At 45.0% G+C, this 72,089-nt stretch overlaps 3 protein-coding genes across 3 annotated transcripts; 1 reads left to right on the forward strand and 2 right to left on the reverse strand.

Moving 5' to 3' along the window:
* The first annotated feature begins 6,919 nt into the window (after positions 1 to 6,919).
* LOC123419369 (CLAVATA3/ESR (CLE)-related protein 2) lies at positions 6,920 to 7,391 on the forward strand. Its single transcript, XM_045107155.1, has one exon. It carries the CDS (start codon positions 7,006 to 7,008, stop codon positions 7,264 to 7,266), a length of 261 nt encoding a protein of 86 aa, XP_044963090.1. The 5' UTR covers positions 6,920 to 7,005; the 3' UTR covers positions 7,267 to 7,391.
* A 13,430-nt stretch (positions 7,392 to 20,821) lies between these two features.
* On the reverse strand, positions 20,822 to 23,870 carry LOC123419385 (nucleotide pyrophosphatase/phosphodiesterase-like). The gene is made up of 10 exons (XM_045107156.1): positions 23,632 to 23,870; positions 23,386 to 23,477; positions 23,235 to 23,301; positions 22,959 to 23,078; positions 22,601 to 22,838; positions 22,429 to 22,510; positions 22,200 to 22,332; positions 21,845 to 22,050; positions 21,626 to 21,751; positions 20,822 to 21,527 (listed from the first exon to the last, which is right to left on the reverse strand). The coding sequence occupies exons 1-10, from the start codon at positions 23,821 to 23,823 to the stop codon at positions 20,912 to 20,914; spliced, it is 1,872 nt and encodes a 623-aa protein (XP_044963091.1). The 5' UTR covers positions 23,824 to 23,870; the 3' UTR covers positions 20,822 to 20,911.
* An 11,949-nt stretch (positions 23,871 to 35,819) lies between these two features.
* On the reverse strand, positions 35,820 to 43,529 carry LOC123450117 (3-deoxy-manno-octulosonate cytidylyltransferase). The gene is made up of 8 exons (XM_045127524.1): positions 43,121 to 43,529; positions 42,413 to 42,458; positions 42,101 to 42,187; positions 41,885 to 42,009; positions 41,498 to 41,637; positions 41,369 to 41,420; positions 41,142 to 41,252; positions 35,820 to 36,198 (listed from the first exon to the last, which is right to left on the reverse strand). Exons 1-8 carry the CDS (start codon positions 43,346 to 43,348, stop codon positions 36,106 to 36,108), a joined length of 882 nt encoding a protein of 293 aa, XP_044983459.1. The 5' UTR covers positions 43,349 to 43,529; the 3' UTR covers positions 35,820 to 36,105.
* Between the last annotated feature and the right edge of the window lie 28,560 nt (positions 43,530 to 72,089).

A 72,089-nucleotide genomic window follows, 5' to 3' on the forward strand; every position in this document is an offset into this window, starting at 1 on the left:
ATTCTATCAGTGATAGCCTCTTGCGGGAGTTCAATCCCCAGCTCAGCTACACGGTTTGAGTACCCAGACATTTTGAGCACATGTTCACTGACAGACGAGTTCTCCTCCATCTTGCAAGCATAGAATTTATCGGAGGTCTCATACCTCTCGATCCGGACGTTCTTCTGAAAGATAAACTTGAACTCCTAGAACATCTCAAATGCTCCATGACGCTCAAAGCGACGTTGAGGTCCCGGTTCTAAGCCATACAAGACTGCACATTGAACTACTGAGTAGTCCTCCTTATGTGCTAACCAAGCGTTCTTAACATCCTGATCAGCCGTAGCGGGTGGTTCATCTCCTAGCGCAGCATTAAGGACATAATCCTTCTTCCCAGCTTGTAAGATTAGCTTAAGATTACAAGCCCAGTCTACAAAGTTGCTTCCATCATCTTTCAACTTAGCTTTCTCTAGGAACGTATTAAAATTCAGGGTGACTGTCGCGTGAGCCATGATCTACAACACAAATATATTCAAAGTGGACTTAGACTATGTTCAAGATAATTAGAGTTTAACTTAATCAAATTATTCGCTAAACTCCCACTCAAAAAGTACATCTCTCTAGTCATTTGAGTGGTTCATGATCCACTTACACTAGCTCAAGTCCGATCATCACGTGAGTTGAGTATAGTTTCAGTGGTAAGCATCCATGTGCTAATCATATCATCTGTATGATTCATGATCGACCTTTTGGTCTCATGTGTTCCGAGGCCATGTCTGCACATGCTAGGCTCGTCAAGCTTAACCCGAGTGTTCCGCGTGCGCAACTATTTTGCACCCGTTGTATGTGAACGTTGAGTCTATCACACCCGATCATCACGTGGTGTCTCGAAACGACGAACTGTAGCAACGGTGCACAGTCGGGGAGAACACAATTTCGTCTTGAAATTTTAGTGAGAGATCACCTCATAATGCTACCGTCGTTCTAAGCAAAATAAGGTGCATAAAAGGATTAACATCACATGCAATTCATAAGTGACATGATATGGCCATCATCACGTGCTCCTTGATCTCCATCACCAAAGCACCAGCACGATCTTCTTGTCACCGGCGCCACACCATGATCTCCATCAACGTGTCGCCATCGGGGTTGTCGTGCTACTCATGCTATTACTACTAAAGCTACATCCTAGCAAAATAGTAAACGCATCTGCAAGCACAAACGTTAGTATAAAGACAACCCTATGGCTCCTGCCGGTTGCCGTACCATCGACGTGCAAGTCGATATTATCTATTACAACATGATCATCTCATACATCCAATATATCACATCACATTGTTGGCCATATCACATCACAAGCATACCCTGCAAAAACAAGTTAGACGTCCTCTAATTTTGTTGCTGCATGTTTTACGTGGTGAACATGGGTATCTAGTAGGATCGCATCTTACTTACGCAAACATCACAACAGAGATATATGAGTTGCTATTTAACCTCATCCAAGGACCTCCTCGGTCAAATCTGATTCAACTAAAGTTGGAGAAACTGACACTTGCCAGTCATCTTTGAGCAACGGGGTTACTCGTAGCGATGAAACCAGTCTCTCGTAAGCGTACGAGTAATGTCGGTCCAAGCCGCTTCAATCCAACAATACCGCGGAATCAAGAAAAGACAAAGGAGGGCAGCAAAACGCACATCACCGCCCACAAAAACTTTTGTGTTCTACTCGAGAAGACATCTACGCATGAACCTAGCTCATGATGCCACTGTTGGGGAACGTCGCATGGGAAACAAAAAATTTCCTACGCGCACGAAGACCTATCATGGTGATGTCCATCTACGAGAGGGGATGAGTGATCTACGTACCCTTGTAGACCGTACAGCAGAAGCGTTAGTGAACGCGGTTGATGTAGTGGAACGTCCTCACGTCCCTCGATCCGCCCCGCGAACTATCCTGCGATCAGTCCCACGATCTAGTGCCGAACGGACGGCACCACCGCGTTCAGCACACGTACAGCTCGACGATGATCTCGGCCTTCTTGATCCAGCAAGAGAGACGGAGAGGTAGAAGAGTTCTCCGGCAGCGTGACGGCGCTCCGGAGGTTGGTGATGATCTTGTCTCAGCAGGGCTCCGCCCGAACTACGCAGAAACGCGATCTAGAGGAAAAACCGTGGAGTTATGTGGTCGGGCTGCCGTGGAAAAGTCGTCTCAAATCAGCCCTAAAACCTCCGTATATATAGGTGGGAGAGGGGGAGCCTTGCCTTGGGGCTCCAAGGGGGTCGGCCGAGCCAAGGGGGGAAGGTCTCCCCCCCCAAACCGAGTCCTACTTGGTTTGGTGGGTGGAGTCCTTCTTTCCTTTCCCACCTCCCCTTTTTTTCTCTTTGGTTTTTCTTCCAATGCGTATAGGGTCCTTTTGGGCTGTCCCACCATCCCACTAAGGGCTGGTGCGCCACCCTCAAGGCCTATGGGCTTCCCCGGGGTGGGTTGCCCCCCCCCACCCCGGTGAACTCCCGGAACCCATTCGTCATTCCCGATACATTCCCGGTAACTCCGAAAACCTTCCGGTAATCAAATGAGGTCATCCTATATATCAATCTTCGTTTCCGGACCATTCCGAAAACCCTCGTGACGTCTGTGATCTCATCCGGGACTCCGAACAACATTCGGTAACCAACCATATAACTCAAATACGCATAAAACAACGTCGAACCTTAAGTGTGCAGACCCTGCGGGTTCGAGAACTATGTAGACATGACCCGAGAGACTCCTCGGTCAATATCCAATAGCGGGACCTGGATGCCCATATTGGATTCTACATATTCTACGAAGATCTTATCGTTTGAACCTCAGTGCCAAGGATTCATATAATCCCGTATGTCATTCCCTTTGTCCTTCGGTATGTTACTTGCCCGAGATTCGATCGTCAAGTATCCGCATACCTATTTCAATCTCGTTTACCGGCAAGTCTCTTTACTCGTTCTGTAATACAAGATCCCGCAACTTACACTAAGTTACATTGCTTGCAAGGCTTGTGTGTGATGTTGTATTACCGAGTGGGCCCCGAGATACCTCTCCGTCACACGGAGTGACAAATCCCAGTCTTGATCCATACTAACTCAACTAACACCTTCGGAGATACCTGTAGAGCATCTTTATAGTCACCCAGTTACGTTGCGACGTTTGATACACACAAAGCATTCCTCCAGTGTCAGTGAGTTATATGATCTCATGGTCATAGGAACAAATACTTGACACGCAGAAAACAGTAGCAACAAAATGACACGATCAACATGCTACGTCTATTAGTTTGGGTCTAGTCCATCACGTGATTCTCCTAATGACGTGATCCAGTTATCAAGCAACAACACCTTGTTCATAATCAGAAGACACTGACTATCTTTGATCAACTGGCTAGCCAACTAGAGGCTTGCTAGGGACAGTGTTTTATCTATGTATCCACACATGTAAATGAGTCTTCATTCAATACAATTATAGCATGGATAATAAACGATTATCTTGATACAGGAATTATAATAATAACTATATTTATTATTGCCTCTAGGGCATAATTCCAACAAGAACACACAATAAACTTCGACCTTGATGAAACAAACTTCTTTTGAACACACAAGGTAGTCAACCACATTGTCTGAATATTGAACTACTCTATTTTTAGAATTTTCACTTCTTGTTTTTTATCGTTGAACTTAATGTTTTTCATTCTTGAGTAATGAGGAAAATCTAGATTTTGTAACATTGAAGTGCTCCTTTTTTTACTTTGGACTTCTTGAGGCTTTTTATTTTATTTATTTACATATAACCACTCATATTTATTTATTTGAACTTCAACGAAAACTCAATTATATTTTAGACATCACAACAAATAGTAGTAATTGCAAAACTTTTCAGATTTGTTAGATGTGAAGTTTTATCTTTTGGATCATTGTAGTTTTGAAAAAACATCGACACATACGGAAGAGAGAATTATGTGTGTATAAAGTGGGTAGCAATTTTGAACTTCTCTTGGCCGAGCACTTGAACTTCTAGCAACAATTGTTTTTATTTTATGAGTTTTTTTAAATGCTAAAAATGGCGTTGTGTTTTTGTTTCGTTTTTTGAACATGTAAATCCTAGGTTTTAATAATCTTCGAACTTCTTTGTTATGTTAATTCTGACTTCACGTTTGTTTTATTTTCTATTAGCAAAGGTGCACATGAAGTCTGAACTCTGTATAGGGTTGTTCTTTACCATCGTGTAACCGTGTAACCGACTTCCACTGCACTTGTTCTCTCAATATCCATTTAAGTGCCCTTGTTAACATTGTATTCATTCCTACAACTCAATTTGCCCGTCGAACAAAAAAACGTATTTAATAATTGTTGCTTATCTGGCAGGATACAGTGAACAAGCACAAAGGATAAGCATGATTTTGCAATGATAAGAGTATTTGGTACCTAACTTTACATGTCAATTAATCACAACAATATAGTACATCACTATACACGATATGGCAGAATTAAAGAGAGACGCTATTCAGGAAATGTATAGGATAATCTGAAGTATTTAGGCATGTTGCCTGCTCATCTTAACCAAGAACACTTCGTTAGCCATTGTTTTTTTAATCTATAATAATTAATAGCTCAACAGGTTTGGCAACCTTGGAGATAATCCCTTCTCCCAAAAAAAGTAAATAGAATCCCTCCAATTTCTACAGTCATCATCACAACATGTAATTATCTAAAAAATAATAATCATTTAATGAATGCAAATTACAGAGTCGCCAATCATGGCGTACATACTACATCAATATTAGCATGACAGACATAAGTACTAAGCATATAAGCACTAACAGCCTATATTATAAGTTATAGCTCTGAAGGAAGTAATTGGTCGAGCTACTACAGATGTAGGAATGAACATATATTTGCTAGAACCAAATGATGATAGGATAAATGAAATTGAGACATTGCAGGATCTGCTAGCACTGAACTCAGAACAACAAAAGGGGAACTTTGTGCATTAATAACTGAATAAACAACATTGGATTAAAAAACGACTAAGATTGATGTGCACACGTATCTTCTGAAACAATCAGATATCTCACACGGAGTGAACCAAACATCTTCAGTACGTCACCAGCTTAATTACATGAGGTATGCATCATCACCATGTCCAGGATTACCAAAAGGTTGGAGGAGGGTGGTGATTGGAGAAACAAGGGAAGGAAGAGAAGACTTACCCATTTGGGAAGTGCGGGATGCTGCTTCAACGGCACTGACGGGCACATCATAGATCCATATGGAGATCGAGATTGAGTGGTCCAGTGGAAGAACGGTCGCATAATCACCGCGGAGGGCCCCATCACCGGGCGTGACTGTGGAGAAGGAGCCGACCTCCAGCACCTTCTCGCGGCCAGTTGCAAGCCCTTCGTTGCGAGGTTGGTCTTGGATCTGGGAGAACTACGGCGACGACAACCTGATGGGGAGGTGTGTGGCCGGCAGATATTCTGGATGGGAGGAGAGCGTGGGGTGGCCTCTGGCAGTTCTGGATCAGAAGGATGGGCCGTTCTAGGAGAAGGTGGGTAGTGGGTGGCCGGCGCCGGTTCCAGATCGCGACGCAAGGGCTGGGTTGAGGGTGGAGGCACCACTGGGTGGAGGTTGTGGGGGATGTGACCGACATCGTTCCAATGGCTGGCGCGGTAGGGCAGAGAGGTGAGGGCGGCGGTGGGAGGTCGAGGCAGGCGTGTGAGAGGAAGGCAGATGATGATCCCGGATCCGGTGTTTAGCTAGGCGCGGCATCGCCGGAGGTAGGTGGGTGGGTGGGGAGGTAGGGGAACCGGGGGTGGAGTGAGAGGTCGTCATGGGTCCTTGTGCTTGGTCCTCCTGCTGGCCGCACGCCGGCGCGGGGCGCAGCATGCACGTCCGGCACGGCGAGCCTCGGGAGGCGGTAGTAGGAGGAAGCCCCGCCGAGGAAGATGACCAGGGCTCACGCGAGCGCAGCGACTCCTCCGACCATCTCCGGCGTCCCTTGGACACTCCGTGCGGAGGGGTGAATTTGTAAAAGCCAAACGTTTTTTTTCAACTAACTGGAGGACCGCGGGTTGAATTGTGACAAAATACAGGTGTTTTTCTGTAAAATTTCCTCGATGGACGGGCAGAAGTGCTCCGCGCTTTATTATTATTAGGGGAGAGGAGATAATCTCTCTTTCCCCTAAAAAAAAGTTGTTCACTTACCAGCACAACTGTATTTACTGGATATCCAGTGTACCGGTACCACGAAGTAGGAGGGTGAAAGTTGTCCACGTTTTGCATTTGCATTTGGCAAGTCGATCTGTCATCTGTAGATATAACAATCCTATGAAAGAAAAGGAAAGCCCGTGCTGATCACCATCCACGACTCCACAAGTGCTTGCCTATTATCCTCGCACTTGCATGCATGCATCATGCATGTGCCCAACCTCAACCCAAACCACTGGCCACTGGCCACTGGCCAGCCAAATCCAGGTATCACGCACGTGCATAGTGCATGCATGGATGCACCCAATCCATGCTGCCGTCGTAACAAAATCCACCACAAGGAGTGCATAGTGCAACCCACGTACGCTGTGTATATCGACCAGTACGTACTAGCTACGTACTACATTAGCGGAATCGACTTTTAGTTGTTATAATCTCTTGTCAGCAGCAGCCGAAGTCCGGCGACCCTATCGATCCCGTCGGACGCCACCTCGGATCGAGTTTGCCGGCCGACCAGCCGTGTTATCGCACGCCGGAGCCGGCGGATTGGTTTGAACCCCGTGGAAAGTGCGCCCAACAACGCAGAAACGACGGAGCTACAAACCGATTTGATGTGCTCCATCTTGCTTTTGGACGTTGCCAGGCTCTTCGACCAACGCCACGCCTATATAAACGAGCCACCAGCTGCCGCTCAGAATGGCATCCGCATGCAGCAAATCGTGCGTTCACCGAGCAGACTTGACGTTGCACTGCAGGTCCAAGTTCCTAGCTAGCCAAGCCTGTACGCGCATGGCCAAAGCTTGCGCTCGCCGTGGTATGGTGCTTCTGGTGTGCGTCCTCCTGGTTCTCTCCTCCGCATCTACGACGGCGGCCGACGCGGCTGGCCGGCAAAGGGGTCATGGCAGAGAGGCCACGTCGCCGGCGCCGGCGACAATGGCAATGGCGAGAGGGCGTTTCGTCAGGAAGGTGCTGCGGGAGGAGATGGTTCAGGCGGACATTGGCCAGTCTAAGAGGACCAGCCCCGGCGGCCCAGACCCGCAGCATCATTAGTTGATGTCGGTTCACGGCTGCGTGCATGCAGTTTCTATGCAACCAACTGTGTTCTTGTCTTGGCAGCGAAAGCGAAGATTTTGTTTTTTCACAAGCATATGTATACAGTGTATGTCGTCGTTGATGTGTACGGAGTACCTGTTACACGTAGTGTACTACTATGTTACAACCGAAGTAGCATGTGCGTGGAACGAGTTATATATATGTTGTGACTGGTTTCTTAAAAATCAATAAATTTTAACTTTTGTCCGCATTTTGTCCACATTCTAATATTAAAAATGCTAGACCTACAAAAACCTACAAAGGTTTACTTAACCTTCCAAACTAACCTCCCCCCCCCCCCCCCCCCATGATTTTCAGTGGGGGTGGGGCTCCTCATCCCTCAATTACCAATCATAATCTTACACATCAGTTTGTACGTAAAATCTTTACGTAAGTCTTTGTACGTGTAGCATTACTCTTCTAATATTGTCATCACAAAGTTTCTCATTTCCCTGGCCAACATATACATAATTAGTATACCAAGTCTTTTAGTTATCTCGGATAAAATTGTATCCTCCAAAACCACAGTCAGAGAGGATTCGTGGCATTAAATCCATGGCCCATGGCTAAATCATAAACCTTTCTAATCCCGCCGGTTCCCCTCGTGTTTGATTGTCAATCTACCAACTACATGCTGGCCGGCTGGCTATTAGTATCATAGATGAAGCCCATTCACAAGTTTAGGGAACCATATTGGTATTTCTGAGTTCGAGGGCCATTTCAGGTGATGCCAGTAATCCACTACCATGGACACACTATATTGAATTTCATGGCATGTGCTTGCGTACAAACTTATAACACAATGACAATACGTTTGAGGGGCGAAGCTAACCAACAGTAACTTGCTGAGTTGGAAGCTACCAACCGCCGTCTGGAATCTACTTATTAGCAAAGTTGTCAGAATCGCGATTCTAAATCGGATTGGAGCTCCATTGCTAGGTTCGTGAATCGTAGAATCATAACTATCAGGATCGTAGAAACTTAGATTCTATGAGAAAAAATATAGAACCAGAGGGGCTAGTTTGGATCATAAGATCGTAAGATTCTAAGACTTGAGTCACGATTCTGACAACTTTGCTTATTAGGTTGTTTGTGCATGCTTGTGGCACAAAAAAGAAAAGCCTTTCTCAAAGTTGGAAAACCACATGTTTTAGGAAACCCTCAAAAACCACTTTCAATTATTAAGGGTGGTTTTTGAAAATAAGATTTAAAGTTGGCGGCACTTTTATTTTCAAGACTAATATATTTCTATAATTTTTACTGCCACCTTTCACCTTTCATGTATTCCGGTGGCAACCCCGAGAAATTGTAGTGATATCTTTAAAAAAACTCATGCAAAGAACAATTTCATCACACTTTCAACAAAATTATGTCAAAGTTCAAATGATTTCATCATAGTTGTCAACAAATTTCAAAAAATCTCCATTCACTGTATTATTTTTGGTAGCGTGACCAAGGCACATAATTATACACATGTTAGGACGAAATTAACCTTGGCTAACACTACTAGGAAAATGGTTTTTAACGACGGTATATGTGGTTGTTAAAGACTGGATTGTGGTCGTTAAAGGTCATTAACGACCACAATGTGTTGGTCGTAGTAGGCTCCGTCGTTAAAAGTATAACGGCCACATACCTTTTGTGGTCGTTCTTTTTGTAACGACGGGATGATGTGTCGTCGTCAATTCCAAGGCAATAACGACCACAATTGTAGTATCAACGACCACTTTTGTCGTCGCTAATAATGTTATTGTGGTGACCAAAGTATCATTACTGATCACCCTCTTCACAATTCGATATCCTTCGGAACCACTTGATTTAGTATAGCATTCCATTAAGCGATGATCACTTTATGCAGCATCTAACATTTCAATATTAACATCCACATTAATATAGAAACAAAAGAATCTGAATTGAAAGGATGAAAATCCCATTCGTTAATAGAAATACCAATATTCCGACATACAATTCTGAAATGAAAATATCGTTTAAGAAATTTGAGTCAAAAGCACTCCTTATATGACCAATGTACTTGATCATCTCTACCTCAAAAACAAGACAACTAGAAAAGATAATATTTATTAATCTTCAATGAAGAAACACCATCGTCATTTCAGTTGATACCATTCTTCACCAACGTTTCGTGTGTCTGTGAAGATAGTTCATCCATACTCCGTGGCTTGTTATCCTTTCCTCCCTGTTCCAACATAGGTAAGCGGCTATTATTAGTATAAATAAAATGACAAGACAAGTGACACTCATCTTGTATTACTGAAAATAAAAAACAAGAGAAATTAAAGCGTGTACTATGTCCGAGATTATCTGTCTACATGGTTTACTGCGAGATTGATGTAGCATTTTGAGGTTAGCTCTGTTTTGGGTGCTTCTCTTGCTCTTTTTTGTAGTTAGAGGATTACATTGTCAACTGCACAATGGTTTAAAATTGAGAGGCAACATGAGAACTTACCAAAAACTCATTGCTGAAGAAATGCTCCTTCACAAGCCATTCCCAATCACCGTTTGATATATCTTTAGGTACCTTTTTCAAAGCCTCCTGCATAATCTTCTTGAGTTTAACAAAATGCCGGTACAAGTCTCCATGTCAGTTGATCCAATATTTCTTGGCATGGTCTAATATCACATCTTTGTACACATCTATTGCAATGTTCTCGTCAAAATTTTGGACCTTGTCCTAAATAGTTGTTCATAAATCAGAGTATCATAAGTACAACAACATAAAAATTCAGGTTATATGTTACAACTTTTAACCATCAAATAATATATATTTCTGAGCTGCATCAACATTATTTGAACATGCCTTTACCCTCATCGCACTGCTCTATCAGTGGGTCAATGTACGAGGGAAGGCTATGTAAATGTAGAATAAACTAGAACTGATCATTCACTTGACACCACTATCCATACAGTCTATATCTACGAACGATTCCATCCAGACAAATAGAGCAAGCTTGTCATGAATGAGGAACGCCAAAGCAATGAGGTGATTACCATCAATTTAGCAGTCTGTAGTACGAGGAGCTACCAACAATGGCAAAACTGAAGTGCACCGGTGTAGACAGAGGAACTGGTGCCCCGATTGCTTTCTCCATGATTCGGTAATGGGGGCTTGAGAGATCACCGAGATGGGAGGTCGATGGAGGGAGGCAGGGGGTCACAGTGGCACCGGTGGCACTCGATGTGTAATGCCCCAAGTGTAGAACTTTCCCTTCTTGTAACCTTCCAAGTGGGGCCACCTTGTCAGAGATCTTGATGATATCATTTTTTTGTGCCATAATTTCATGTGTGTTCCTTAGTGCTTACTTCCCTTGCATGCTTGCATAGCATATCATGCCTTGCCATACCTTATGATTGCATGCCATGATCATGTTGCATTTGAAGATACTAGGAGTAGTGTGTGGTGTGGAGAGTGCATGTGTTCTTGCTAGGGTTAAGTGGTGGTTTGCACTACCTTGTGATGCATGTGGTAATGGTGTGGGTGATGTAGGAGTGAGTGCTAGCCTTTTTAAGCTCTTGCCTTTTAAACTCCTTTTCCCTCCTATTTTTATTCTCGTCAAAATTCCTTCTTCCCAAAGATGATTCTAAAATGTCTAGTGGTTGGGAAAATGTGCTTATGAGGGGGGTGCAATTTTTATGATTTGATTCTTTGATTTAAGTGGTGCAAATAAACTCAAAACAGTAGCTTAATTACTGTTTTGCATTTATTTCAAACATCTCCAAATATTGCATTCCTATTTTTCCCTATGGGGCAAAAATTCCTTAAGTCCAGCAGAATTTTCCTTTTGAATTTTTGCCACAGTAGATTATTTTGTGGGTTATTTCATTGAGTGTGTTTAAAACTAAATAGGAATTCTCTCCCCAATTTTTTTCCCTTCTTCCTGGGCAGCATGGGCCTCTTTCCTCCCTCCTGGCCAGCTGATCCCTCCAGAGAGAGCCCACGCGAGGCCTCTCCTCTCTTTCTTCACGGCGTCCTCCTCCTCCCCTCGCTGTCTGCTTTCCGTCAGAACGTGTGAGAGAGAGAGAGCTGACGGCGCCGTGAGCAGCACGTCGAGGGCCCCCTATAAGTTGCGTTGGCGTCCGTGCCCGAAGCCTAGGGTTCCTCTTCTCCCCTCAGCCGCCGCCGCCACCTCTCCCAAACCCATCTCGTTCCCATCTCTCTTCCTTCTTCGCTGTCAGGTAAGAAAGCAGAGAGAAGCAGGACAGAGAGCAGTAGACGTCGCCGGTGGCGTCGCGCCCCGCCTCCGTTCGCCGTCGTCGTCATGTCCGGGGGCTCGGGGCGGCTCCCCGCGTCCCATTCCCGGCGCTAGGACCCCGAGGAGCGGCCCTCCCCGTCGAGCTCGTCTTCGTCAACGGGGCGAACCGGGCGAACTGCATCAGCTTTCTTCTTCGCCTCCGGCGTTCCTCCTTCCTGTCCGGCGCCCCCTCTTCTCCCCAAGGTGAGGACCGCCGCCCAGTGCTTTCTCCTCCTCGGTCTGGTCCAGATTCACGGCGGAGTTCGTCGTTCTTCTCTGCCGCCGTCGTCAGGAGATTCGTTTGTGTGTACGTGCAGTAGTTTCGGATGGTGCTGAGTAGTGTAGAGTTGTGGGGGGTGCCGCGCAGAGGAGGGCTTCCTCCCCCCTCTCTGCAGCAGCGCCGTGGCAGAGGAACCCACCTCGCCGCCGGCAGCTGCGGCTTCCTTTCACCTCGGTCGCGGTAGACGCACTGCAGCAGCGTAGTGCTTGCGGTTTGCAGCAGGGGCTCCTCCCCGCGTAGATGGGTGCCCAGCAGGTGCGGGTCCTTCTCCTCGTCGGCTCTCATCGTCGTATGCACGAGCGCAGCGTCGGCAGTGCAGCGTAGCTACGCCGGACATGGTTCCCGTCAGTTCGCTGTTGTTGTCTTTCTCAGTAGGCAGAGGGCGACTTCAGTTAGCTTTTCCTGTTCGAGTCTCCCCCTCTGTCAGTTAACACTTCGTAGCGCAGTGGTAGAGAGCCCCACAACTCACCGAGAGGTGCAGGGATCGAATCCCAAGTGGTGCACCTCCTTCCTTTTGGGTTTTCTTTTCTTTGGTTGTTAGCAGTAGCAGCAGCAGGGAGGGGTTAACCTGATCTGTCCCTCTCTCTTTGTCAAAACCATGCTAGCAGTAGGGTGGTAGAATACAGTGTTGTGCACTAGGTGGTGCAGGGTTCGAATCCCTTCCAGCCCCATTTTGCCATTCTTTTTTTTTTCCTTTCTTTCTTTTTTTTTCCTTTGCTATTTGCTGTTACACCTTGTGCCTAAAAAAAATAGGCATAAAGGAGTGCATCTTGTTTTCCTTTTCCTGTCCAGAGGTTGTAGTGGTGTAGGCAAGAGATGTGAGTGTGGTGTGTGTGCATGGTGGCACACACACAAGGGGTGTTTATGTGCATAAGAGTGTGTGTGTGTTTGCACTAGGGGTGCATATGCAGCTAAAAATCATGTGTAGGAGATCTTGTAGCCTTATCCTGCTTAGAAGTGCATTGTTGTTGAGTGCATGAATGTATAGAGTTGCCAGATCCTATGGTGTGTGTATGTTGCCATGTGGTGCAAGCTAGGTTTAGTATGTGTAGATTTGCGTGTTGATCTAGAGCATGTTTTGGTGTGAAGTGATGTTCTAGATAGCTATCTATGTTAGCATGTGAGGGTGTGGATTGTTGTGGTGGTTTGCATATTGATGATGACATGATTACTAGGAAGATCCTAGTGATGCTTGTGAGAGTGTGCACCATCACATGCCCATATGTGGGGGGTGTGCATACTCTCTTGTTAGTTTAAAGTGTCTTTTGTGTGAGCTTGATGCTAGTGCTTGAGAGAAATTGTGTGTGTTGGAGTTGTTGATGTGCATGACACAAACATGGGGTTCAAACCCCCATGGCACTTTGTCATTGTGCACATGAAACCCTCCTATGTTATTGTCATCTTAGAAGCATACCTTATGGATTTGCATTTTCATTTTGTTGAAAGTTTGGGCTTTGTTTCCATGATATAGATGGAGCCCAAAGGCATGGATCTTGGTGTGTTAGGTGTAGGGGTTTGTGCTCAACACCATAGTGGTGTCAATCACCTCTTGGGAACATGTGTGTGCAAACTATGCCTAGACAAAGTGGGCATGTGGCTGGAAAATTCCAGATTTTTGAACTCTGAAAATTTCACTAAGTCTGGAATGCTGAAAACATTTTCTTCCCCTGTAGATAAGGTTGTTTTGGTTATTGTGTTGGGAACTGGACTTAGTTCAGTGCTAGTGTTTTGAACCTGGTATGTTTGTGAAGCTTCCTGTCAATTTTCAAGTCATTTGGAGTCCAGTAGCCTGTGTTTTGATTGCTGTCAAAAGTCTTCAGAACAGAAACAGAATCTCAGGTGCAGGAGTTTTCACTAAGTCCCTGAGAACTGATGGTTTTGGGAAAGTTTGTGGCCTTGTATCTTCTAGAGTTTAATTCCTTTTGCTGTGATTCTTGCTGGAGCTTTTAGTGTTCTTGGTTGGCAACAGCCACATATATTATTTGTCACATTTGAAGACGTGTAGCTATGTTGCATGTTGCTCACAAACAGCTAAGATGCAGAAACTGGCAGATTGCGTAGTTTTGACATTTTGTTCAAAGTTTGTGTTCAGTTGTTGTTGGGGTGTTCTACCTTGCTCCATTTCATTCATGTTGGGTTAATATATGTCTTGGCAACCTGGGAACACCAGATTTGTGCCAATTGTGTGTGTGGTAATGAATCTTTCACGTAGGGCTTCATATCGTGTTTCGTTGATTCCCGTTGATCCGTAGCTCCGTTTGCAAAGTTCTTTATATGGTTTTGCACCGTTTTTACGAGATGCATATGTTCATATCATTCCCATGCATGTCCAAATAGTTTAGTGCAAAGTTCTGTCCAGGAACTTGTTGTAGTTATTCTTACTTGTGCTAGTGTTAGAAATAGTGGTGCATGCTCAACTTTCATCTCATGCATCATGTGATTGTTGCATTTTGTGGTGCTGCTGTTCATTGGCTGTCATTCTTGTGTTGGGTAGCACCGGGAGCGGAGACCGATTACGTGGAGTCAGGAGAGTACGTGCAGGACGATCCAGAACCATTCCAAGCTGAGGATATCACAGGCAAGATGACATGACCTTGATCCCATATCTAGACTTGTTATGTTAGTTTTCGATTCCACGTTATTGCTCGCTGCCTATCACTGAAAATATATTGCCTCTTCATATGCCATGAGCCCAGACACCTTACTCTTTCCTAGCAAATTTGCATGGCTAGGTAGGCTTGCTCAGCTACTAATGTTAGCATTGTTAGTTGCAGGTGTTATAACTCATGAGCTGCCACGAGCTTGATATCATTATATTAATTTCTGTTATTAAATTAATGTACCTATATAATTGGTAAATGACGGGAGGCCTAGCCTTTTGCCGGGTGTCTTGTTCCGTTATTGCCGCCTTAGTTACCGGTTACCGGTGTTTGATTCCATATTGATCGCTCCTAACACATTCGGGGTTGTTATGGGGACCCCCTTGATAAATCGCGTAGTGTTAAGGCTTGTCCGGCAGGACCCAACTTTGGTACTATCTGCTAATCACATAATAATCTGCATAGGGAATAGCTACCCCGAGGAATTTAATCAACAACCCGGGCCAGTGCTCCCCATGAGTGTTGGTCCCACCTGAGCGATGTCCGGGGCCCCACTGGTCACCCAGAGGTTTAGCCATCCCGACGTCTAGCTCATCTGTCGTGTCCTGAGACTGAGATACGCGGCTCTTATCAGGGTCGTCGACACGACGGGAGGTCCTGCTAGCCTTGTCTTGCCTTAGCGGTATATCTTGCGTATAGGAATCCCGGTGAGGCTTTGGTTTACCCCAGAGTTGAGGTTTTCCTCTAAGGAATCCGACGAGATCACGAGATTCGTGATAGAGGATGCCTTTGCGGCCTGTGTTCGTTTGTGATGGACTAGTTGGAGCACCCCTGCAGGGTCTAATCTTTCGGAAAGCCGTGCCCGCGGTTATGTGGCAACTTGGAATATTTTGTTAACATCCGGTATTAGAAAACTTAAACTTAAACTAATAAAATATACCAACTGTGTGCGTAACCGTGACTGTCCCTTCGAAGATCTCTCCTCGATCCGGAACACGGTGGGGTTATGAATGCCGTAGGTAGGTGTTCAGGATCACTTTCTGATCAAGTGTTCACGATCGTTAGTATAGAACCCTGTCACTTCTCCTTTGCGTAAGCTAGCCACTTATTCAACCTTAGGATGCAGCAGCCTGAAACACTTCACCCCTTCCTTACCCAATAACATGACTAGTTCTGACACCAAGGTCTTAGATTGCTGAGTCCCCGTGACTCACGGATTCCTCCGAAACTTCCAGCAGGTACAGGTACCCCAGAGGCAGATGACCCCGATGGCACCCAGCTGGCGTGGCAGTACGACGAGGAGACAGACCGCCTTTACGTGAACTATCCCGAGGACTGAGCCGTGGTCGTGATCGTGGGCCTGCAGCGGGTAGCATAGCATTTTCCTTGTTTTGTAGTCCGTACCGGAACTACCTTGTTTGTATCTGCATTGTACTCTGTATTATTAATAAGAAGACAGTTGAATCCCAGATTGTCTACTGTAGTTATTATTATGTGCTATGTTTACTTGCTTGCGAAACGCTTAGATGCGCTTCTTTCCTATTCGGGGGCCTCGACCCCTAGATCGGAAAGGACCGCATCTTGGTCGTTACACGACGCATCCCCAATAGCGTGCCCGTGCCAGTGCAGCCGGTGTCGCCAGCCCGCTCCAGCTCCTCCCATGGCGAGTTCCGGCGGCGAACGGCGTCACTTACCCACTAGCCCGATGCAGCTCCTCCCATGGCGAGTCTCGGCGGCGAACAGCGATGGTGCTCGGTGGCGGACGGCGCTCTCACGTCAGCGTTCTCGTCCCACGGCGAATCCCAGCGATGGGCGGTGTCCCTTCCCCACTCTAATTCGACCCATTGCAATGCTCGACGGTGGATGCGGTGTGTCCCATCACTCGCATCTTGGCGGCTTCCTCAATGGCATCAGCACCAAATTAAGATCGGATCGGGACGAGGGAGAAAACAAGGGAGGACGAGAGGATGAAGACGTACATACACGGAACCGTAACAAATCTATATCTCTTCCTAATAATAAAGCACTGATGGCTTCTGTCGTCCGTCGTCGGCACTTTTGCACAAAAGTCCCTCCGCTTATGGGTATTCAACCCGCAATCCCTATGTTAGTGGAAGAAAATGTTTTGTCATCCAGCCCCCTCTCCTCCCTCCCTCCCTCCCTCCCTCCTCCACCCATCCAGGTCGGTTTCGCCGCTTTGCTCCTGCTGACGGTTCCGTGAGAGCGACGCGGGTCGAGGCTACCACCAACCAACCACGGAGTGGGCCAACGAAGCTTTGATGCGCCAGGCGCGGCCTCCCCCCGTCCTTTGATGGGCAACGCATGTCGCGGTTCCCTTAGATCCAAGTACCTGCACAGCTTCAAGCACCCCGCCTCCCAGCGCCACGACCCCGACCGCGACTACGACCACAACATCAACACCAACCCCGTCGCCGTCGTCGACTCCCGGAAGAAGCAGCCCGGCACCAAGCCGGCCGCCAAGATGGACGGCCACGCGGCCCCCGCGCAGCCCGCCACGGCCATGAGGCGTGGCGGGGCGGGCGCCCCCGCCGACCTCGGCTCCGTCCTCGGCCACCCCACGCCCAACCTGCGCGACCTCTACGCGATGGGCCAGAAGCTGGGGCAGGGCCAGTTCGGCACCACCTACCTCTGCACCGAGCTCGCCACGGGGGCCGACTACGCCTGCAAGTCCATCTCCAAGCGCGCTCCGGGCCTACAGATCGAGCGGCGCTGGATCGAGAGCAGGACGACGACTGCAGGGCTGCGAGAGGGCGAGGAACAGCAGGGAAGCAACGGAGGTCGGTGCGAGGCGAATCATGTCGGGATCAAGTGCATATTGTAGGCCGGGGGGATGCATGACTACCTGCTCTGGCAAGGGGAACACGACGGTGGTGGTGGCGAGGAGGCGGAGGCAACCGTTGTCCTCTGCTTTGGGCGCGAGGCGGATGAAACACTTGGGCTACAGAGCTGCGTGGAGGGGCCAGAGAGTGGTGTGGGTGCTGGATGCGACTTGGTACAGGTCCCCGGTGAGATAGCGATGGCGTAGAGGGGGTCTGGACACCAGCGGGTCCTTGGTCGACGACGCTCGGGCATCAGGCGACCATGGTCGTCTCTCTGTCAAAAAAAGAAGACATAGAGAGCTCCTAGAGAAAAGAAGCATGGGAGAGAGAAGAGAGATGGAGGAAGAAGGGGAGGGATCACAGACGACACGGAGAAGGACGCGTGACTGAGGAAGCAGCAGGTTGTTGTCGTCCATATCACACAGCGCGCGATTTCTTTGTGGTCTCTAGGCTAGCCGCATGTAATCCATCAACTAAATGTATTATATTCTTATAAGTGCAACCACCGTTTAAATCTATTTGATTTTGAATTAACAAGGTTGACTGTACATTATGTGTTCTCAATCCCTTGATTTGACCATCGTAGAATTGCTAATCCGTTGGAGCGCACCGGCACTTTCTTATTCTAGATGGGGAGCCACCAACCATGCCCCGATGATCCGTGGTGTGTAGATGTGTAGACAGTACGATGAGGATGTTTCAACGGACGAGGAGGAGCTCACTATTTCTAGGACGAGGAGGAGCTTGCGATTTCTAGACTCCTCCTGCCCAACATGTCGACACACTAGGAGTACTAGGGTTCGATGTTTTATTTGTACATGCTCCCGGTGCAACGCATGGGCTCTTTTGCTAGTTTCTTCTGACGCGAATAACAAATCTATTTATTCCTTGGCTATCGGATGCACTACCCGCTCCTTTAGATGAGATCAAAAGATAAAAACTATACTTGGCTTAGCAACGGGGAATTTGGTGGTTGTTAAAGGTAAACCTCGAGGTGTGATTTCCATCCCGTGCAGTCTTGTCAAGATTTTAACGACCAACAGCTTTTAGCCAACGTCCTTGCTGATAGATTTTGGAGTAGTGTAAGCGGTAATTAAATTACTTCGGTTAGGAAAGTAAGAGACACACGCAATTAGGAGAGAGATACTTTCTCTTTTTTTCTTCATTACAAGAACAAATGCATGCAATTAGTGAAGAGATATATTTTTCTCAGTACTAACGACGGAATTACGAGAAATTAGAAGAAATGTGTTTTACGTTATGGAATTAATTGAAAAATAAATTCACCTCATATAAAGAAACGGAAGGAGTATATGAACTGTTGGTCGACTAACCTAATTAATTGGGAAACTTGCTTTATGCAAGACCTACACTATCGGCAACATATGCACTTACTACGTAGCACGATATCTGGTGTCAAACGAAGAAAACGGCCGTTTTCTTGCCGCACACAAGTGAGGGACGACCACCGGCATTGTGCAATTGTCGTAATCGTGCGACCTTTGAGAATAAGAAGCTGATGTCTCCTTTTGATGTTATTTACTCTGCTTGTGGCTTTCTGACGTATTGGGCAGGGCTGTTGAGAAGGACAAAGATGCAATGGAGCGAGGGGCGAAGATGCTGAAGAGCAATGCATCGACTTTGATGAGGATCTGTGCGGCTTCGGAGGAGGCTTGATGGTGGGTTTATCATGTTTTGATGTTTGGTGCTGGTGAGTAGTTCAGGAGTTTGTGTGCCTCCCTGCATGGAGTGGATTCAAGCGATGACCTGTGTTTCTTCTGGAGCTTCTTATACTATCTTGAATTGCTTTGTGCGATGAGTGGGTGTTTTTGGATTTTCGCCCTACGGTAGGCTGCTCGATGACGAGTGCCTATGTGTGGGTTTCCCAAGAATGCTTTGGACTCGCACCCCTTTTCTGGTTTTCTTTTTGGTTTGGATACTGTACTTTTGTTATGTCAAAGTAACGGAAAGGGGTTGCCCGGTTCAAAAAAAAAAGAGACGACGACCCGAAAAAGAAAATACTACGGAGTACAAAATTAAACCCAATCAGCAGAGCTCTTTTTTTTTCTTTGAGTGGACCCAATCAGCAGAGCTCACGAAGAACTGTCTGCTACGAGAGGAGAGCCGCGTATATATAACTCCACCTGTGGGCTTAGAGCAACTCTAGCAGACCTCGCATTCGTCCGGCCCGTAAAACATGTTTGCAGTTCGCATAAACAGTTTTTGCAGGCTGGCCCGGGCTGACACAGATGCAGACCCCTTAAACGGATCCGTAAAAGAGCATATTCACGGAATATGCTTTGATGGGAAAAGCGCTGCAGGGCACCGCAACGGCGAGGTGAAAACCCACGAATACGCGGGTTGGGGCCGAGATTTTGCCGTGCCCCGCAAAATTATTTGCGACCGGGGTGGGATGCGGGGTTTGATCGGACAAGTTTTTCCGCCCCGACCCGTATTTTAACGGTTATTTTTCGGATCGGGACGAATGCTGTGTCTGCTAGAGTTGCTCTTATATGGCCAGGCTACGGCCAGAAACCGTATGGTTGCATATATAGCACTCTCGTAGCATTAGCCAAGTGGACAATCAATCTGGTTGGTTTTGGGGGCTTGGCCGGTTATCAACTCAACTTGTCTGTCCAACTGAACTTCTGAGTAAGTGGCCAAGTACGAAGCATCTCTCACGCAATATAAAATTGGCATCCGTACTGGTTCATGCACTCACATTTCTTTAAAAAAGGAGAGCTAGCTAGCTAATTGGTGGCGGCCCGATCGGCGTTGTCTCGGGCGCCATGGATATGCGTAGAAAATCACTAGTGCTCCGTTAGGATTGTCGGTTGAATCTACACTGTAAAATATGTCTATATATATTCATATATAGTTCTTTAGTGAAACACTTGAAAAAACTTACATTTAAAAACTAAGAGAATACATGCACTCGTAGCAAAATGTAGCACAAAATAATCATGTGCACGATGAAGTGCGCATGCATGGATGTCCTTGCGTCGCCTTTGCAATCACTGGCGACTAGCTATACGCAGATTGGTATGGACTGTCATGCATGGGCCAACGAGGGAGTGAGTGACCCGGCGAGCCGCAAAACATTCGATGCCGACCTGCGTGTGGAACTGGCCGAACCCATTGACTTCATTGCATGGCTAGTGGGCTTAGAGCATGTTTAATAATATAGTCAACTGCTGACTATATAATGTTGGCATATCATATATAGTATTCATATGTAGTCATTCATACAATAGGGTTAGCTATAAGGTTGACTATGTTTTTTTCTTTTTCAAAACGGAATAAGGTTGATTATATGAGTACTATTTTTGTTCATCTTCTCTCTATCTATGTCTTCATATCTATTGCATCTGTCTAGGAACACGCATATAGCATGACTCTTATATCACCTAACTACTGTACTTGCTCCTATGCCTGGCCAACCGCGACTAAAGCCCCTCACGTGCACCAGCTGGCCACCGAGCGCCCTGGGCCCAGGACTTTGGTCGCGGTTCGTCTTCCGAACCGCGACTAAAGAATTCATTAGTCGCGGTTCCTACAGTTTTGCGACTTATGGGGCTGGACGGAAGCCTTTTTTTCTACCAGTGAACATCACCATGATGTACAACTGGATGGTCACATAGCGAGTGTGGTGGGGAAGCAGCTGTCGTGCACGCAGCTGAGCACGTCGCGGTAGTCTCTCTGGATGGTGAATGAGTCGTAGACGTTACCATCACTACTCTTCTTGTACTCGAACAGAAGCGACGAGTGGTTGAAGGAAGTGAGCTTGACGAAGCCGTAGTCTAGATCCCTAAACAAGCTCCACTTGGGGATGGCCATGGCGTAGCTGGAGAGGTGGCTGCCGCCGCCGCCCGCCACGACGAAGATGGTGCCGTTCATGGTGCCCGAGTAGTGGCTCTTCTCGTTGTTGACGCACTGGCTCTGGTAGAGCGGGCACGTGCGCTCGTAGTTGTGGACGTGGCCGAAGAAGGCCATGTCGACGCGGTACTGCTGCCACAGCTTCTGTAGGCTCTCCCGGCCCTCGGGCTCCTCGTAGGAGCCCTCGGCGGCGTACCACGCGTTGGAGGAGTAGCCCAGCACCCGGTGCGCAGCGAAGATGAGCCATGGCTGGTGCTTCCGGTCCACCGTCGAGAGGCACTCCTCGATGAACTTGTGCTGTGGAGTACCTTCCCTCCAGTCGTGCCCCGTGTCCGCCACGCAAAACCGGAACATCCCGTAGTCCACCTTGTACCTTCGAATGGATGGCGGCCATTTCAGGTTCAATGGTTTCGAGTATATATATGGAAACAATACAAGTGGCAGCAGATGTTGAAAAATGTGTGTGCATACCAGAAGTTTGCTCTGTTTTCGGCCGGATAGTAGTACATGGTCTCGGCCGGCACGCCGCACTCACCGCCGGAGTCCTTGACGTCGAAGAATCCACCGGTGTTGGGCCAGTCCCTCTCGTGGTTACCGCTGCAGATAAAAGACAAGGACACATTTTTACATGACACTGCTCCATAGGTACACAATGGCCCAACGTGATTTTATGTATCATCTATTACGTACCTTGCAACCATGTAGGGCCTCCTGGCACTGATGGGGGCGACCTGTGCGGTGAACTGATCCCACTGAGAGAGGTACCCGTTGGCGTAGGGCATGTCGCCGATGTGGAACACGATGTCGTAGTTGTCCAAATCTTCGACCAGTGTGTCCGTCGTGTTCAAAGACCCCGGCTGGTAATTGGCGAACTCATTCGATCCGTCCCTCTCCGCCTGAAAATGAGAATGCCAAACAATTGTAGCATCTGACTATGTTTCAAACGACCATATATGCATGCCGGATTCCATCTATCAACATCAGAGTTGAGGGTACGATATTTGACATTTCATCTAGTATTTCATGTCACAAAGAGTAGTAGTACCTTTCCCATGTCACCGAAGACGATGATGCGCTGCAACGAGTTCTGTCCAGGGGTTGGCGGCGCTCGGAAGGTGTAGGGCTTTCCCCACACCACGGTCCCGTCGGAGAGCTCATGCCCAATCTTGTAAAAGTACCTGCATCACAAACCAGCCTTGTTCTTGAGTAAACGCCCGGCTGGCAGTATCAACACATCTGCCAAAGGACTAATCAAGTCTATAATCATTTAGTACTCTTTGTTGGGCCACAGATCTCTCATGAACGCCGTGTGGATGAACCCGGGGTCTCTCCACCCAACCGTGCGCGCCGGCTCGCCTAAGTGAAGACACACAACGCACCACTCTCGTCAGCTTCTCTCGTTTCATCGAACATGAAATCATGGGCAGAAACAGTGTGCCTACGTACTGCACATGCTGCCGCGGTTGAAGGTCAGCGTGCCGGCGGGCGTGCGGGTGGGGTTGGTCGCCCCGCCGCCGGTGGTGACCATGCCCCACTCGACCAACGGGTAGGCCTCGTCGATGTCGTAGCCGCTGGTCCACGTGACTGTCATCTCGTCGTGGGTCTTGCCCTGCGCCAGCCGCGGGAACACCGGGGCCTTGGGGTTCTTGAACGCCACCGGCTTCGACACCGCCACAAGTTTCGGCTACCAAAAGTAGGAAAACTTACGTAAAACCACCTTCACGACACATAAAACAGTTTTTTGTTTTTGCGACGAGACATAAAACAGTCGAGATCGTGGCAATGTAGTAGAACTAGTGGTTACATTTTCGAAGCCGCCGGTGAAGAGGGCGAAGGAGAAGTCGGAGCGCTGGTTGATGATCTGGAACCGGATGGTGCCCTTGCCCCAGTAGCGGTAGTTGCCCGAGTGGTTGGCGTACTGATACTGCACCCACAGGCCACAGCCACACATAAACCAAAAGATCAGTTCAGCTCGATCTTCATGCATGGCCGGACACATGCACCAATACAATCCATTTTAACTGGCAATTGCCATGCATGCATGAATTCTGAGAGAAGGCTAGTTAATTAGTAAACCGACCTTGATAGGCGCTGTGCAGAGTGCCGGCTCGTCGGCGTTCCTCCGTGGGTTAGGGCACGAGCCCGAGCTGCATACGAACAAGAGACAACAAGGATTAGAAACTGGTTGATTTGCGACTGGAACGCTAATGAGGAAAAGCTTATTTTACTACATGAAATCGGCGGGGGAGAAGACGGCGATCCAGTCGTCGGCGGAAGGGTTCTCCCACCCGTATTTCACGGTGACCCATACGGTGTCCTCGCCCTGTCAGGGACATCTGAGTTGCTTAGACATTTTTTCCATGACATAGAACAATTATTTAGCACTTTGTTGCTTTCCACATTCCAAATCCAAATGGATATCAAGCTAATGAATACTGTATTACTCTACTAGTGAACGAGCTAATCAATGTACGTACCTGGTCGCCGAGCAACGCCGGCGTCGCCCGCACGTACGCGGAGCCGTGCAGTTCCACGGTGGCCTTGTGGATGGCGATCTTGGACAGCGGCTGGATGCCCTCGGGCGGCGACGCGCCCACCGTCGCCGCCGCTACCGCCATGGCCAGCACCGCCGCCAGGAAGACGTGCGCCATCATCATCTCCTGTATCATATACGCACTGGCAGGCAGCTCCTCCTGCTGCTACTGGGGTCCAAGCTGGTGAGTGTCCAGTGTATGCCGGCCTATATGTAGTACGTACTGCCACCAAGTGGCAGGCCGCGTGAACCACGGGCTATGTTAAAAATTGGTAAGTACGTAGGACTCGATCCGTGGCCTCGTGATTCGTGGAGCACGTTGTTATGGATCTCGGCATGTGCTCTTGCTTTCTTTGGCTAATCTTCGTTTATCAGTCAAGACACATGTACACTCTCTCTCTCTCTCTCTCTCTCTCTCTCTCTCTCTCTATATATATATATATATATATATATATATATATATATATATATATATATATATATATATATATATGCTTTTAGTAACTTGGATTGGATCAGACGATCAATCGCGATCGGGGATCCGCGCACGCGCGTGCACACGGCACGCATCGATCTGTGATTGACGGTGTGAGTGATGCGATTTCAGTACTACCTCCATCACAGTTTATAAGGCACGCGCGTGTACCTATGTCGTCAATTTGATTTATATAAAATTTATTGTTTAAAATAAAAATTATATCATTAAAAAATAGAACATCTAAAGTTTTTAATGATATATTTTTTATAATATATGTTTATCATTAAGTTGATTAAATTGACGACCTAGATACACGTGCCGGACTTATAAACTGAGATGGAAGGAGTACTAAGAGCTAGTAGTAGTAAGGGTTTGGTCAACGAGCATTGAATCTGCATCACAAGTGGAAGGATAGATAGTCTGATCTCATCGACATGTACATGTCACTCTCTAAGCATCTTGAATGCTATCCAAACTGTTGAGGGGAAGATAACATAATGCTATCCAAACTGTTTTGATCGATCGCGGGTTGGTCATCAAACCGGTCAAATTGTGATGTATTTGGTGCTAGAAAGTTCGCAAACTGCTCTTGAAATGGCAAACGTGGAGCTTGAAAATCTCGGTCTCCGAGTTTCTTCCTTTCGGAGACAGGTTTTGGTGTTGGTGCTGCGATCTTACTAGTAAGTGAGAGTAGTAGAAACTAAGATTTTAGTCAACGAGCATTACGTGGAGTACATCACAAGTGGAAGGATGGTGGTTAGAGCCACATGCAGTTGGGCGCCAATAGGATGGCAGCATGGCATGCACGTGATGCATGAGTTTTTTAAGATCTGCTTGTCATGTGTAATGGTCGGGGGATGAGGGGGTTGGATCCAGATTCCAAGGGCTCAACAAGAGACGCGAGATAGGGTGCCGTCGTCGGAGCGTGGGAAACGACTCCCCTGAGAATATACACATTACAGAGGGGTCGGTGACTTGTGGGCCAGCTTGCTGGGTCGCTACCAAGTGGCAATTTTGTTGAGTGTATGTGTATAAGGCCTTCGGACACGCTACTTATTGATTTTTGTTGTGATTGTGTTACTAACGGCACCGCCTGCTAAGCTTTGTTGTGAATTTGAGGCCAACCATTTGTGTAAAACTGTTTTGAAGAAGCTAGCTAGATGACCCTGCCTAAGCAAGTCCCAACCGAAACCGTAGCTTCACTCACCAACAGCAAGGTGTCGCCACGAGAGCTTGGAAGAAAGGGAGCAATACCTCTGAATTATCAGTTAGCAGCTGTACAAGACCACTCAGCTACTAAAATCATGAAAATAACTCTTTTGAAGAAGCTAGATGACCCCGCCTACTTCATCACTCCACTCGTCAATCCTCAAAGCACTTTACAATGTATTAGCAAGCTCGAAAGGGCTTTCCTTTGGTCGGGCTCGGGTACGACGACATGTGTCAAATGCAAAGTGAATTGGGAGCTTGTTTGCCGTCCTTCTTAATATGGGGGACTAGGGGTCCTTAACACTGACAAGATTGCATGTGGGTGGTCCGTGCCATGAGGTAGATCTCAGATTTTTCTATGCTTCAAAAACCATCATTGCGCGAAATGGTGCTAGAACTCCCTTTTGTGACTCCCCGTGGCTTTTCGGACGAAAACAAAAGGAGATCACTTTCACTAATGCAGAAAATCCTAGCTATAGTATGACAAAAATGACCTTTCTAACATGGACATCCGACACCATCAATATGACATCACAGTTAAAAAATAGTAATGGCATTGGAGACAACATCAATAGTATCCGGAATACCTATGGTGTCGGATTATGTTGTACGTCGGCATTATGATTTGTATTTATGTCGTCCACATTATTCCTACGTCGCAACTACAGAAAATATATTGCAGGTGTTGTACCTTCTTAGCACGCCAGTACTTAAATTGTAAACATTCGAAAATAAATGCCATGGCAGCGGAAAGAAACAATGTTCGCATGGCAAAATAAGGTAACAAATAATGGCAATTCAAAAACATTCAAGATAACTATGTAACATCGTACATAGTGCTTAAATAGTTATTTAAGATAACTAGTAAGTTTTAAAGTGGGCGCACGAAGGAGTTTCTGTTGAGGGGCGACTGGGGCGACTGCAGGGGCGACTGCAGGGGTGACTACGGGGGCGACTATATGCCGATCACCGCCGCCGGCAAGCCTGCCGGCGATCGGTTCTGGGCGCTGGCTGCCGACGATAACGAAGACGAAGACAGTTAGCCGGATGCCTCCTCGCCGACGCCATCTGACTTGGTGTGTGAATCATTACTTGCAGGTTACACAGAAGAACAAGTAGCAAAATCGATCGAGGGATTCATCCCGTCATCTAATAGAGCGTGGAATGGAACGGGATGCAACGATGATGAAAAAATCGAAGTGCTCCGGCGAGTTGTTCACCGGCGAACGTCTGCATCGGCGGTTCGGCCATGGAAGGGTCCGATACCTAAGGTACGATTACCAGCCCTAACACTTGCGGATTTCATAGATACGTGGAAACAAGTCCCATTCAGAAGGAAGAAACGTCGTTCCTCGGGGTGCAAGCCGCCGCCGGCGAATATTCCGGCCAAAACGGATCTCGGGATCCGAGACTCACGGGAGCACCGTTTGAATACGCTGCTGCTTACGCATGGGCCTGAAACGGGATCGCATGGGCTTCTGGCGGATGGGTATATGGCCCATCCGAGCACATTGCAAGATCAACGACAGGAGTCCATCTCGTCCACGTTACACTGCGAGTACGGGACGTCTTTTATCTCAGAGAATACTAGTCCAGCTAGGGTTCGGCCTGACTATTCGGGATTTCCATCGACAACAGGTCGTGCTCGACGGGTTTCGAAGCTAGCACCGACGATGGCTGAGCCTCCTCCAGGGAGTGCGACTGGCAATCGTTCGGAGCAAATTTCGGCTACGGTTACTAAGGCAGCAGCGGCACATCGGGAGGCCGATGGTGTTCCTGCAGGAGTTCATACTCGCGGGACTACTGCCGGAACTGATGCTCGCGGTGGTGGGACAGCTACTGGAGCCGGAAGGGGTGGCGCGACTGTTGCCGGGGCTCTTACTCGTGCTGGTGGGATTGTAGCTGCTGCAGGGGGTGCAGGACGCGGTAGCGGCAGAGGACATGGATACAGGTATTATGGACACAATTGGAACGAAAGCTATGGTGGCCCAGGAGGGGGACGAGGTAACTGGAACGCTGGAGGAGGTCGTGGGGGAGGTACTAATATGTGGCACCGACCCTTTCATCCTCCGGAAGGAAGTTTTGTCGAAGGAGCCAGGGGTACGAACTATCGTCCGCGAGGTGCTAGAGGTGGTCGTACTTTTGGGCGGAATAATAATTTGCCCAAGTGGAAAGAAGTAACACCGGCGGCGACTGACAATGTTGAAGTCAACAATTCTGATTCTAATTTGTCTATGGAGGCTGCACCTAAGGCAGCTGAGGACAGAGACCAGGCTCGGGCTAATAAGGCCGCTCGTAAGAAGGAGAAGTTAACATGCTATAGATGTGGAGTTCCTGGACATTTTGTCGTGGATTGCACTACGGCATTATGCGATATTTGTCTAAAACCGGGACATGAAGAGAGCGCTTGCCCATTACTTCTAGTTCCGAAGCCGGTCATTAATATATATGGTGTATGTCAAAATAGACTTATGTTTTTTGAGACACCACGGTCTACATCACTTATTGTTCCACCACGTCTTGAGAGCTCAAGAATGGGACTAGTTAAAGTTACTAATGGATCGCTCTTAGCTGACCAAGTCTCGCAGCAATTGAGAAGACTTGTGGCCGAAACATACCAGTGGGCACAGAACGACTTGATGATCATTGCTTTCAAGTGGAGTTTCCTAGAAGAGAGGATCTCCAACGTTTGCTTACTTTTGGGGTCAGCAGGGTCAGTGGGAGCAAATGTATGCTTGAGTTTGAGGAGTGCAAAAAACCGGAACCACAAGGTACACGGTTACAGAAGGTATGGATCAGGTTTTCAGGCATACCAGAAACTTTACTTAATGATTTCCTTATTGTATGCAGCCTTGGATCACTTATTGGCAAGACCGAAAAGGTCGACATGCCGTTCACTCGCAAAAGGGGGATAGCCAGATTGCTTGTGATGGTGTTAGATGTTGAATATATTCCTGATTTCGCACCTTGGTCATATGATGGAGTTCATTACGATCTTGATGTGGAGGTAGAGGTGGACGTACCTACAAAGTCTAACGATGGTGATGTTGATATGACTGATGGAGATGAGCGTGATAAGGATCATGGTGATACAGATAAAGATAAGAGCTCTAACAGGTCTAAGGATGGCATTCATCCTTCATCATCTTCTGCGAAGGATAAGTCATCTTTTAATGAGGTTGCACCTTCATCTTCTTCTGCCCATATGGATACCCTAGGTCTCGGATCATTTGAGGTGATGCATGATATGGGTCACTTAGGGGGTGCAGCTCAAGTAATGTTGGGTGCTCAACAAAAGATTAATGAAGCACTAACAACTACTGTCACTGGCAACCATACATGCATGATGGCACATCAGGAGGACATGCCACATGACATACATGGCACTGCGGTCAACAATGTTATTGTACATGTTCCAAATACCAATCAGCTACAGCATGCGTGCATGGCCCAGGACATGCACGGGGCCAAAAGCCACATACAGCATGCATGCACGGTCCAGGAAAGTGCAATACTCCGAGCGCAGCAGGATAATAGCGGAGGCAAGGCTATGTTTCCTAGTACGCCGCAGGGCAACGGCATCCAGGTTTGAAATAACTGCATGCCGCAGGATTCGAGGGAAAGCACTGCATTGAACCATACTCCTCAAAATCATTTTTTTCCTTCCACGCCGGCGGGCAGCGACAGGCAAAATTCCATGTCTCACGACTTGAGGGGTGATGGTATCTTAACACTGCAGCGGACAGGAGAAAGCCCTGGTCAACATTGCAGTGACAATCCGGTGCATCATGACATCGTGATAACTGTGTGCAGCGAGAGTAATTTGCAGATTCATTCGCGGTCCCAGAATTTGTGTGACAATGCACGAGGCATCATTCAGGAGGACCACGTGACATATCCTATGAACATATTACCCACAGCTCATAAGGCTGATTCGGAGGGAGATGCAGCTACGGCAGGATGTGCGACAGACGGTCGTAAACCTTCAACGGTATCTATGGAGGAGGTGATCTCATTTAGAGGGATCGCAGGTCCTTCATCTGGAAATAAACGCTACAGCCAACGTATCCAGGAACAACCAGATGTTGATGACATGTCCATAGGGCGCGCCATGAGGGCCGCTAAAATCCGAGATGCTGAAAACACTTCAGGTATGTGTGTCGTTCCTCAAGCATCAATTCTTCAACTTTTAGATTCAGATATTATTAATAATGCTAGCGACATAGGTATTTCTCTTGGTTCCTCAGGCAAACAATTAGCTAAATCTATCAATGATATTTTAGACTTAGAAGCAGACAGAACCATTGATTTTATTCAGCATTTAGCAGCGTTAAAACCAATGAAAGATTCAGATATTAATGACTTAGGAGGTGCACAATTACAGAATCTATGTGACAATTTACTACATTTAGAGGAAGATGAGGTAGAACTGGATGACATGGGATCGGAGGGGTATGTGGCTCCTTCGATTGACGGTTGTCATCCAAATGTCACAATAGTAAAAAATAACTTAGATGATATTAAAGACAAACCCAAGAGACCTTGGAAAAGAAAAGTATTTCCTCAATCAGCGGTCAGGAGGAGTGCCAGAGTAAAACAAAAGAAAAAATTCCATGATGAGATATGAAAGGAATTTTTTGGAATAGCAGAGGTCTAGCGGACTTGGCTAAAATAAGGTTCCTTAGAGAAGCATCTCTCGAACATAAACTTGACTTTATAGCTTTACAAGAAACGGGTAGGGATAACTTCACACCGCAATTTCTTAATATCCTCTCGGGAGGGGTTGATTTTGACTGGCATTGTTTGCCGCCAAGGGGAAGATCTGGTGGGATCTTACTTGGGGTAAAATGTGAAACATTAGAGGTGATGAATGTGATATATGGCGAGTTCACGGTTGACTTTCGACTGAGGTCGAAGATCGATGGGTTCAGGTGGGCTCTGGTGGCTGTATATGGGGCAGCGCAACCAGAACTCAAACCTGATTTTCTTGCAGATCTGGTACGGATTTGTGGAGACGAAAGATTACCACTAATGGTGGGGGAGACTTTAACATCATTAGAAGACAAGATGAAAAAAATAATGATAATTTTGATACACGGTGGTCCACTATGTTTAACATGGTCATTGAGAGTCTTAATTTGAGGGAGATTGATCTCACTGGTAGACAATTTACTTGGGCAAATTCTTTACCGGTACCAACATATGAGAAATTGGACCGGGTACTGACCAGTGTTGAGTGGGAACAGAAATACCCCCTGGTTACAGTACAGGCCTTGCAAAGAGCTATATCTGATCACACACCTCTCCTAGTGGATTCCGGAGAGGCAAATCATGTGGGAAATAGAAATATCTTTTCTTTTGAATTAAGTTGGTTTGAAAGAGAGGGTTTCATGGATCTCATAGCCGAAGAATGGGCAAGGGATTCGGGTGGGATAACAAATATCGAAATATGGCAAAATAAAATTAGAAATTTACGTCAGTTTTTGAGAGGATGGGCAAAAAATCAGAGTGGTAAATATAGACTTGAAAAAGAACTGCTCAGTCGTCTGATTGATGAATTAGACATTAAAGCGGAGTCTAATCAACTCAATTTGACGGACAGGAATAAGAAGATTGATGCTGAGAGGAGGTTGCAAAAACTCCTAAGAGAAGAGGAGATGCAATGGACAACTAGAGCCAAGGTGGCAAAGGTGGTTCATGGGGATGATAACACACAATTCTTCCACATGATTGCAAATGGCAAACACAGGAAGAAAAAAATAACTCAACTTGAGCAAGATGAAGGAACAATTATAGGACACGAGAACTTAAAATTATATATCTCTGAATTCTACAAAAAATTATTTGCTAAACCAGAAGAGACGTGGGTCTCTCTGGATGAAAGCATCAATCATGATATACCTCAACTAAATGCAGATGAAAATGAGGTGTTATCAGCTCCATTTACAGAGAAGGAAGTATATGACTCAATCACACAAATGAAATTAAATAAAGCACCGGGACCAGATGGGTTCCCTCCAGAGTTTTATAAGAAATGTTGGTACATCATTAAAAGCGACTTGATGCGTATGTTTCATGATTTATTTAATGGTCAGTTCCAATTATTCCATCTCAACTTTGGAACAATTACATTGTTGCCAAAAAAGGCGGAAGCTATTCGAATTGAACAGTTTAGACCGATATGTCTGCTGAATGTGAGTTTCAAGATTTTTACAAAAGTTGGTACAAATAGATTAACAAAGATTGCTAATTCTGTAGTCCAACCGACGCAGACTGCGTTCATGCCTGGGAGACATATCTTGGAGGGTGTTGTTGTCCTACATGAGACGTTGCATGAAATCCATACAAAGAAACTAGATGGGGTTATATTTAAAGTGGATTTCGAGAAAGCATATGATAAAGTCAAATGGTCTTTTCTCCAACAGGCCTTACGTATGAAAGGATTCAATGATAGATGGAGAAATCAGGTTGATAATTTCATCCAAAAAGGGAGTGTAGGTGTTAAAGTTAATGATGACATAGGTCATTTTTTCCAAACACACAAGGGACTCAGGCAAGGTGATTCATTATCCCCAGTGTTGTTTAACATAGTTGCAGACATGTTAACAATATTAATACATAGAGCCAAAGAAAAAGGCCAAGTTGGAGGCCTCATACCACATCTTGTAGAAGGAGGGGTGTCTATTCTACAATACGCGGATGATACAATTATTTTCATGGAGCACGATATGGCCAAAGCAAGGAACATGAAACTATTATTGTGTCTTTTTGAACAATTATCAGGATTAAAAATAAATTTCAACAAAAGTGAACTATTTTGCTTTGGAAAGGCAAAAGAGGAACAAGACGCTTATAGACAGCTTTTTGGATGTGAAATGGGATCACTACCATTTAGCTATCTTGGGATTCCCATTCATCATAGGCGACTGACGAATAAGGAGTGGAAATGTATTGAAGATAGATTTGAAAAAAAATTAAGTTGTTGGAAGGGCAAGCTTATGTCATATGGAGGAAGGCTAGTATTAATAAATTCGGTGTTAACTAGCCTACCCATGTTTCTCTTGTCTTTTTTTGAAATACCAGTAGGGGTTCGGAAAAGACTAGATTTTTATAGGTCTCGTTTCTTCTGGCAAAGCGATGAGGCCAAGAAGAAATACAGACTGACACGTTGGGATATTATATGTAGACCTAAAGAACAGGGTGGTATGGGTATTGAAAACTTAGAAGTCAAGAACAGATGCCTTCTCAGCAAATGGCTTTTTAGGCTATCTACGGAAACTGAAGGAATGTGGTTTCAAATACTTAAAAATAAATACTTACATTCAAAAACTTTAGCACAGGTTAAAGTTAGACCAGAGGATTCTCCTTTCTGGAAAGGTCTAATGAAGGTAAAGGTGACCTTTTTCCAGCGGGTAAGATTTGTAGTTGGGGATGGTGCATCAACAAGGTTTTGGGAGGATACTTGGTTGGGAGACACTCCCCTAGCCCTTCAATATCCAACTCTATATAACATTGTCCAACGAAAAGAGGAATATGTTGCCACGGTACTTCAATCCATACCTCCTAGCATACAATTTAGGAGAGCTTTAGTTGGACAACGGTGGAACACATGGTTACATCTGGTCAGAAGGCTAATGCAGATTCAACTATCTACCCAGACGGATACTATTCGTTGGACTTTGGCTGCCAACGGAGTATTCTCAGTTAAATCCATGTACATTGATCTCATTAATATTGCACCAATATCTAGATCACTACATATATGGAAAATCAAGGTGCCCCTAAGGATTAAAATTTTCATGTGGTTCATACACAAGGGTGTGGTATTAACCAAAGATAATTTAACAAAACGAAGATGGAGAGGCAGGGTGAATTGTTGTTTTTGTGAGCAAAATGAAACAATTAAACATCTGTTCTTAGACTGTCCCCTTGCAAAACTTCTTTGGCGCACACTACATATAGCTTTTAATATATCTCCACCTACATGTATGAATTCGTTATTCACAACGTGGCTCAATGGAGTCGACGGCAGAATATCGAAACTTATTAGAATTGGAGTCTGTGCGTTATTTTGGGCTATATGGAATGCTAGGAATGACATGATTTTTAATGGCAAGAATTTCAATAACTTTTTGCAGGTTATTTTCAGAGCAACATCATGGATCCGTATGTGGTCGTTACTCAGTCATGTGGAATCCAGGGATCTTATGGATATTGGGTGCAACCGATGGGAGACGGCCTCTCGGGTTATCTTCAACCGATTTGGATGGCGTGCTAATAATAGGCTAGGTGTATAGGCATCGTAGTCTGTTATCAGTTAAGCCGGATGGGCAATTTATCTGTTTAATTTTGTACTCAGATTCAGAGATTTGTGGACATCACACATATTTTCATTTATTATTAATAATATGGCTGCATGCATCGATTGATGCAGAGGCCGGGGGCTCGTTTCCTCCTTTTAAAAAAAAGTAAGTTTTAAAGTACGATAACACAGAACCATACACACATGTCGATGATAAGCTACTAGTACTGTAAAACCAACAGCATAGGTAGCTGACACTATCCTATTACATATAGTCATAAGGATCATTAAGGTATTTCTTCGATGGATCCTCGTTCGAGGAAGTTGGCGTGCCCCCAACAAAAGTTGTGGCTAGCCATTTCTTCAATAGTGTCCGCTCATCTTTGAAGACTCCTGGAGAAAAAATTCAAAGGTGCGCGAAACCCTCAACAACGACGCATGGATCCTCAAAATTCACCCTACCTAACTTGACGAGTTCTAGGAGGACACCATCATTTGGAAGCACACAAATAGCGGACTCTACCGCCTACAAGGCGCAATTCCTCGGCTTGGTGCTATCCCTCATGGATCAAATGGTATGGAAGGTTTGGGCACCTCCTACGACCATGTCCTTCGCGTAGTTGGACATCCAAGATAGGATTTGGACCGCCGATAGACTTATGAAATGCGGGTGGCCAAATTGTGGTATTTGTCCACTTTGCAAGGGTGTGCAAGAAAGCGGGCCTCTCCTCTTCTTCAATTGCTGCTACACCATAAGGCTCTGGAATTTGGTCATTCGCAAACTACACATCGAACACATGAACACATCTACATGGAATCTGGAAGACACTGTCAAAGGGTGGTGGGCGAATAGAACCGGCACCGGCACTCCAAATAGAAAAGCCATGGCATCGTTAACAATGCTAGTTGGACAATTTGGAATGAAACAAACGCCCGGGCATTCCTCAACAAGAGTGCTCCACCACCTATAGTTCTTGGCACCATTATTTGTGAGGAAAAACTTTAGATCACCGCCGGTACAATGAAATTACGGTCTATCATAGTGCGAGAGTAATTCCCATGTCGCACAAGGGTGTGACGGTTCCTTGTAACAAACTCTTCCCCCCCCCCCCCCTTAATTAACGGATGAGGCAAGGGTCTCCGTTTGAAAAAAAATGCCTAAGCGAGTTCCACCCCAACCTAAGCTTCACTCACCAGAAGCAAGGGTACGGTGTCGCCGCAGAGCGTCGAAGAAAGGAAGCAATACCTTGAATTATTAGTTAACAATTGCAGAAGACCACTTGGCTACTTGCTAAGATCATGAAAAAAACTATTTTCTAAAAAAATAGATTATACCAAATTAGGCATTTTTGTTTGCATTTTATGAGTACCATCAGACTGAAATTATGGCGCATGATCTCTACTTATTTTGCAGTTTGCGCCATGCCTACAAATGCAAATCCAAACCAAGATTATCTGCATGTGCGCTAATGTATCGGATCGACCATCCTCATGATGAATTAATTGCATAATGTGAGCCTACGACATCAGAAACTCGTAAATCTATTCAATTTGTTGTTTCTCTCAGTCTTTGCTTGCTGAGTCAGTTGCTTCACCATTTCCACACCACGAAATTAGGCTTCATGCGCTTTATATGCTAGAACTGGATATGTTCGAATTTGCAACAAGTGCACCTTCAAATATCATCTTCAAAAGCATGAGCGGCGCCAAAGAGAGTACAGACTACACATGGTAAGACCTTATAGTATGGCCTAGAGTATTGCATCAAAAGTACCCCCTTCATCCGAATTACTTATCGCGAAAATCCATTTCTGCTACAAGCAATCCATCAAAAGTACAATGCCAATGTTGGCCTAGTTCCAGCAGATATGCCAACTTTCAGCAGCGACGACACCTCTGGCTTATGCTGGCGATTTAGCAGCGAAATTCTGAGTGCTTGAGACCCCTGCATTATCATCGTGCCAGAAAGGTAGAATACCTGTATATCTAACCGCCAAGGTGAATTCTGAAGATACACAGAGTTTGACCTAAAGACCCCATCCACCTTCCTCGTTGTATCTCCCAGTAAAGGTGGGAAGAAGGATAACCAGATGCATCCGTTCTGCAGTCAATATCGTTTTAACCGTGGATGCCAGTAGTAATGTATGCAAACCTCTACCATTCATTCATTACTCAGGAAGCAGTACAATCTCAGAAACCGATTGGAACGTTTTACATGATTACAAGAACTACACATTGGATTCGTTGCCGATTTCACAAAAAAAGGGTGCACCCACCCTGTTCCTTCAGTTGCGCGCTAAGAAACTCTTTTGCAAAGGAAATGCAGCAGAATAAAGCTCCCGATTCTTACTACAAACTCGAGGATACCATAACCCCAACCTAACAGTAAAGCACGCGAGAAGCGAAACCAAACATGTTGGTGATGTTTACTAGTGGATGTTCCTTGCTCGCATCAATGCTTCTATTTTCTCGACATCTTCGGGTGCATCCACACCATGGGCATCATGGTCCACCTTGATAACCTGCAATCATCAAGGGAGGAAAAGAACACTCAACCCAGCAGTACAAGGCATATGCTACAATTTGTACAAGCAGACACAGCGTATAAAGGTGCATCTGGGACAGAAAGCATAATGAACAATATTCCATCTATTCCAAAATACTTGTCGTGGTTTTCATTCAAAAATTTAACAAGTAGTTGTGGGCCGGTATTTCCCTCCGTTCCAAAATACTTGTCGTGGTTTTGGTTCAAATTTTGGATTAAAACCACGACAAGTATTCTGGAACGGAGGGAAATATCAGCCTACAACTACTTGTTAAATTTTCCTTGAGTAATACAAGCTGACACCACTGTACTGACAATGGGCAGCGGCATTCTTTATATGTAGTAGTGCAATGCATACCTTTATTACTGCATTCAAATCAATAACTTAAATTTTCCAGGCGAAAGATGGCTAATAGAAGATGGCCCCTGCGGAGAGATGGGGACTGAAGCCAGGAGAGCGTAAGTCGTAATGAAGACAAGGACAGTTGCCAGGAGGAGCTCGGTGGCCGTGCATGATGGCCACTTCATCACCTACAACTGTCGCGTGGGGAAGGAGACAGCTACTACAAGGGCGGGATCTGAGAAGAAAACCCTGGTCACCAACATGACCGGCACTTGCAAAGCAGTGCAGACGTGTTCCGTACTGGTCAGACTCCTCCTGTCCGTGCTGCTGGTGAACTCGCGGCAGCTGATCGACCACATGATGCGGGTCTGGATGGTGCACAGGAGCCTAGACAACAACCAACTGGAAGCAGAAGAGGGGCGCACATTCATCCTCGAGTTCTCGGAGGATGGAGACCGGCAACATGGCATCAAGGGCAGGCCATGACAGTACAAGAGGGGCGGCTTCCTGGTTGTCGGACTGGAGACTGGGGCTGATCCCACATCGGCTGTCTTTTTTCCCATGTGCCAATATGGGTTTAATTCCAGGGAATCCCTTTCTACCTCCTGACTAAGGAGCTAGCCTTCAGCCTACATGAGCAGGTCGGCGGTGATGATTGACCCGCACGCAAGAGGGAACATCTGTGACAGGTTTCTCAGAGTGAGAGTGCAACTACCGTTGCCCACTGCTCTGCAGCAAGAGATCACGCTGGCCGATGAGATCACAGAGGAAAGCTTTTGATAAATTTAAGTTCTGAAAGACTGCCTAATTTCTTCTTGTTCTGCGGATACATAGGCCATAGTAAGCGACGTGTGATCTCCCTAATTTATAAAAGAACTGAGGTACTCCATGGAGCTCAGTGTGCATCATGTACACTTCGACGACCCACAAGCCTAGTCCTTGCCAGACAACATGTGGCAGGGCCGGGCCCTTCCGACGCCAACCTTGCCGTGGCGTGCCCCAAGCCGGGCAGCCTAGGCCAGAAGAGCTCGTCGAGCTCACCGCATATTGACCGCTGTGGTGCTGAACGCGGTCGAGCAGGTGCGTGAAGACTTTGTCCACCTTTCGGTGGGCAACAGGATGGAGACAGACACCAACCCAAAGTGTCAATATGACAACTCCACAGCGGCTGTGTCTCCCTGAATGCGGAGAAACAAGAGATCAACATAGCTGATACCAATGGCGCCGTCACCTCAACTGCAACCCCGATTGATGCCTACTCCAACCTGAAGGTCGACCACGACATGGCTGATGTGGACCTGAACACGGCAGCCAGAAGACAGCAGAACAGAAGGAAACAATTCACCTCCGGCCTGAACAGGAGGGGAGTGACAACCAGAAGAATGATGAGCTGGCATCCAAGCGGGAAGCGATCCAGGCGACGCTGGCACCCCCCTGTCGGTGTCTACAATTGAGCCACAGGCTGCTGGGAATGCCGGTGATAATGCAACCTGCAAGGAGAACATCGTCACTACTTCCGAGATTACTCCACAGGTGGATGCAAACCAGGAAGTTGATGGGAACCTTGTGAAGAGCGCTGGGAGTAGTGAGGTAATGTGGCCGAATACTTCAGGTCAGGATGGTGGAAACACTCAGAACCGTCATTTGCATGCTGTGGGGGAAGGATGGACTAGCAAGAGCAGCAATGACAAGAAACAAGTTAACCTAATGAAGGAAGTCAACAAGAAGAATGTGGCTGCTAGGAAGGAGGTTGTTGCTTCAGTCCTCGGCAAGCGTCTGGATAGGTATAAGTCAAATCTGAGAGTGTGAGTCTTGATGTAATAGTGACTTATTGAGTAGCGAAAAGGGTAGTGGAAGAACATGGAAAAAACGGTGGAAAGGAAGCTAGCAGAGAACTGATATGGGCGTGAAGGACAGCGCCCGTCAGGAGCCATGAATCTCTTCGCCTTGAACTATCGAGGACTGGGATGGCCTCAGATAGTTTAGGAGTTTTCCTCTTAGTGCCGATGTACTGTCCAAAAATCGTGTTTTCCTCATAGGTGAGACAAAATAAAGACATGCAAGTTTGAATTGTTAAGCTTCATGCACTAACCAACGCAACCAAAAGTCCGAACTGATGGAAAGGGCTAGTGCAATCCACACCCCCTCTCACGTGTGACGGGGAAGACAAGTCAACACGTGCAACCGGAAGAGAGCGACGGCACGCGAAACTCACGTATGACTCGAGAGGCCTCTACGTGGACACAAAGGGGGCTACCAGCATTTTGTTTTTAAATAAATTGTGAAAACCAGGACTTGAACTCAAGACCTTAGCTCTGATACCATGTTAAGCTTCATTCACTAGCCAACGCAACCAAAAGTCCGAACAGATGGAAAGGGCTAGTGCAATCCACATGAATGTCAGTTTGATAATTTTTCGTGAGCACCATGAGATATCAGAACTGAGGAAGCTGATGGTCAAAGATGGAGGTGCACTTCCATCTATGGGGAGCCTAAAGTTCAGGACAGGCCAAAGATGTGGAAGCTGTTAAGGAGGATAAAGCTAAGTGTATCAGAACCATGGCTTATGATTGACGATTTTAATGAGGCAGTGTGGTAATTTGAGCACCTTTCGGCCACTAAAGGAAATGAAAAGCAAATGGAGAACTTCAGGGATACTCTCTCTGTTTGCAACCTCCATGATTTGGGTTATTCTGGAGTACCATGGACGTATAATAATAAGCAGGGAGGTATCAGAAATGTGAGGGTGAGATACCGTCCAGTGGCTTGCCCTGCTTAGTCAGGTCTTTTCTTTGATGCCGTGGTGCAGCACCTTGTGTCATTGAGGTCAGACCATTACCCTCTCCTGGTTTGCCTTGCAAAACGGAGCAGACGACAATTTTCCATCGGCATCATGCTTTCTATGAATTACTGCAGGAGAGGGAAAGCACCCTAGCTGATGAAATAAAAGATGCATGGGAAGGGCATGTTGTGGCATCGGATCTTGCAGCGATCAATGTTAATTGTTAAACTTCAGGGAACGATGAATTGTTTGAAGAGTTGGAGTAAGGAGAAGTTTCGGGCTGTAAATAAGGAGATTGAAAAACTTAGAAAAGAGCTAGAAGGTTTGCTTGCTGACAGGCTAGTAGCAATGGGAGCACCAGTGTGTGTCTAAACGGCTGGACGAGCTGCTGCTTCGGGAAGAAATGGTGTGGCAGCAACATTTAAGAGTGGCTTGGTTAAGCATGGTGATCAAAACACTTAGTTCTTCCATCAGAAGGCTACAGGGAGAGCAAAAAAGAATAGAATAAGAAGTCTGAAGAAGCAAGACGGTCAGTTTACTGATAACCCTAAGGAAATATGCACCTTAGAGGTGGATTATTTCAGCATGCTGTTTACGAACAATGGTACGGTTGTTCCGGAGTAAATCGCTGAACTTATGGACCAGAAGGTCAATGAGGACACAAACAGTGTTTTGATTTGCGAGTTAGCCTTTGAAGGCACCTGGGGCTGATGGCTTTCCAGCGTGTTAAATCGGGCGCTGCTGAAAGAGGAAGTTTTTGCTGAAGTTAATAAGTTCTTCCAGGACGGTGAATGGCCAAAAGAGATAAATGAGATCATCATCGTGCGTATTCCTAACATAAAACAAACTGAGGAACTAAAGGACTTCCAGCCTACAGTATTTCCTTATGCAATGCCATTTAGTATAAAGTTGTGGCCAAATGCCTAATAAATAGGTTGACACCCTTCCTGGACAGGCTCATTTTGCCCACACTTTGGAGATCTTGGCATCTCAGGAACGATGTCATCCACGCGAAGGGAGACACTACTATCCAACAATCGGTTCAGTTCCTCCTATGGTATGTTGAGCTGCTCAACTCTGACCCAGATGTCACTGTGTCGATTTGCTTGGTTGGGTCAAAAAAGGGAACAAGGGAATTTGTGTGGATATGCACGGAATTCTGGATGCGCGGGTGCAGCGACTATAGCATGCGAACCTCCTGCTGAGGGATGGTTGAAAATAAATGCGGATGGATCCTTTGTTCCTGAAACTGAAGCAGCTAGTGTGGACGCTGTGCTTCGCGATCATTTGGGAAATGCCCTTGCTGCTATGGCGAAGGCGCTGAACACTTAAATTAATGCAGAAGAAGCTGAGGCTCAGGCTTGGAAGCAAGCCACTTTGACAGGCCTATAATTAGTGAGAGCGACTGCAGTTCATTCGTTGCTGCCTTGAGGGGGAGTGACTGTAACATGTCTCGTATAGGTGTAGTTTATAGTGATGTTCTCCCCTAAGCTTTGAAATTTCCAGACTGTAGGTTTGTTCACATGAAAAGAGATCAAAACCATGTTGCTCATGAGATTGCTACTTATTTTCGTCAAGCCGGTAATCGAGCTGAGTGGGACTCACAAGTACCATCTCAGATTGCTCATGTAATAGCTAAAGATTGTAAATCCCCAAGTTTGGATCATGAATAAAGATCTCTTTTGACCTCAAAAGAAAACATAGCTTAAAATTTCCAGGAACTAGTTGCCCAGGAGCAATAGACGATAGAAACTTCTTTTCTGTACAAATACTGAAGAGCGAGAAGCCAAATTACCTTCATCCTGTAGCCGTTTTCAAGAACTTTAAGTTGCTCCAGGTCCTCTTCTAGTTGCAATGGGGTTGGTGTAAGCTGTGGATAGATCTTCAGAAACTTCGAATCAAAGCCCTACACAAAAAATGTCGAAGCATTAATTGTGGGGGAGCTTCAGCACAAAGGTAATATTTACAACAAAATCAAGAGGCACACAGGGCAGTCAGTTATCAGAAGGGTTGGTCATGTACCGAAATCCCAAGATGAAGAAGATATGGAAAGTGAGGATTGACTTTCCCTGATCTGCAATGTTCAAAATTCCGAAACTGTAAGTGCAAATAAGGTCACCTGAAGAGTTAAAACAAATTTTAGTATCTCACTTGTTAGATGGGATCAGCCCTCTTGAGAAGTATATTGCATAACCCTGGTTGTCAACTACACACTTCACTCGGTTTGTGTCAAATGCATCTTCAGGTTTTAGTGCCGTGGCAGCTGTGCTGAAGACTGCATCAGGAGCTCGCTGAAGATAAAATTGGGCACATCATAAATGCAATGATAAGTTGTCGGTTACGAAGAAAGAGATGCCAAACAAATAGAATAAATAGACACAAAGTGAGATAGTTAAAGCGGAATCTCCAGTACAATTAGTATGGCAAAGATACAAAATTCAAATCATAATCCACTAGGAAGATTCAACTCTGCTACTTCAGGAAAAAAATTGTTTAACAGAAGAGTGAGAAATGACAAAATTAGAGTTTCATAACCACCTGCAGTGCCATAACCACACCGTCTATTATCTCTGGTTCAATAAGAGGCTCATCCCCTTGAATATTGACAACAATGTCGTAATGTTTCCCAAGCTTTTGAAGTGCCTCACAGCAGCGCTCAGATCCTGCATTTTGAAGCACATGCCAACAAGCAAATGAGGAGATTGCAAAGCAGTCACGAAAATATGCCTCAATCACAAATTCATGAAAGCTTACCATTTTGGCATGATACTGATGTCATTACAACATCAGCTCCAAAACCTCTACAACACTCAGCAATTTTCTCATCATCGGTCGCCACAACTGAGGACAAAAAGGAAAGAAATACCGACAGTGTTAACATTAGAAGCATGTCGCTGCAGATTTAGAAGCCTCTCTAAACACATCACAAGAAACAGAGTATGGCAATATGACAAGTTTTCAAGATGATTAAAGAAAGAAAATAATTTAAAACCAAGGATTGCATATTACAGAAATGTTTTGCACCAAACATAGTAGAAATAAATAAACAGGTAAAACTCTGCTTACCAACATGGTCTAACGAAGAAGCTAGCATAACTCTTTCCCAGGTTCTCTGTAAAGATCCAAGAAGCCAATTGTGAGTTTGAGGATGATCCAGTCAAGGCTGTCAGGTACGCATAAGGTAATTTATTAGCTATGTTGATTGCTCAGCTAACCGAGCATCAAATCTTAGCACTAACTAATAGGGCACTCTATCCATCATTTCATTACGAATATAAAAGCCAACTTGGAGTCCCATTCTCCCAATTCAAACTCACATTTAGCAGCCACAAATAAAACTCGATGCTTGAGCAAATATTGATACTAGAATGACCACCGTATAAAGTAAAGTGCATCCCAGTAGGAGGTGCTAGAATTTTGCCCACTTAATAAATTATATCTGAACAACCCAGAAAGGGTTCTTCAGGGGATTCATATGTGTGCAGAGGAATAAACAGTCACGACTTCATCGTTCGATTGTAACATAACAGCAACACAGACATCCATATCTGAAGATCTCACATGAGTAAACAAGATGTGCAGTACAATGTTCAGAACTCCCTGCAAAATGCAGCTACTTTTATTCCCTTTTTTGGCGTTTTGGACTGCATTCCATTCTGTGAAGAAATACCGCATCACATTCTGAACAGGACGAGACAGCAACGAGCCGTCCCACTCGAAATCCACGGGAAAGAAGTGGCACTGCGTGTAAGAAGGTACGTAGAAGATACGGACCTGTATCATGGGCTTGCCGAGGATGAGGGCGAGCGGCTTGCCCTCGAAGCGGGAGGAGGCGTAGCGCGCGGGTATGATGCCCACCGCCAGGCTGCGGAACCCGCGGGGCCGGCGGTACAGGTAGGCGGCCGCCGCCGCTGCCGCCGCCGCGCCGAGCGCCAGCCCGTGGAAGACCCACGCGCGGCCCCCCGAGCCCGAGGACTCCGACGGCGCAGGGCAGATCGGCATCGCGACGGCGGTGGCGTGGATCCGGCGCCGGCGAAGCGATCCTGGACTGTGTGCTGCTCGAGTGGGAGTGATCCGAGCGGCCGACCAACAACAACGTGGGCGTTATTGTTCTGTCGGTACAGCCCGGCCCAGCTAGCGCATAGGACTTCGTTGGCCCAGCCCACGAAAGTTTCCTCTGCTTCCATGTCGAGGTTTTTTGTTTTGTTTGAAATAACCACGTATATTCCGTTAGACAAACTTATTACAGAGAGTACGTATGTGATCACTACATGAGACATACATAGGTGTCTTATATTTTTGCACTGAAAATTATGCAACAGGTAAAATTAGAATTTCACGAGTGGACAACATTGTGCCCAGCTGAATCGTTGCCCCGCAATTGTCCTCAACCATCATCAAGGCAACGTCGAAGAAAAAGGAAAACGTCCACTATACCAAAATCTAAGGAAGCACCTTCGCATACAAAGATGCATTTTGAGCCGCTGAACCGGACTTCCGCAAGCAACGAGGTTGAGGCTTCGTGCCACGTTAGTCGGGGTTCTTCTCATTGTCCATTAGATCCCGACGCCATCAACTTCATGAATAACATCAAGCCATCTGCTACCCGACACCGCTGGTTAGGGCATCACCAAGATGGAGGGAAAAAAGAGGCAAGGAAACTTTTAAAAAGAAAGTTTGCCTAATTTTTTCCTAGATCTATGTTTACTTTTTTGCATAAAAAGATCATCTATTGATGAAACCAAAAGTACAAACATCCCTGAATATTAAATAGAATACATCAAGTTCTCCAAGGGGTTGATCATCTTCTTCGACCCGAGCGGGTTGATACATGGCATGCTAGGGTTGTTGCCTCTGCATCACCAGAGCCAATCAGTCATTGTTGACCGTGGACGAAAAGTCATCAAGTATATGACCATGTCGGATCATCGCCCTAGAAAGGGTGGGAAGGTTGGTTGGGAGAAGCCATGCCAAGATCATACAAATTGAACATTGACGCATGTCGCTTTGATGATGGTTTTGGAGCTACTGTTGCGATTATTCGGAATTGTCGAGGAGAAGAAGTGGACCGAGTGGCATAGCCCTTCCTATATGCAGATAAAGCAACTTCGGCAAAAGTTGTGGCTATACAACGGGTTTGCAGCTCGTGCATCAAATTGGTTGCTGAAAGGTGATTGTTGGATCCGATTGTCTACAAGTTATCATAGCCTGCAACGGAGAGATTGATATCTTGGCAACTTACTATGCGATTCTGGACCACTCAATCCACTTCTCCTCGGCTGGATCATGGAAGCTTCCATCATGGTGTTTTTTCAATCCATTTCCAGCATTGGCCGCGGGAAGCTAATGCTTTGGCACATTTTTTAGCTAGACATGTTTTTATTCAAACTTGATGTACATGTAGGACTATAAAGTGCCAAGTGGCATTTCCTTTGGAAATAAAAGGAAAATAGAAGAAGCGGGTTCTGCGTCATGTCATGGGAGGACATATGGGACCTGAATCAAGATTAACATGCATGCCGAACATTGTACATGCGCACTACCCCCTCCGTTTCTAAATGAGTGAATGTATTATAAAGCATGTCTATATATACATTCATATATAGTTCATTAATAAAAAAGATTTATATTTAGGAACAAAGAGAGTAGCTAGCAATAACAACGTCGGAAAAAAGAAGAAGCAATAACAACGTGTTGCGTGCAGGTAAGCAAGCCGTCGGTGCCGTCTGTGGGTGCCGTTTTGCGCGTCTCCATGACGGCGTCAAACAAGTGCTGTCAACGATCTCTGATCAAAAGAAAAGAAGCCTTGACAATGAAGGCACCCTTGATTCTTGGTGGAAATCATGGGGTTCGTGTAACACTTGGCACACCACCGGTGTTGACCTGCAGGTACGCCGCAAAGACACAACGACCATGCATCAGTAAAGGCCGTCGCACCACCGTCTGGTCCACGCGCGCGTACCCGGCGTCGGTCCTGTTGGTGAGCCGAGTATTAGATCGTGATTCACGTGTAAGACTAGCGTGATTTTCTATCAGAAGAAACAACGTTTTTTTAAAGAGGGCTGCTACGGGTCCATCGACGGATGCTTATTAAACATCCGCCACCTCGATAGTCGTCCGATCTACACGCACAACCGTCTGATCCCCGTTCGATCCGCGCGCGGGACTCCGGCCGGCAATCAGTGATTCGTGAAACGACGGGCAAGTTGCAGAAACATTCACTTTGTTACAAAAAATAAACTTTGGACTCATTAATTCCTGAAACAAAGGCCGAGTTTCAGAAACCATCGTTTGTTGCGGATTTTATTTCCTTCGTCTTTCTGCAACAACAACCGTGTTGCAGAAATAATTCCTGAAACAGCCAACGGGTTGCAGAAACAATTTTTCAAACTCCTGAAACAATAGTCGCGTTGCAGAAACAACGACCGAGTTACAGAAAACTGGAGAGGGGATGAATGGCTGCAAGGTTAGAGGAGAGAGAGAAGAAGCACAAGGAAAGAGACGCGAAGTGACACCTACGGAGCGAGGGCTGACCCAGGGCGAGGTTGGGCGAGCCAGCGCAGCGATGGACGGCGCAGCGGCCGACGGCCATGGAGACGTTGTTGCAGGAGCATGTCGGTGAATCATGCGTCACTTGAAAAAGTGATTTGAGGTGAGCAAGGCATGCAGTTCCGCATCGCAGCCTCGCCTTGCCTCGCCTTGCCACAAATACCCCTTGAAATCCCTTGCAATGGAGCAACACCGAGGTGCAACTTGGATTTACCACCATTTGCTTGCTCGGTTGCTCCCTTACAGCTTAGATGAGGTCAGGTGATGGGTGGTGAGGAGATATGGGAGGAAGGAGAGATGGAGATGATGCAGGAAAGGATAAGACGCGTGGATGTGCAGCAAGAAGATAAGGTTGAAAAAGATAAACATTATGATGAGACCTGTGAGGACACGCGTCATTTAATCGAGGAGGTCGACGTCTCGCCGTTTTATCTGCCGGATGAACCCGATCATTTTCCTTTTTTAAATTATTTTTTGAGACAGAAAACAACGTTTTCCATTAACCGAACCAAACAACTCAGCAATATCGCTGGCTCCAAGTCCATGCACAAAGCCAGGACCTTGATCCTGCCACACCGCTGGGGATGCAAGGCCACCAAACGCTGCTAAAGCGTCAGAATTCAGAAACCCTATTACATGCCCTGGGACGACAAGAGAAACCCACTTGGGTGAAATTTAAACTAGCAAAACATCTGATTTCTTTGAACGGGATTCCGTTGGCTGACAAATCACCATCATTGGAGACGATCGAGCGCTTCTACCAGGATCTTGGAGTCTGACTGCACTTGCACCTTCCACATTCCCCAGGCTTGAGCTGCATATATACAAGCTTTGGAGGCACGTTGTTGCTTCTGCTTGCTTGGAGAGGATCGCTCACATACGCAGTATGTCCAGCACTAGCACCAACTGGACAACCACCATGATCTCTCAGTATGAAACCCCAACCACCATGGTAGAATTTTCCTTCATACTTCCAGTCTTGGATTAGGGGGTTCTATTGTCACTCTGCACCTGGTTACTTGATTTATCTATCATTCAGCACATGACCACAAAAGTTTTTTTTTTTTTTTGAAACGGAGGCAAAAGATTTGCCTCATCGAATTAATTAAGAAGAGAGCAGTACAGATTTATGGTTACGGCCACTCAGGCCAAAATAGGAAACATGTTAAATACCTCCCGGGAAAAAGTTTCCAAGAGACTTAGCTCCAGCTTTTATCCATAATTGTGCCTCGATCTTAATAGAAGCAACAACGTGGGTAGGTAAGGATGCCTTGTTTTGAAATACCCTGGCATTCCTCTCGTTCCAAATTACCCAGCATATTAGCATCTTCAGAGATTTTAAGGCCTTTTTGCGTGTGCTGGTGGCTAGGCCATCAGCATTCGAGCACTTCTGGACAGACGGGAGATCTGCCCATGAGTTGGTCTGTGAAGGAATCCCCAGCCAGTCATTGATTGAGTTTCAAATCCTGACCGAGTAGCGGCATTTAAAAAATAGATGGGTAACAGTTTCCGGTTCTCTTTTGCAAAGCTGACAAAGGCCACAATTTGGCCATCCTCTACGGGCTAGTCTATCCGCTGTCCACACTCTGTCTTGAAGGATGAGCCATGAGAATAATTTAATTTTAGGCGGCGCCCAAATCTTCCATACCATCCTAGGCATGTCTGATTTAATTAACCCCGCAAATTGCATCCTGTAAGTTGTGGCGGCGGAGTAGCATCCATCCGCCGTGAATTTCCATCGAATGGCGTCCTCCACGTCCGTCTGTAATTGGACCTCCTGGACCTTGCTCCATAGCTCCACAAATTGTTGTATTTGGACAACAGACAGCCCTCCCTGTATGTCGACGCGGCCAATCCAATCATTGTTTGACAATGCGTGTGCCACGTATGCCTTCTTGCGCTTGGAGAGGGCGAAAATGTCCGGTGCCACATCTTTTGGTTTCTGCCCTTGCAACCAAGGAGCAAACCAGAAGCTGGTCTTCTTGCCATCTCCTATGGTCACCGTCGTCGTGGAGTAGAACAAATCCGTGTCGTCGGCATCGCAAGGAATGTCGAAATCAACCCAAGCCCTTTGGGGGTCCACCCACTGGAACCATAGCCATCGTAGTCTGAGAGCTTTAGAAAACTTATCAAGATCGAGAATCCCCAGACCTCCCAAGTTCAGTGGTCTGCACACCAGCTTCCAGTTGACCTTGCATTGTCCTCCAGACATCGTGCTGGTGCCTGCCCACAGGAAGGCTCGCTGAATCTTGGTGATGTCCATAAAGGTCCCGGCTGGAATGTTGAGCGTTGTGATGAAGTATATGGCCAGGGACGATAGCACGGATTTAACCAGGGTGGATCGTCCAGCGATGTTAATGTTCCTGCTTTGCCAAGGAGGGAGTTTCCCTGCCACCTTGTCCACCAAGAATTGGCAGTCCGACTTCTTGAGATTATGTGTGGAAAGCGGGAGGCCCAGGTAACGCAATGGGAATCCAGTTCTGGTGGCAGGGAAACTTTGGAGGATGTCCTCCAGATCAACGTGCGCGCAATGAATGGGTGCAACAATACTCTTGCTGGGATTGGCCATGAGGCCGGTAACCTCCTCAAAGCTGGTCAGGATTGTCGCTAGGTTCTGGATGTCCTCCTTGATAGGAGCAATGAATATGGCCGCGTCATCAGCGTAGAGGGAAGTGCGCATTGCTGCAGCCCGTCCACGGAGGCGGTGAAGAAGGCCAATCTTCGTGGCCTTATCCAGCAGCTGCTGTAAGGGGTCGATTGCGATGACGAATAGGAGAGGAGATAGTGAGTCTCCCTGTCGTAGCCCTCTACCCAGATGTATTGGCTCACCCGGAATCCATTAATGAGTACACGCGAGGATGATGTGTCCCAGATGGCAGTAACCCAGTTCCTGAATCTGGCACGGAAGCCTCGCCGCTGAAGTAAGTCCAATAGGTAGTCCCAACGAATGGAATCAAAAGCCTTCTTGATATCTAATTTTAGCAGCAAGGAAGGGGTCTTGGTCCGATGAAGGCGTCGAATGAAGCCTCTCACAAACATAAAGTTATCATGAATGCTTCTTGATTTGATGAAAGCGCTTTGGGAGCGAGATACTAATTCATTCATGAAGGGGGCCAGCCGAGTTGCCATGATTTTGGACAGAATCTTGGTGAATGCATTGATGAGACTGATGGGGCGGAAATCTGTTATGTCTTCAGCGCCTTCCTTCTTAGGCAGTAACACAATGTTGGCTGAGTTCAGCCAATGAAGATGTGTGGTTTGGAGATTTGAAAAGGAGTTCACAACATTCATCATATCCTCCTTGATTATTACCCAACAAGACTTGAAGAAAGCTCCTGTGAAACCGTCTGGACCCGGCGCCTTGTCACCTGGCATTTGCGAGATGGCGATGAGAACCTCGTTCTCTGTGAAATTGTCACCCAGACTGGATAGATCACACTGATTGAATTGAAGGACCTCCCAATTAAGGTCTTTGGATCGATTTGGCCCTTTTTGGAGGATCGGAGTGAAGTGTTCTTGAGCAATCTTTGCTTTTTCCTCATGAGAGGTTACCCACCCTGGACCAACTTTTAGCCTGTGGATGTAATTCTTCCTCCGTCTCGCATTAATCCTTTGATGGAAATATTTGGTATTAGCGTCCCCAACCTTCAAATTCTTCATCCTTGCACATTGCTTTTTCCTCGTTCGTTCAAGCACGGCCAGGCTAATGACTCTCCTCTTTAATCTAGCCCTCAAATTTGACTCTTGTTGTGAAAGAACTCTCGAGTCTTGAGCCATGCCAAGATGAAGAATGACATGCAAAGCCATGTGAAGCTGAATTTTTGCATCGGAGAATAGTTGGCTGCTCCAACATTTTAGCATGTGGGCTGTTTTGTGCAGTTTGTGAAATAAAATGTGGTAGGGCTCGACATGATCAGTTGGCTTTGCCCAAGCTTCCTGCACTGCCGTCTTGAATCCAAGCATTGAAATCCAGAAGTTTTCGAACCGAAAAGTTCTTGGACGCTTTGGTCCGGTCCATGCGCTTGAAACAGGAGCAAAGGGCAGTAGCGATGATGAGAGCGCATGTAGAATATGGCCTTGAAAGGAGGTGTCCCACTCTGAGTTGCAAAAGAAGGAGTCTAGTTTGCTCAGACCACAAAAGTTGGGTTGGGTTGTGTTGGGGCTCCAGGATTCTTCTTGTTTCTCGTATCCCACCCACCACGCCCAAAGCATCATTATATACATTTAACTTTCTTCTCACTCGGCATTTGGAGAATTTGTTAGATCAAATCTTTTGGGACCTCACACAATAGAAGACGAGAAGAAGCGGGGGTTTAACCTCCTTTTTCAAAAAGACAGTAGAAGACGGTCTCTGTCTGCACTGGATCAGCTGCATCTCATGCCACACCGCTTTGACAAGTTTACATTCCAGGAACACAGATGTGCACCATCCTCGTTTTGGCGACAACACATTGGGAATAAAGCTTCATTCTCCATACCCCTTCTTTCAATACTCCATCCATGAGGGAGGCTATTATCTGCCCATCTCCATAGAAATTGTTTCACCTTGCCTGGGCAATGACTTTTTCCAGATCGCGCGCTAACAGAGTCAAATTTATTGGCCTGTTTGCTGCTTTCCTCGACTTGTTTTTTCGCTTTAATCTGCATTATGTATGTCCCATTGCATATGATATGCTGGCTTAACTGAGAAGAGGCCTTTTGAAACAACAATGTCTTGGATGACATTTTGGTTAGCCGCGCGCACACGCCCTGATTAGTTAACAGCGTTCGTGCCAATGTGTCACGCATGCAGCAACGCCTCCGTGTATGGACAATCTGCTTCGACCGCCGTGACGCTCACTCGACTCGCCGGAGCGGTGAGCAGGCAGGCGTCGCCGTCGCATCGTACGTCCAAGCCAAGCCAGCAGTCGTAGACAGGACACATGCATGGCTGTGCGCCGCTCCATTCCCGGGCACGACACACACGATTCGGATGCCAAACCCGTCCGATTCTCCGATGAGTTGCGTGCGTGCGCACACGAACCCCCCGGCCGACGGCGACGCTGAAAGCGACCGTCCGGGCGTCGCCAGCCACCGCCGTGTCCCCCTAAACAACGGCCGCCGGGCCACCACCGGAATTTTTCTTGTGGCGGAGACGGGCGGTGACCCGTCAGCACGCACCAGCCCCGGCTCCGTCGCTCGCCGTGGCATCTGTCTCCTGGGCCTACACGTTCCTTTCCTCCGTGGCATCCCTATCCACAGCCCTTGGTAAGCCGCTCCCGTCACTCACTGCCGGCCGGACTTGGTGGCCACGGTATGATGAAATTACGTGATGTATTGATCAGCTGCAATTGCACGTATATATGTAATGTGTAAGATGGGTCATATGACCTTAATCATACAAGGCACTAGGAGGCCATCTGATCCCGAACAAAATGAATAGTATCAAGCTTAATTTAGTTGGTGCGGCGATGATGAACCGGGTTGGCGGAGAGGTGGATGGCCGAGGCGTTGTCGCAGTAGACCACCGTCGTGTTGTCATTAGCCATGGTGTGATACTCAGCATCAGCGCTGGACCGTGAGACCGTAGGCTGCCGCTTGGACGACCACGAAATGAGTGATGGACCAAGGAAAACACAGTAACCCAAAGTGGATCGACGGGTGTCGGGTCGGCCGGCCCAGTCAGCGTCGGTGTAAGCGGTGAGGTCGGTGGTGGCGGAGGCGTACAACATGATGCCAAGATCCACAGAGCCACGATCCGCTTGACGGAGGCCCAATGAACATCCCGAGGAGCATGCATATGAAGACACACCTGTTGGACGGCATACTGAAGCTCCGGTCGAGTAAGGGTAAGGTACCGTAGAGCACCAACAATGAAGAGGTAGAAGCAACATCGAAAGCAGGATAACCATCAGTAGTAGAGAGCTTGGCCTTCGTGTCGATAGACGTGGACGCAGATTTGCAATTAAGCATTCCAGCACGATCAAGGAGCTCATGAGCATACTTCCGCTGGTGAAGGAAGAAACCATCAGGACTACGCACCACCTGAACACCGAGGAAGTATAGTGCAATGGACCAAAGTCCTTGATGGCAAACTCAGCACGAAGACGGTCTGTGAGCCGACTCAGAAGTCCACGTGTGCATGCCGTCAGAATGATGTCCTCGATGTAGAGGAGCAGATACGCAGTATCGGCGCCCTAGTGATAGAGAAACAACGAAGCATTGGAGCGTGTAGAGCGGAATCCAAGATGATGAAGAAACGCCGCGAAGCACTCGTACCAGGCACGAGGAGCTTGCTTAAACCCATATAAGGAGCATGAAAGCAGGCACACGTGATATGGATACGTCGGATCAACAAACCACGTAGGTTGCTGACAGAAAACCTACTCCTGGAGATGATCATGTAAAAAGGCGTTGGAGACGTCCATCTGATGTACCGGCCAGGCACGAGAGACTGCAAGCTGTAAAACAGTGTAGATCGTTTCGGGCTTAACAACCGAAGCGAAAATGTCAGCGAAGTCGACGTCATCACATTGACGGAAGCCACAAAAAACCCAACGCGCCTTGTAGCGGTCAAGTGTACCATCAGGACGGAGCTTGTGCTTGAAAATCCACTTTCCGGTAATCACGTTGGTGTGCAGGGGTCGGGGAACAAGATGCCAAGTTTGGTTCCGCTGCAAGGCATCAAACTCCTCCTGCATCACAGCCGCCCAGAGTGGATCACGGAGAGCAGCTCAAACGGAGGACGACAAGGTCGATGGCGCAGAGGTGGATGCCGTGCAGACGTACTCATCCGGAGCATACTGCGAGCTCGAACGAAAGACGCATGCACGAGCGCGGGTAACCGAACCAACCGAAGGACCGGAGGGACCAACCGCATGTGGCGTTGATGATGCGCTGGAAGGCGTCGAGTCCGTGGGCGAGGCCGGCCCGTCAGCCACGGCGGCACCTCGGTGTGCGATGAGACGGACGAGGCCACAGGCGATGCCGACTCATCGGACGACAGAGGCGCCGAGGCGGGTGAAGCCGCATGCAAGGCCAGGCCCGAGAAAGCCTCCGCGGAAGAGGAGCCCGAGGCGGTGCTGGAGAGCACGACACCCAAACCAGAGGAGGCCGCGGCCGGGGAGCCGTGACGCGACGCAAAATAGGGGGCGGGTCGAAGGCCGCACGTCGTATTCCTTCCTGAAGGCACTATCTCGTCGCTCACGGTGTCCCCGGTATTGGCTCGGTAGATGTTGGTGTTCCTGTTAGTTTGGCATCACCACTTTTGGTTTGGATTTCGTTGGTTTAGTTGTGTTGTATCCTCTTTACGGGCCAAGCATCCTTTGTTTCTCTGCTCCGGGCACCATATTCACGCCTGTCCGCGTTCGTGTCATGTGTTGTATCCTTATGTACTCTTTCTACTCCTTCTCAATGGAATGATACGCAAGCATTGCGAATTCGCGAGAAATAATGTGAACTGTAACCATAAACATGCGGAAGTCAGCAGTCCGTGTAGAGGACACATGATCATGCGCCCCCACCTCCGTGGTTCAACCCTACCCGTGAGAGAGAGAGAGATGGAGGGAGGGAGGGAGTGAGGGAGAGTAAATCAAGATTAACATGCTGTACATATGCACTAACGTGTAGCATAGGAAAATGGATATGAGATCGAGTCGTCGGTGCAGCTTACTCAGTCTATGGTAACCTCGGGAACTCTTGTGTTAATGGGGAAAACAACTCTTGCCAGGAAACCCACGCTTGATTCTACATGGAAATAATGGATTAGTATTATGAAAGAACGAATTGATCGAACTCACTCATTCCATTAATGATCGAAGCTAGGATTAAATACATGGGGAACAGTCGCCACGAACGGACGTGTCCGTCATGGGGGCGTGGGAAAACTATCGTGTCGGTTGGCTAACAGCCCGCACAAAGCGGTTTGTACAAGGGAGGATTATCTCCTAATTATTGTAAGTAGTTTGAATCTTGACACACCCCATAATCCTCGCTTGTCCTTGAGACCGATCATCCTTGAAATAATCTTCTTCAAAACCCTGTGAAAAAATTTGAGAAGAAAACATACAATATGCCATGAAAAACTCCTTCTAAAACCCAGTGGAAAAATAAAAAGAAAATGGCATATATCATCCATAGTTGCATTGATATTGCCTCCTTAAAAACCTTACAAGAGAAACCATTTCAAAAAACTCACAAAGAAAAAGAGTGCAATATAAAGATATATGATCTTGACGGGTTATATCCTAGGAGATTTCTACCCCTGAATTTTGAAAGTCTCGAACTCGTCTCATACCAATTCCATTTACATATTTATGAAAAAGAGAACTTGGTAAGGACTTAGTAAACATATCAGTGAGATTATCGCATGACTTCGATTGCAAAATACTTATCTCCCCTTCTCTTGCAGATCATGGTAATCAAATAATTTAGGAGAAGAATGATTTGTAATATTACTCTTAATATAACCTGTTTGCATTTTTGCAATACAAGCAACATTATCTTGATAAATAGTAGTGGTGATTTCAACGAACCAATCCCACTTGAACTTTGGATAAAGTTCATCATTCTGCGAAGCCATACACATTCGCATAATGCTTCAAACAAAGAAATTATCTCAGAATAATTGGTGGACATTGTCACTAAGGTTTGCTTTATTGACTTTCAAGAGAAGGTCGTACCTCCATGTAAGAAGACAAAACTAGTCTGTGATGTGGCATCATGGGGTTCTGATAAATATCCAACATCGCAATACCCCACCATGATTTTTTCTTGGTTTTTCTGATAGAACAAACCGAGATCTTTGGTGCCCTAAAGATATATGAAAATATTCTTCACACCAAACCAATGCCTTTTCGTTGGTGATGCATTGTATCTAGCCAGTAAATTAACTGCAAATGCTATGTCAGGTCTAGTGTAGTTTGCTAGATACATTAGTGCACCAATAGCACTGAGATATGAAAACTCTGGTCCCAATATCTCTTTATCACCACCCTCAGGCCTAAATGGGTCTTTATCTATATCAAGAGATTTGATGACCATAGGTGTTTTTGACGGGTATGCCTTATCAATATTGAACTTTTACAATATCTTTTGGATGTAAGCAGACTCATGAACATGTATTCCTGAAGAAAAAATTTCAAGTTACAAACCAAGACAAAATTTGGTTTTACCCAAATCTTTCATCTCAAATTCCGTCTTCAAATGATTACTTGCCTCATGTATTTCTCATATAGTCCCAATGATGTTCAAGTCATCAACATACACGGAAATTATACAAAATCCATTAGTGGATTTCTTGATGAACATACATGGGCAATCAATGGTGTTTGAGTAACCCTTCTTCAGAAGCAACTCGCTTAGTCGGTTATACCACATTCTGCCCGACTGTCTCAAGCCATATAACGACTTCAGCAGATTTACCCAATACATATTGCGGTTAGCTTTCGGATGTGGAATCTTAAGTCCCTCGGGAACTTTCAAATAGATATCCCTATTCAGTGACCCATATAAATATGCAGTCACCACTTCCATCAATTGGATATACGAATTCATTTGTACTGCCAGTGATATCAAGTATCGATACATGATTCCACTCATCACAGGAGAATATGTTTCATCATAATTGATGTCATATTTTTGTGTAGACCCTTGTGCTACAAGTGTTGCCTTGTATCTCACCATCTCATTGTTTTCGTTCCTTTTACGAACAAAAATCCATTTTGCCCCACGGGGAAAATATTATGAGGAGTAGGTATTGCTGCAGTAAATACCTTTCTCATCGTGATTCCTCATAACAATCGAGTCAAGATGTATCGATGTCCCAACACCAATATTTATGTGCATAATTGAGCTGGGTACTTGATGCATAACATTCTTTACGTCTCTTTCAACACTAGGTTGAATATCAACTCACGATTGACCTGCATTTACTGTTAGATGGATCATCATTTCCTGCGGACGCTTCTTAGAAGCCTTGTCCTTTTTAGTCTAGCTTTCTTCCCCCACAAAAAAAAAAAAAAAACGAGCATTGCTATTGCTAGCATTAAAAGGTGGTTGCACGCCCGTTAGGTACACGCGAGCCCGACGTGTACAACTATCTCGATAGCCAAGGAAACCATGCATGCTTCACGTGTGCAACTCTCTCGATTTTCAATCAGAAGAAACGACATTGCCCACGCGCCTGAATTAGTTAACATCGCTCGTTCGATTGTTGGAGTACAGCGTACCAAAAACAAGAACGCCTCCGTGTACCGGAAGTCTTGTTGGTCCGCCGTGTCCGTGTCACTCATCCGGCTCGCCGGAACGGAGAGCAGGCGCCGCCGTCACATCGTACTAAGCAGTCCGGAGCAGACAGGACACATGGCCGAAGAAAGCGACCGTCGGGGCGTCGCCAGCCACCGCCGTGTCCCCGGCCCTAAACAACGGCCGCCGGGCCACCACCGGGATTTTTCTTGTGGCGGAGACGGGCGGCGACCCGTCAGCACGTACGATCTTTCGCCGTGGCCTCTGCCTCCCTGGACGTACACGTTCCTTTCCCCCGTGGCGTACGCATCCGCAGCCCCAGCCAGCCACCGTGGCGTCCCATTCAAACCGCTCCCGTCACTCGCTGCCGGCCGGCCAGCAGAAATCTTTGGACAAATCTAGAAGAGGAGCTCAGCATTTTCTTTGTGGTGGTGCCGGACGTTTCTATGTAAGAAATCCGTTGGAGGAGGGAAAAAGATCTGAAATGTGGTGCTGGTGCACAGCAGTATCTTAACCCATCATGGCACGCAAGTTGGGGAGCGGCAGGCAAGGCGGCTCTCACTTGCCAATGCCAAGTGGGACGGATTACTCTAGCCGTTTCAGGCCAACTTGGCCGGCTGGATTTTTCCGGGCCGCCCGTTCATCCTCAGTCGGTAAGGCCAACTTCTACTCACGATCCTGAACGGACATCCATTTCGTTCGATTTTATATGATTGAAGCGAGCAAAAGGGTGACGTCTGGTCCACTCTATGTTTGCGTCGACCGTGCGTCCGACGAAAGGACGCGTTTTGTCGGACGACCTGAATTTTCCACAGAGATATAGGGGCTGTTTGGTTCCCAGTCTAAGGTTGCCACGCCTAACTTTAGTCATGCCACAATACCTTAGGCATGTGTTTGGTTCATTATCATATTTGTGGCTTGCCACACTTTTTTAGTTATATGGTCCACATGTCATACACTTAATTTTTTGCCAAATCTTGCCACACTTGTGTTTATTTTGTTAGCCACACTTTTTGTGGCAGCCACACTTTGCCTAAGGTTAGTTGTGGCAAAGTTAGTCATGAACCAAACATACCCATAGAGAACCGACATTGTCGCACCGTGGTTGTAGTTCATGCCATCCGTCAATCTTTGAGTTGATCTTGCTCCTCGGCTTCTTCACCACATCCCCATCCCCCAGCCACGCCCACCAGCCCTTCTTTCTTCTTTAGAGCAGCATATTGATCTTTGAGCATTTTTTAGCACGAAGGCGCTTGCTCGGCTTTAAACTAATGCCCTTACAGATCCACCAAGTCAAGTACTCCCTCCGTTCCTAAATATAAGTCCTTTAAGAGTTCTCATTAGAAAACTACATACGGATGTATATAGACATATACTAGAGTATAGATTCACTCATTTTGCTCCGTATGTAGTCTCCTAGTGGAATCTGTAAAAAGACTTATATTTAGGAACGGAGCGAGTACAACACAAGAAAAGTGATACATGCCATAGACAAGCAGGCGACGCAACGCCAAGACATAGCCAAAACACATGACTAGCGGGGCTCCCAGACGATGGTCTTCCTATGTCGCTCGACGCAACTCAGTGCACCGCGGTCGTACCCTTGCTATGATTGATCAAAGAGAAGGCCACAAATGTGATAGCGAAGGACATAAGATACAACAAACATGAACGTGGCATAGTAGTGGAAGAGGAAGAGGTCATACCAACTTGAAAGTGCATTATATCGACTTGAGGGGGGGGGGGGTTGGGGGTGAATAGGCGATTTTTATTAATTCGTCACCGAGGAAATTTCTTGTGAGAAAAGTCCTCAGTCACGAACTGAGTGCAACGGATTTAGTACTCAAACAGATGTGCAATACAACAAAAGCATAGTCATCAGAGGGAAATGAAATGTTCGGATTGCACAAGTAGCGTGATCAGGACAAGCAGGTAAGGAATAAGTTAAGTGAAGAATTTGGTGTGAGGAATTTGACAAAGTCTTCAGTCAAATTCTTCAAACAATAAAGATCAAATTTGTCAACATACAATTGAGGAAATGAAATGGTTGAGGAATTAGAACCCGGTGCTCGATGAAGACGATGATTTGATGACCCAGTTTCAACTTCTGTGACAGTCATACGTCTGGTTTGAAGCGGTTTGGTATTTTGAAAGTGAGTATCAGTTTTGATCAGTCATTATCTTTGAGCCTTTGATAGTGAGTTGGTAGAATAATTTCTCATTTCAAAATTCCCTTGCTTCATCCTTTCCTCTTCGAAGAATATATGTTCCTTTTGTGATTTTTTTGTTTCTGATCCTGAAGAGGAGGTCCCTGCACCCCTCTTATGGTTCATGTCCTTTGTGGGAAAATTAATGTCATGCCTCGCTCTTTGGTGTTGAATCAAATCTAGCACAGAATCAGATGTTACATCATTACGATTGTGAATATGGTTATACAATTGTTTAAGTTCCTTGTTTGAATTCGTGGATTTTTTGTTCTCTAGTTTGTGGATAGTTATCCTTCATTCAGATGTTTTGGTTGAATAAAACGAGATCAACACATTTGTCTTCGATCCTCTAAATAACAGCCTTGTATGATATTTTTGTCATCTAGATTTATATAAATGATTATGTTATTATTGATAGCAATTGCTCATAACTAGATCCCTTTTGTGATTGATTAGTAGTTGATTTTTTTATTTTCTTCTTAGTACTTCTGGGCGTCCTTCTCTTGAAATACCATTTAAAAACATGCCTATCAAATCTCCAGTTACAAATACCAGTCCCATGTGATAGAAGGAGACGTCACCAACCAACTGGATGATTAATTCCTTGTGCTATGCTAATGAAGGCATTAATCAAGGTCATGTATGTATTATACTCACCGTAAATGTGCACAGTGCCACCAAAAGTGTTGGGTGCGGCACCGCAAAACAAGACCTTAGTTGGCGCGCCCCAGCCCCTAGTTTATACCAAACATTGATACTTTGTTACAATTAGGGCTAAATTTGCTCACATGTGATATCACTCACTACAATTTTCTATTACACTATCAAAATCAGCATAATACTAATACACCTAATATTGAAAAAATCATTTAAATATAATTTTAACTTGGACCGTGAAAAATAGAATTAGTTTAAGTTTGAATTAAAAAATGTAAAGAATGTGACTTTCTTGTCCTATTTCGGGGACAATGCACTTCAAAATCTATTGTTAAATGGAATTGTTTTATCTTACAGAAAAATAAAAATGAACATAACCGCATATCTTCATACAAGAATGTTATGTCACTTTAGTGAATTACAAATATATGTATATTCTTGTACTTCTATAATGTTTAGGTGTTAGTATATAGAGGAGATAAATATGAGTATTTTAAACATACAATTCTAGAATCCACGAGGCCTTTTTCCTCGAGTTGTTAAGTTGTTTGTTTATCGTTTCTATAATGATAATATATATATTTTATGTTATGCGGTTCAATAACCAGGTGTATCACATGAGTAATTCACACTTCATCATGTAAATACATCATTTAACTTGACCCACAACAATTTTGTGTAGTTTTTTGGGTTTTCTTCACAGTCTGCACCTGTACTTGGTTAATAGTAACACTTGCAAGAAATAGCCAAGAAATTCGTCATCATTTTTTCCTGGTTTGGTCTACATTTGAATCTTGAGACACAATAACAAAATTTATCAAGGGAAATGATATAGGGTTGGTGAAAACCAACAAATTAATAAAAAAAATATTGGTATATCATTGATATAGAAACTTAAAGGTGAAAATATAAAGAAATGCCAATTCTAAAAGAGCTTTATTTAGATAAACTTCCGAGAAAGGAGCATGTACGTCTCACCTTAACTCGCCGAAAAGGTTGGAGTTCTACTATTTACTACATACATAAAGAGGGCACATTTGGTGCAGTAGGCTTTGTGGTGCACCACTTCACCTAGACCTAGGGCTCCCGGCGCCGACAAACACTACAGAGGTTCATAAATATTCTTAAACTTTGTGGGAACATAGATGCACCGTGTATAAGTTAGCCCACACCAACAAAACTAGTAGAACGCCCGTGCGTTGCCATGGGCCAACAAATGGATCTATCACGAGCCCCTCAACGTCAGCTCTTCAATCATAGTGTCAATACTTCGCTATGTTGTCATGCCAATCCAAATCCGACTGGTGTTCCCTCCAAGTCTAGAAAATTGTTGATTCCCATCGTACTGCTTGGCTTCAATCTACATTTCCACCCGGCTCAAATTAACATGTGTTTTCTCCAAGTTCGCCAAATTTCCATAGGCATTTCCATCATCCCTAACTTGAATGTCTTCCAACATTCGTCATACACTCCCTCTAAAAGTTCTGTCAAATTAAACAACTTTCCCATATAATTTTGCAATGTACAACAAAAATCCCAAATTGATGTCATACAATATCCCCATGATTGGTTTAGTTAAAATAGCAATCGGGATGCGATGCTAACAATCTATCACCAGTTTAGTAAATAATATGGCATGAAAACTAAAGCCAAAACTAAGAATGGACTAAATAAATTTAATACTTCAAATAATCAAAGAAACTAATTTATGTTCTCAATTTAGGTGTCAATTATACCTAAATTGCTTATGCCTTGCAACATGGACGTATGTATTGTTGTGGTTCAACATTAACTATGTCAAATACTCATATTTTAATGAAACATGACCAAGCTTTTTGTACCATAAAATCATTCTTCTTCTTCGGCCACTATTCTCTCCTCTTGAATCTAAGCAACTATTGTAAAACCAATGACTGGATTTTGATAAAGCACCATTTATCAAAAAAACATATAGGGGTAAATTTCATTGTATATAACTCAAACAAAGCCAACTAAGTGAAGAAGTTAAGGAGGAACAAAATAGGCGTCAAGTAATTAAGCTCTACTTATACTATTATACAACTGGATGTTATGTGTGTGGTGCAATACTATCACAAATCAAGTAGTTGTTATGATTTTGTGAGTTATTTGGAGGTCACATCTTAAGTGAAGTTTGAGTTAACTTCTCCCAAGCACTCCTTTCTCCTTATTTTTTTGCTCCCATGAGCTCTCCCTTCCTACTATATAGTTAAATTAGTCCAATAGTACCACTATTTTTTAATAACAAGGAAATTTTAGTATAATAAGTCAGTATCTTCACAAAATTTCAGTGCGAGGGTATATTTTAATAGGTTTAGAAATAATTCGGTAAAGCCAAAATTTCAATGTCCCTAGAAATTAGTAACAACCCTCTATTTGTCACCATTTACAATTTTTTTAGAAATTATTAACAAACTATGCCTAACAATAACAAATTAATGCTAGCCATGAACAAAAGATATTTACTATGTATTATTTTTGTTAAGTGGTGTGGCTAGGAGGCCAGAAAATAAGAGGGAAAATGATAAAGGTAATTCCGAGAATGTCAAAAATCCAGCTTGGTAGCAAAGGCTTGTGTCAAATGCTTCCAACACAATGTTATGTATTCAAAAAACATGGCCATTTAATTAAATTCTGTTTTCTATAAATGTGAATAGATAAAAAATAGAGGATGAAAAATTCTATAATGTTACCATGAACCACATGGCAAGAACCAATGAACAAGTGCTCCGTATGGCACTGTCCTTAGATGTCGCATAAACAAATGCATTAAAACATGAAAAAAAATACTAAGACATAGTTGTCCTGTTCATTGTTTTAAAAAATACTTTCCCTCCAGTTCCAAATTGGGAGTTGCAAAGCACTAATAACAACTTCAGATAAAGGACCAGGTGCAGGTAGTGGATGAATAAGTAACAGGGTTGAAAAGTTGAGGAATTATTGTGTGGAGTGTGGCAGACTGGAGCTGATTAGAGAACTTGCAATAGTGGTGTCCGGGATGCGAGGTTCCGGACGAAGGGTGGAGAGCAACACCAGGTCTCAGCTGCTTCGATGGAGCCCGCAGAACTCGTCCGCAGGCATGCGAACCCCTGTCAACACACAAAGCATGTTCTGGGCACATTGCACTCCAAATACACACACACACACACCCACACCCACACACACACATCGTAAAATGAAATAGCATAGCTGCTAACTTGTTACTGGTTACAATATGAGAAATAAGATGTTGTGTTGATAGTAGATGCCCAAAATAAATGGGTTTGCCTTCCTTATGCAATCTTTTAGGAGCAGGGTGAAGTGGCCAGGCACAGCGGGCCGGACGCAATTCATGCAAATGAATTTCATCTACGTTAATGTTGTGCACACCCTTTTTGGTTCATGTGTGCTAGTCTAGAAAGATCAAAAAGCTCAATCTAGTGGGATCAAAAATTATGAGGCCAAGTAAAATAGCACAAGTATGGCCTAACATGAAATTCATGACACCATGTTCTCTGCCTCATATCGCTCTTATCAAATAAGGACAAGGGCAAGGAACATACCTGTTCTTATGTGCAAGGGCAAAAAATATAAGACTTAATGTGCTCAGCAACATAAACTTCTAAAAAATCTATCAAGTGATGTCATCCAAATACTTATCTGTAGCAACTAATGATCATGCCATCTAAGAAACTTACGAGCAAAAGAGTAGTAGTACATAATAACTCACTGAGTGATAAAATAAAACAACCAAAATGCAGCTTCAGATCAACTACTGTCAAAGACTGGAAAATGTGAGTATGCAATGATAAGGTTGTTTGATCCAACATGCATTTTATTTTACACCAGCACATGATAAGGCCCACCTCATTAGAATGGATATAAATTCTATGAATTCAAAAGGACTAAGCACTTGCGCATTGGCAAAAAGCTTGCATGGCGTAAGACACAAAACCATGAGATATATTACAATAATTTCACATCTTAGAATTTAAAGAAATGTAGAAGTAAGATAAATAACTTAATGATCCACACGGAAGAGTACTGAATGTTGAGATTTGATTTCCCGTATTGCAATGGTCCGCTATGGTCCTGCATTAACATGTGTATGACAGCAAAATAAGAGTGTCTCTTGGAAAAGAGTGTACTGAAATTAAATCTAACTTTTCTCCAAACTCGTAAGAACATAAATTTGTAAATGTATCCATCCAAACTCCTAAGGAAATCAAGAACGAAGTGGACACAAACAATATCAGGATTACATGCATACCTCGAGCATGTAGGGGACGGTCTTGATACCCTAGTGTGGATGGTCGGGAAACCCGACCAGAGGAGGAATGTTAAACTGCATGTAGCAAATTCAGATAAGGAGGAACAAATTTACATTTGTTGGTAGAATAACATCTGAAGCAAACCAACATAGACCAAACGCCGCCTCGCCTAAGAACTCATCTAGGCCAACAATGGATTGAAGTACCCGCACATACAAACCGTACCAGTAATCAAACCAAAGCAATGGTGGCTAAAAACCATGGTGGGGTGACGCTAAGCGTCTACTGACCTCTCGATGCTGCGGTGGACAACGAAAACTCCCTTGTTAGCCACCGAACAATATACATACCTGCTCGCCCGCCCAGATCAACGAAAAAGAGAAAATATCACAGTAGAAGAACAACAACCATAAGCTTGAACCCCATAATTCCATGGTACAGTTTCTATTACTACTAAATAATTCAATGGGTCAATAGCACACATGGATAGCAATTTGTTGGGAAAAGGATAAACTAATAAACTAAAAATAAAATAAGTATGTTTATTAGTTCACGCTCAAAGATTATTTTACACTGACTTTGAAAGTAAACTAATAGTAAAATATACTACTTGTTATTTAAGTAAACTGATAGGAAACAAAATAAAAAATAATATATATTATCCCACAAAGCTTGTTATGATGTATGAACATTTACTGAAATTAGGTATTCACATGAACAAACAGGGACACTAATTTAGGTGTTATCTGAAAAAGATGCAAACCTACGTATCCAATTAGCATTTAAAAATTAAACTGGCATGAAAATAATCAGAATTTAGATGGTATTTTGATTCAAAATATCAGTTGGTACTCCCAACATTCTTTATGAATGTTTGTTGTAAATATACTCATCCAAAAAAAATACATAGGAAATAACTTTAAATATAAAGGCAGTTTATCCATTTGTTCACCTTAGCAATAGATTATTTGTCTGTTTTTCTCAAGGCAGTGATGCAAGTGCTCCGGGATAATGATTATCTGCATAATAATTTATCGTCTAAGCTGACTAAGAACATTAATGAGTAGAATAAATAGTTAGCCTGAACTTCTAGAAACCAATTTTATGAAAAAGATCCCTTCCATGTGAAAATATAATACTTACCCAATATTGATAGCTATCAGTTTTGTTACAGTCAGCACACAGAACTTAATTCCTGCCTGTGAGAGCTTTTGAATGCATTCTAGTACCTGAATTTAAATGCACATGCACACAAATAAAATATAATTATTTAATATTTATCATAATGCTTTTTAATAAAATGAATAGACCAGAAACACTACTAGGAAAAACCTTATAGGCAGGACCTCATTGCTAGCGTTGGAAAACATAAAACGCTGCTGCTAATTAGTAGTAGCACTTCTCCTGCTAAGCGCTACTACTAACACCTTAGCTGTAGCGCTGGTTATATATCCAGCGCTACTATTAAAGGAGGCCCAACGAGGTGCATAGACGGTAGCGTTAGTAGCAGCGCGCGCTTGTGTAAAGCGCTACTCATAAGTTGAATAGCAGTAGCGCTTTCCTTAAACGAGCGCTGCTGATACATATATCTTATCCACCTTATCCAACCTGCCGCACCTCCTACTCCCCTCTCCACTCCAATTCACTCTCCCCCGGCACCCCCCGTCGTCGTCCGCCACCGCCGTTCCCGTCGCCCGTCCTCCTCCTCCGCCGCCGCCGTTCCCGTCGCCCGTCCTCCTCCTCCACCGCCGCCGTTCCCGTACCCCGTCCTCCTCCTCCGCCGCCGCCGTTCCTGTCAACCGTCGTCCGCCGCCGCCGCCGTTCCCATCGCCCGCCGCCCGCCGCCGTCGCTCCTGGTTCTCCTCCTCCCTCCTCCTCCTCTCTCCTCCCTCCTCCCGTTCGAGTTCATCAATGTCATTCTTGTATATGTGAAATCAATATCTTTTTCCTTTCAACTTTTTGTATGGGAAATATGCTTCACTTTTGTGCTGCCCCTAGGTATATGAACTTAATCCTATTAGATATGCTATTGATATGAACTTGTAGCATATTGATATGACCCTAGGTATATGAACTTAATCCTATAAGATACTAGCGTCAATATAAGTATAATAGAAATATAAGTATACTGAGGATCACGACATCAGTCTTTTAGTGGTTATTCTTCGTTTATTTCCTTGTGCCACATTATATTTCAATATAAGTATAATGTAGTTTTTTTACTATTTTTAGTAAGTGTTTATTAGAAATAGTTTATTTAGTAAGTGTTTAATAGAAATATTTTAATCAGTGAGGGAGTGTGCACCATATATGAGAGAAGAAGAATGCCGACTGTAGTCGTCGGGGTCGCTTCTCCTTCTTCTTCTTGTGCTAGATATTTGTTATGCACTAGGGGAAGTAGGAGTAGCGACCATCATCGACGGTCGAAAAATCGGTGAGGGAGTGTCCACCATATATGAGAGAAGAAGAATGCTGACTGTTGTCATGGGGGTCGCTTCTCATCCTTCTCCTTCTGCTAGATATTTTTTATGCACTAGGGGAAGTAGGAGTAGCGACCATCATCGACGGTCGAAAAAATCGGTGAGGGAGTGTCCACCATACATGAGAGAAGAGTATCCATCATATATCGTTTATTTAAGTTCCTCAACCATATTTATTAAGTAATTTATGTCGTTTATTTAAAAATATTTGACAATTTATTTTCATCCCCTCTCGGCGATTCTCATTCTCCTAGGGTTAGCGCCACCGCCTCCGTCCACCTCCGAAGTCGCCACCGGCCACCTCCGACGTCGCCCCCGGCCACCTCCGACTTCGCCCTCGGCCACCTCCGACCCTGCCCCCGCACGGTACTACCACACTCTCGCTCGCCTCTAGTTCATACTACCTCAAACTTGCAAACATGCACAATCATATTTGGTTAATTTGTCATATGATGTTGTCATGAGCGTTGATCCCCTGAACATGAGCTAATTAGTTTTTGTCATATGAACTTGGTTAATTTGTCATATGATGTTGCCATGTTCTCTTGAGATGGCATATGTAATATTTGGTTAATTTGTCATATGATGTTGCCATGTCATATTTGGTTGAAACATTAAACAATAAGAAAAATTTCTCAGAGGAATTTGTCTCGACGTCGACGATGCCCATCCAGCATCCTCATCGTCGACTCGATGGTGACCACCTGCTTGATAGGCGCCAGCATGTGCGGGACTGGGCTCCGCCGGGCTGGCACTGGGAGGTGCTACCTTTCGGGGGGCGCACCTTGGTGCGGAATCCGGGTCTCATCGTTGACCCGGAGCTTCTTTGGTGGCGGTCACGTGGGCCATTATCGGTGACGAGGGAGCCGGCCCCCACGGAGGTGGTACGTCATCGTGTCAGGGAGGAAGACGAGCACGTCTATTGCTACATGGTTGGGTTGGATGCTAGGCTCTCCAATACCTGGTAGGTTCTCCAGGGACATCACCCGAGCTAGTATCCGGTGATGGTTCCTTATCTTTGGGTTGCCATCGCCTGCACCGTGAGGCGTCAACTGGATTATCATTAGTGATATTGTTATATGAGTATGAGTTATATGAGTATGCGTTATATGAGTATGAGCTATATGAGTATGAGTTATATGAGTAGGAGTTATATGAGTTATATGAGTAGGAGTTATATGAGTATGAGCTATATGAGTATGAGTTGTATGAATATGAGTTATATGAATATGAGTTATATGAGTTGTTAAATGAGTATGATGTTGGGGAACGTTGCATGGGAAACAAAAAATTTCCTACGCACACGAAGACCTATCATGGTGATGTCCATCTACACAAGAGATTTGGATCTACGTACCTCATACGTCTCAACCGTATCTATAATTTTTGATGGTTCCATGCTATTATCTTGTCAAACTTTGGATGTTTTGTATGTATTTTATATCTTTTTTGGGACTAACTTATTAACTCAGTGCGAAGTGCCAGTTCCTGTTTTTTCTGTGTTTTTGACCCTTTTCAGTAGAGAATATTAAACGGAGTCCAAATGGAATAAAACTTCCGAAAAGATTTTTTCCGGAACAGAAGATACGCAGGGGACGTGAGAACCAAGGCAAAGGCCACCAGGGGAGGCCACAAGCCCCCTAGGCGCGGCCAGGGGGCCCACGCCTAGCAGGCTTGTTGGCCCCCTATGGCTGGTCTGCCCTACCTCTTCCGCCTATAAATTCCCGAAAAATCCAAAACTACGGGAGAGATCATCGAAAATACTTTTCCGCTGACGCAAGCTTCTGTCTCCGCAAGATCCCATCTCGGGCACATTCTGGTGCCCTGCCGGAGGGGGATTTGGATACGGAGGGCTTCTTCATCAACACCATTGCCTCTCCGATGATGCGTGAGTAGTTCACCATATGCATAGACCTTCAGGTCCATAGCTAGTAGCTAGATGGCTTCTTCTCTCTCTTGGATCTTCAATACAAAGTTCTCCATGATCTTCATGGAGATCTATCCAATGTAATCTTCTTTGCGGTGTGTTTGTCAAGATCCGACGAATTGTGGATTTATGATCAGATTATCTATGAATCTTATTTGAGTTTCTTCTGATCTCTTATATGCATGATTTCATATCCTTGTAATTCTCTTTGAGTTGTGAGTTTTGTTTGGCCAACTTAATCTATGATTCTTGCAATGGGAGAAGTGCTTGGTTTTGGGTTCATACCGTGCGGTGACCTCACCTACTGACAGAAGGGGTAGCGAGGCACACATTGTGTGGTTGCCATCAAGGGTAAAAAGATGGGGTTTACATCATTGGTTTGAGTTTATCCCTCTACATCATGTCATCTTGCTTAAGGCGTTACTCTGTTTGTCATGAACTCAATACACTAGATGCATGCTGGATAGCGGTCGATGGGTGGAGTAATAGTAGTAGATGCAGAAAGTATCGGTCTACTTGTCTCGAACGTGATGCCTATATGTATGGTCATTGCCTTAGATATTGTCATGACTTTGCACGGTTCTATCAATTGCTCGACAGTAATTTGTTCACCCACCATAATATTTGCTATTTTGAGAGAAGCCTCTAGTGAACACTATGGCCCCCGGCTCTACTTCACATCATATTTTCAGCCTTACACTTTTACTTTGTTGCACTTTCCGCCTTCAGATCTCACTTTGCAATCAATCTTGAAGGGATTGACAAACCCTTTATAGCGTTGGATGCAAGCTCGTTTGTGTTTTTGCAGGTACTCTGGACACTTGGCTTGATTCTCCTACTGGATTGATACCTTGGTTCTCAAAACTGAGGGAAATACTTACTGCTACTGTGCTGCATCACCCTTTCCTCTTCAAGGGAAAAACCAACGCAAGCTCAAGAGGTAGCAAGAAGGATTTCTGGCGCCATTGCCGGGGCGGATCAAGTCAAGAATAGTCTCCCGTCAACGTGTCAATCTGTGGCACCGGGGATTATTCTAAGTGAAGCTCATCCAAGTAAGTGTCGCAAACTCATCTCTTGCGTTTACTTTTTTGCCTCTCGTTTTCCTCTCCCCCACTTCTGAAAAACAAAAATTTACAAAAATATTTGCCTTTTTCGTTCACCCTTTTATCTCGCTTGCTTTCTGTTCGCTTGTGTGCTTGTTTTCTTGCTGAAGTCACCATGACTGAAAACACCAAACTTTGTGACTTCTCGAATACTAATAATAATGATTTTATTAGTACTCCGATTGCTCCCGCCACTAGTGCGGAGTCATACGAAATCAATGCTGCTTTGCGCAATCTTGTTATGAAAGAGCAATTCTCCGGTCTTTCTAGTGAAGATGCCGCATCCCATCTTAATACCATCATTGAGCTTTGTGATATGCAAAAGAATAAAGATGTGGATAATGATGTGATTAAATTGAAGCTTTTTCCGTTCTCGTTGCGAGATCGAGCAAAACTTGGTTTTCATATTTGCCCATAAATAGTATTGATTCTTGGAACAAGTGCAAAGATGCTTATATATTCAAGTATTTTCCGCTGGCTAAGATTATCTCTCTCCGTAATGATATCATGAATTTTAAGCAACTTGATCATGAACATGTTGCAAAATCTTGGGAGAGAATGAAATTGATGATTAGAAATTGTGTCGCTCATGGCCTGAGCCTTTGGATGATTATACAAATCTTATGCGCTGGTTTGAATTTCGCTTCTAGAAATATCTTGGACTCCGCCTCAGGTGGAACGTTCATGGAAATCACATTAGGAGAAGCCACAAAACTCCTAGACAATATCATGACAAACTACTCTCAGTGCCATACTGAAAGGTCACCTACTAGTAAAAATGTACACGCTATAGAAAAAATTAACTCGTTGAGTGCTAAGATGGATGAGTTAATGAAATCGGTTGCTAGTAAACGTGCTCCTTTAGATCCAAATGATATGCCCTTGTCTGCCTTGATTGAGAGTAGCAATGAGAGCTTGGACGTTAATTAGGTTGCAAGGAATTTTGGCAACAACAATGCTTTTAGAGGAAACTATGTTCCTAGACCTTTTCCTAGTAATCACTCTAATAACTTTGGCAACTCCTACAACAATACTCATGGAAATTACAATAAATTACCCTCTGATCTAGAGAGTAGTATCAAAGAGTTTATCAACTCGCAAAAGATTTTCAATGTGTCCATAGAGGGAAAACTACTCAAAATTGATGATTTGGCTAGGAGCGTTGATAGAATGTCTATTGATATTTATGCTTTCAAAGTTAGATGTGCTCCTCCCAAGATCAATATGGATGAAACTTTGAAAGCTATGCGTGTTTCCATGAATGAGAGCAAAGAAAGAACCGCCCAAATTCGTGCTAGACATGAATGGCTTAAAAAGGCATGTTCTCGTGATAAGAATCACGAAGATCTTAAAGTGCTTGGTGTGACTCACATTGAATCCTTATTTTCTAGTGTCAAACCTAATGATGATGGGACTGGATATGAATCCACTTTGGTTGAAAAACGCCCCAATGATTCAGAGTCCATCTATCTTGATGCTAAAATCATTGAAAGTGGAGTAGAAGATATCAAAACTTTGAGTAGTAATGAAACTACTACTTTGGATTTCAAGGAATTAAATTATGATAGTTGCTCCTTGATTGAATGCATTTCCTTGATGCAATCCATGCTAAACTCTCCACGCGCTTATAGCCAAAACAAGGCCTTTACCGATCATATCGTCGATGCTATGATAAAATCTCTTGAAGAGAAACTTGAGTTGAAAGTTTCTATTCCTAGAAAGCTTCATGATGAGTGGGAACCTACTATCAAAATAAAGATCAAAAACTATGAATGCAATGCTTTGTGTGATTTGGGTGCTAGTGTTTCCGCGATTCCAAAGTCGTTATGTGATGTTCTAGGCTTTAATGAGATTGAGGAGTGCTCTCTTAATTTGCATCTTGCGGATTCTACTGTCAAGAAACCCATGGAAAGGATCAATGATGTTCTTATTATTGCAAATAGGAACTATGTACCCCTGGATTTCATTGTGCTTGATATTGATTGCAATCCTACATGCCCTATCATTCTTGATAGACCTTTCCTAAGGACTATTGGTGCTATCATCAATATGAAGAAAGGGAATATTAGATTTCAATTTCCTTTAAAGAAGGGCATGGAGAATTTTCCTAGAAAGAAAATAAGATTGTCTTATGAATCCATGATGAGGGCTACTTATGGTTTGAGTACCAAAGACGACAATACGTGATTCCATCACCTTATGCCTAGCTAAGGGCGTTAAACAATAGCGCTGGTTGGGAGGCAACCCAATGAATTTATCTTTTGCTTTCCGTTTTGTTGCGTCCACACCATCATAATTCTGTTATGATTGTGTCTTTTGTGTTTTTTTTTGTGTTTGAGCCAAGCAAAACCTTTATGACTAGTTTTGGTGATGGTTGTTTGATCCTGCTGGAAAAAGACAGAAACTTTTCGCTCACGAAATTATTTTTCATTTTTATACACAAAGAGCTTTTGAGTAGATTCTTTTTGCTGCTGGTTTATATGCCATTTGCCCAGGCTGTCGTAATTTTTTAGAATTTGTGAGATACCAGAAGTATACGAAGTATACAGATTGCTATAGACTGGTCTGTTTTTGTTGTGTTGGTTGCTTGTTTTGATGAAACTATGGATAGTATCGGGGGGTAATTGCCATGGAAAAGTGAGAATATATTAATCTAACACCGATATAAATAGAAATTAAGTTTTCTACAGTACCTCAAGAGGTGGTAGTTTGTTTTCTTGTGCTAATGTTATCACGATTTTCTGTTTAAGTTTTGTGTTGTGAAGTTTTCAAGTTTTGGGTGATGTTCTCATGGACAATGGGATAAAGAGTGGAAAGAGCTCAAGCTTGGGGATGCCCAGGGCATCCCAAGCTAAATTCAAGGACACCAAAAAGCCTAAGCTTGGGGATGCCCCGAGAAGGCATCCCCTCTTTCGTGTTCAATCCATCGTTAACATTACTTGGAGCTATATTTTTATTCACCACATGATATGTGTTTTGCTTGGAGCGTCTTGTATCGTAGGAGTCTTTTCTTTTTGTTGTGTCACAATCATCCTTGCTGCACACCTTTTGAGAGAGACATGCACTCATCGTGAATTTGCTAGAATACTCGTTGAGCTTCGCTTATATCTTTTGAGTTAGGCAATTTAGCTCACATGTGCTTCACTTATATCTTTTGAGCTAGATAATTTTGCTCTGTGTGCTTCACTTAGATCTTTTAGAGCACGGCGGTGCGTAACTTGGTAGTTGGCTTATGCTATGAAAGTAGTCCCAAAGGTGATAGGTACCCAAAGAGGATACAATAAAACTTCCATCTTCATGTGCATTGATTAGAAAGAGAAGTTTGATT

This window comes from Hordeum vulgare, chromosome 1H (genome assembly GCF_904849725.1).
Source record: "Hordeum vulgare subsp. vulgare chromosome 1H, MorexV3_pseudomolecules_assembly, whole genome shotgun sequence".
Lineage (NCBI taxonomy): Eukaryota > Viridiplantae > Streptophyta > Magnoliopsida > Poales > Poaceae > Hordeum > Hordeum vulgare.

What these genes read in the sequence shown, in the direction of transcription:
- LOC123419369 (XM_045107155.1), top strand. Translation starts at nt 7,006, where the DNA reads ATGGCCAAAGCTTGCGCTCGCCGTGGTATGGTGCTTCTGGTGTGCGTC.
- LOC123419385 (XM_045107156.1), bottom strand. Translation starts at nt 23,823, where the DNA reads ATGATACAGGAGATGATGATGGCGCACGTCTTCCTGGCGGCGGTGCTG. An exon ending in GATCTGTGGCCCAACAAAGA is followed by an intron (nt 22,333 to 22,428) that starts GTACTAAATGAT and finishes TTTGTGATGCAG; the next exon opens with GTACTTTTACAAGATTGGGC. An exon ending in AGGCCCTACATGGTTGCAAG is followed by an intron (nt 21,752 to 21,844) that starts GTACGTAATAGA and finishes TTTTATCTGCAG; the next exon opens with CGGTAACCACGAGAGGGACT.
- LOC123450117 (XM_045127524.1), bottom strand. Translation starts at nt 43,348, where the DNA reads ATGCCGATCTGCCCTGCGCCGTCGGAGTCCTCGGGCTCGGGGGGCCGC. An exon ending in GTGTGGTTATGGCACTGCAG is followed by an intron (nt 41,638 to 41,884) that starts GTGGTTATGAAA and finishes TTTTATCTTCAG; the next exon opens with CGAGCTCCTGATGCAGTCTT. An exon ending in GGGCTGATCCCATCTAACAA is followed by an intron (nt 41,421 to 41,497) that starts GTGAGATACTAA and finishes TGAACATTGCAG; the next exon opens with ATCAGGGAAAGTCAATCCTC.